This window comes from Ornithorhynchus anatinus, chromosome 3 (assembly GCF_004115215.2).
Source record: "Ornithorhynchus anatinus isolate Pmale09 chromosome 3, mOrnAna1.pri.v4, whole genome shotgun sequence".
Lineage (NCBI taxonomy): Eukaryota > Metazoa > Chordata > Mammalia > Monotremata > Ornithorhynchidae > Ornithorhynchus > Ornithorhynchus anatinus.
The window spans coordinates 95,249,078-95,320,151 of NC_041730.1; the positions used below are offsets into that span (position 1 = coordinate 95,249,078).

Genomic DNA, 71,074 nt, shown 5'->3' on the forward strand with positions numbered 1-71,074 from the left:
ACGTGGGGGAGCCGGAATTAGGACCCAGATCCTTCTCACTCTCAGGGCCATGTTCAACCAACTAAGCCAGCGAAGTGCTTATCTGTAGCATTCTTCCAATAAAAATAATAATAATAATAATGGTTTTTGATAAGTGCCCACTATGAGGCAAGCACCTTAGTAAGCTCTGGGGTAGATAATCAGGTAATAAGGTAATCAGGTTGTCCCCCGTGGGGCTCAGTCTTAATCCCCATTTTACGGATGACGTAACAGCACAGAGAGGTTAAGTGACTTGCCCAAAGTCACATAGCTGATAAGTGGTGGCCGGGATCAGAATTTTCTCAGCTTCCCTTTGCCCCTTTGAACCTAATGTGTGATATTCCATTTCCCTTCTGCTTCAGGTAGCTACACTGAATGGTTTCAGTAGGAATCCTTCCTGGAGTTTGTTTGAACTATTTTGTTTGGTCTTTACACTTATCTTATGGGAAATCCACAGAGATTGGCAGGAGGCAAGCAATCTAGGGTCCAGGGATCAACCGTATATTTAATGAATTGATCAATGGTATTTATTGAGCGCTTATTGTGTGCAGAAAACTGGGCTAAGCATTTGAGAGTACAGTATAACAGTTGGTAGACAAGCTCTCTGCCCACAGCAAGCTCGCAGTTTAGAGGAGACTATAAACCATAGGCTTCCCTACTATTGTCCTTTGCCATTTATGCACTGAGCCCACCTAAGAAAATAAACTGTGGAATCCATACCGGTCTTTATAAATCCCACGGAGTACCAAGATCAAGCGGTAGACAAAAGATTGCTTGGGGCTGCATCTCACCAGTCAATTGATTCTATCTGAACAGTGCTAGATCCGGCAAAAATTAAAAAGATATATCAGTGTTCAAGAGAACATCTGTTGCACATTTATTAGCAGGTTTATTAGCGTTATAAGCATATGTGGAAATCATATAAAGGGCTCTCTGTTTAATAAATGCCTTAACAGTTTTATTGGTGGAAATTTGAAACACCAAATATTGTATTTGGGCGGCTCTAAGCTGCTCTGGCCCAAGTAATTGCCGACCTCTGCCCTAGACCTATATATTAGGATCCTTATAAATGGTAGTCTGTTGAAAAAGGGTTTTTTTAAATAATACATTTTTTTCAGCAGACAACTATAAGCAGAAAGTTAGGGCTTTCAGAAGTATCAAGGTCTTTACCTCAGTGCATGTGGATGCAACTTTACCCAAATATCTTTTATTTTGCGTGCTAAGAAGTAGCCACTAAAAGGTTATTTCTGCTAATTGTTCCAGGTGTCCCCATCAGTCTATCCATGGTATATATTGAGCACTTACTATGTGCAGAGCACTATACTAAGCGCTCAGAAGGGTATAATATGTCAGAGCTGATAGACATGTTCCCTGCCTACAACAAGCTTACAGTCTAGCTGTTCCAAAAAAACTAATTCTATTCCCCTCTTCAAAATCCTACTTAAAGCTCACCTCCTCCAAGAGGCCTTCCCAGACTGAGCTCCCCTTTTTCCTCTGCTCCCTCTGCTCCCCCTCTACCCCCCCTTCACCTCTCCTCAGCTAAACCCTCTTTCCCCCTTTCCCTCTGCTCCTCCCCCTCTCCCTTCCCCTCCCCCCAGCACTGTGCTCTTCTGCTCAATTGTATATATAAATAAAAAACTATTTATTTTGTTAATGGAATGTACATCACCTTGATTCTATTTATTTGCGATTGTTTTAATGAGATGTCCATCCCCTTGATTCTATTTATCGCTATTCTTGTCTGTCCGTCTCCCCCATTAGACTGTAAGCCCGTCAAAGGGCAGGGACTGTCTCTATCTGTTACCGATTTGTACATTCCAAGCGCTTAGTACAGTGCTCTGCACATGGTAAGCGCTCAATAAAGACTATTGAATGAATGAATGAATGAATGAATGAATGCTTCTCAATAGCCACGCTCCTTGTCAGGGCTGCTTCTCATTTGGCAGGGCTCCAGGAGGCGGGACACCAGGGTGCCAGACCACAACCAAGGTACAGTCTCAGAGGAAGCCAGGGGCTCCCCAAACCACCCCTCATCTTCAGCCATTCCTTGCAATCTTGAAACTGCTACTAGGAAAGCCGCCCCTCCATCCCCAGGCGGTTGAAAACCAACCTGATATGATTTGGCCGGTTAGGAAAGAAGTGCCTTCAAAATTGTTTATTTCAAACCAGTTACTGCTTCACCCTGTGCCGCCCTGGCCTGGAAAGGTTGGATTGTAGATTAATGCTCCCATTTCCCTGGCCCCGCCATCTCTCCAGCCACGTCAGCACTCTTATGTATTTATTTGCCTGTTTATTTAGAACTGATTTATTTATCCACTTATATCTACTGTTTATATTTATGATTACGCGCTTTGGGGAAGCTATGTGGCTTAGTGGAAAGAGCACAGGCGGAGGAGACAGCGGACTTGGGATCTAATGCCACCTCTATTACTTGCCTGTTGTGTGACATTGGGCAAGTCTCTTAACTTCTTTGGGCTTCATTTTCTTTATCTGTAAAATGGAGATTCATTCATTCAATCAATCGTATTTAATAATAATTATGGTATTTGTTAAGTGCTTACTATGAGCAGAGCACTGTTCTAAGCGCTGGGGTAGATACAGGATAATCAGATTGTCCCACACGGGGCTCACATTTTTTAATCCCCATTTTTACAGATGAGGTAACTGAGGCACAGAGAAGTTAAGTGACTTGCCCAAGGTCACACAGCAGACAAGTGGCGGAGCCGGGATTAGGACCCATGACCTCTGACTCCCAAGCCCGTGCTCTTTCCACTAAGACATGCTGCTTCATTCAGTGCTTACTTACTGTATGCAGAGCACTTTACTAAGTGAGAGAGTAAAATACATCAATAGACACATTCCCTGCTCACAACAAGCTTAGTTTCATTCATGCATTCATTCATTCAGTTGTATTTATCCAGCGCTTATTGTGTGCAGAGCACTGTACTAAGCGTTTGGGAAAGTACAATACAGTACTGAAGAGAGAAAATCCCTGCCCACAACAAACTCGCCGTCTGGAGCGGGGGAGACAGACATCAGTGCAAGTAAAAAGACATCAATACAAATAAATAAAATTACAGATATATACGTAAATGCTGTGGGACGAAGGGAGGGGGAAACAACAAAGGGGGCGAGTCAAGGTGATGCAGAAGAGAGTGGGAGATGAGGAAAAGCGGGGTTTAGTCTGGGAAGGTTTCTTGGAGGAGATGTACCTTCAGTAAGGCTTTGAAGCGGGGGAGAGTAATCCTCTGGTGGATTTGAGGAGGGAGGGTGTTCCAGGACAGAGGTAGGACATAGGCCAGGGGTCAGCGGAGAGACAGACGAGACGGAGGCACATTGAGAAGGTTAGCACCAGAGAACCGGGGTGTGTGGTCTGGGTTTAGGAGAGAAGTGAGTGAGGTAGGAGGGAGTGAGGTGATGGAGCACTTTAAAGCCAATGGTGAGGAGTTTTTGTTTGATATGGAGGTGGATAGGCAACCACTGGACATTCAATTCCTGGACTCTCTCCTGCTTAGGCTGTGAGCCCTATCTGAGCCAGAGACTGTACGTGATCTGATAAGCTTGTAATTATCTTTCGGTGAGTTCAGTGCTTGGCACATAGTAAGTGCTTGCTTTACAAATACCACAATTACCACTCTTATGACTGGTAGGGGTTGTTTACATTTATATCCCTATTGGCTCCCTCACTAGAATAGAAATTTCTCCAGGTTAGAAATCATGAGTCATGCTTTGTTTGTTTCCCAAGTGCCCGGACTAATGCTCTGAACACAGCAAACACTGAGCAGTGGTCATAACATTTATTAAGATGCACTGAGTGCAGAAGGACTGGGTTCTAATCCCAGCTCTGCCACTTGTCTTCTGTGTAACTTAAGTCAAGTCACTTCACCTCTGTGCCTCAGTTACCTCCTCTGTAAAATGGGGATTAAGACTATGAACCCCATGTGGGACACAGACTGTTTCCAACCTGATTAGCTTGTATTTACCCCAGGGCTTAGTACAGTTCCTGGCACAGAGTAAGCACTTAATAAATACCATTACTAATTACAAATACCATTACCATACCTGTACTAAGTGCTTGGAAAGTACACTCCTCCCTGCCCACAAGAAAATTACATTCTAATGGGAGGAGAAAGACAAATAAGTACTTACAGAGTAATCAAAATAAATAACTGAATGTACAACTGAATAAACACATAAACGTAAATGCTGAGGATGGGTATAATAAATCAGAACAGTAGGGCTAAAGATGGTATAGGTCTTTATATGTCTTAGGAGCAACCAGTATAGTGATTTGTCCTCAAAATTTGCACAGTACAGCTCTCTGCACAGAGTTAGTGCCTAGCACCGGCTTCTGCTTAAAGTAGGGGCCCAATTCAGTGTTCTACCTAAAGTAACCATTCTGGTATAGTTCTATGCACCCAACAGATGTCCCATACAACACTAAGCAACTGGTAGGTCCTCCGTACAGTGCCCTACATATATTAAGTTTCCAGTACAGTACCAGGAGGTGTTCAATATGGTATTCAGTTCCCATCAGGCACCAAATCCCATATTGTAGGTCTCCAGTACAGTGCTCTGCACACAGTGAACATCTTGTACAGTGCTCTGTACACAGCAGAAGTAATGGTTCTTTGGTTTTAAGATGCCACTGCAACAGGGTGATAGCTTTGCAGAGAGTGGGATGAGGCATGGGGAAGTGTGGACCAGGCTGGGAGCATCTATCTATCATCATCATCCTCTTCATCTTCCTCCTCATCCACGGTATTTATTTATTATTTTACTGAGTGTGAAACACCTTTCTGAGCACATGAGAGAGTACAGCAGAAGCAACACACATGATCGGTGCCCTCCATCTAATGGAATGGGTAGAAAAACAAAAATTATGTACAAATAGTGGAAGCAGGAAGAATGAGGGTAAAACAGAGTCCTGGAGGTATGGCCCTATTGGATTTTGGGGAGCTTCACTATTCAAGTTTTTTTCTTAATTTAAGATCAAATGATCACAATTCGGGGTTCAAAGCTGTTAACTATCAATCGATCAATTGTATTTTTTGCATGTTCACTGTGTAGAACTCTGTACTAAGTGGTTGGGAGAGTACATTCTAACAGAGTTTGTAGAAACATTCACTGCCCTAAATGAGCTTATAGTCTAGTGGGGGAGACAGTCATTAGTGTGAATGAATAAAATACGGATTTGTACATAAGCACTGTGGGGCTGAGGATGAGATGAATACCAAGTGCCCAGGAGGAACAGATCCAAGGAAAAAGACAATGCAGCAGAGAGAGGGAGCTGGGGAAAAGAGGGCTTAATAGGGGAAGGCCTCTTGCAGGAGATGGGACCTTAATAAAACTTTGAATGTGAGGAGACTGTGGTCTGGCATATGAGGTGAGGGATGGAATTGATGCTCTACAAAACTTGCTTTTTATTTGTTTGCATGGACTAGTGGCAAGAGCACGGGCTTGGGAGTCAGAGATCGTGGGTTCTAATCCCCTTTCTGCCACTTGTCTGCTGTATGACCTAGGTCAAGTCACTTAACTTCTCTGTTCCTCAGTTACTTCAAATGGGGATGGAGACTGTGAGCCCAACGTGGGACAAGCTGATTAACTTGTATCTACCCCAAGGCTTAAAACAGTGCTTGGCACAAAGTTAAGTGCTTAACAAATACCATCATAGTTATTATTATTATTTGTATAAAATCGCTTTTGGGCTACACTGCAGTCTTGAAAAATGTACCAGACTGACTTGGACCATTTCAAATTCATTTGTACCCGCTGTAGCTCTGTCCTGTCTTCTGCTCAGCAACAGTACTTGTCCTTCTTCATCAGCTCCCATGCTCACTAACCCCAACTACTCATCCTGATCTTTAATTTCCTCCTGAAACCCCCTGTGCCCCCTCCCCCACTCTCTCCCCTGACCATCTTGCCAACTACTTGGTTGAAAAAATCAAAACCACCAGTAGAGAAGCAGCGTGAGCTGGTAGAAAGAACACAGGTCTGGGAATCAGAAGGACCTGGGTTCTAATCTTGGCTCTGCCACTTGTCCACTGTGTGACCTTAGGAAAGTCACTTAACTTCTCTGGGCCTCAGTTCCCTCATCTGTAAAATGGGGATTAAGACAGTGAGTCCCATGTGGGTCATGGACTGTATCCAACCTGATTAGCTTGTATCTACCACGGTGCTTAGTACAGTGCCTGCCAGTGTGGCCTAGTGGAAAGAGCACGGGCTTGGGAGTCAGAGGTCGTGGGTTCTAAATCTGGCTCCACCACGTGTCAGCTGTGTGACTTTGGGCAAGTCACTTAACTTCTCTGTGTCTAAATTACCTCATCAGTAAAATGAGGATTAAGACTGTGAGCCCCACCTGGAACAACCTGATAACCTTGTATCTCCACCTGAGCTTAGACCAGTGCTTGGCACATAGTAAGTTCTCTAGACTGTAAGCCTATTGTGGGCAGGGATTGTCTCTATTGCTGAATTGTACTTTCAAAGAGCTTAGTACAGTGTTCTACACACAGTAAGCACTCAGTAAATATGATTGAATGATTGAACATAGTAAGAACTTAACAAGTACCATAAAAAGTACCATGTGAGCCGCTCAAATCTCCCCCTTACCTCCCCAGCTTCCTCCCATCCCCACATTCACTCTCTCCATCCTTTTCTGACAGCATTTTAAAGATCTCCTACTACCAACTATGTTATATAGTATTCTTCTAAATGGTGCTCTGCACACAGCAAGTGCTCAATAAATCCACTGATTACTTTCAAAATCTTTTCCATCCACCTGGGCCTCCGATCTCATTCCTTCTCAACGTTGTATTCATTCATTCATTAAAACAATTGTGTCCATTCTTATTCCTACTTGATCACCACCTTCAACCTCATATTCACTGGCAGTTTTCTCTTCTTCCTTCAGACATGCCCTCGTCTGCCCTATGTTAAAAAAGTTCCTTCTGGCTCTATTGCATTATCCAGTTACTGCCCATCTCCCTTCTCCTTTTCCTCCTCCAACTCCTCAGTTGGTTTGTCTCCTCTCCCTCCAACTCTCTTCTTGAGCCTCTGCTTACTTCACTCAATCAATCACTCAATCAGTGGTATTTATTGAGGGTGAAGAGCGTCGTACTCAACGCTTGGGAGGAGAGTAAAGCAGAACTGGTAGACACATTCTCTGCCCACAAGAAGCTCACACTCCACCGAAAGTACTTTCTTCTTCTAGTCAAATCCAACGGCTTCCACTTTATCCCAATATTCATCAGTCTTTTGGCTTTGATACTATAGGCACTTCCTTCTCCTGGAAATGTAAACTAAGCTTGGTTTTTCTGACCCAGTTCTCTCCTGGTTCTCCTCCTACCTCTCTGGCCAATCCTTTTCAGCCTTTCACCAGCTCTTCCTCTGCTTCCTCCCCCCAGCAATGGCTGTTCTTCAAGACTCTGTTCTGGGTTTCCTTCACTCCTCTATTTTCACTTATTCTCTTGGGGAACTCATCCACTCCCGTAACTTCAACCACCCCCTCTATGCAGTTGATTCCCAAATCTACCTTGCTAACCCTTACTCTCTCCTTCTCTTCAAGCTAGTGCTTCCTCCCGCCTCCAAGATATCTTTACATGAATGTCCTGTAAGCGCTTCCAGTTCAACTTACCCAAAACTGAACACTTCCAACTCCCTACAAAATCCTCTCCTCTACCTAATTTTCCCATGACAGTTCTCAATCCTGTCATCTTCTCTCTCTCTCAAGCCCAGAACCTTGTCATTATCCTTGACTCCTTCTTCTCTTTCAGCCCCTATATTCATCAAATCCCACCGGCTCTTTTTCACAGCATTTCCACAATCCACCCCTTCCTCTCCATCTAAATGGTCACCTCGCTGGTCCAGTTACTTGCTATATCCTGGCTTGACTATTCCATCAGCCTGTCTCTGGTTGCTCCAAGACTTCACTCTGTTGCCTGGATTATTTTTCTAAAATGTCAGTCTATCCACATCTCCCCCCACCTCAAAAACCTCCAGTAGTTGCCCATTCCTCTCCACCTCAAGCCAAAAATTTAGGGCACTCACTCCCCACTATTCTCTTCTCCCACTACACCTCACCTTGCCCACTTGTTTCTTTTCAAACTAACCTTCTCATTTTGCCTCAGTCTCATCTCTTCCATAACCAATACTTCACTCTCTCCTTCCACTCTGCCTGGAACTTTCTCCCTTTCACCTCCAGCCAAATAATACTTCCTATCTTCAAAGCATTTCAGGCTTCCTCTGACTAATCGCTCATCTCCCCATCCTATATCCTCGGTAAATGCCACTTCGTCACTTCCACATCACTTAAGCACAAGGGGGTATATCTTTATTCTCTATTGCTCCCTCCTATCTGCAATTCATTTTCTTTTCTGTCCTCCAACCTACCCCAAATCGTAAATTCTTGGTGCCAGGGATCATGTCTACTGGTATCAAGCAGAAACTCCTCACTATTGGCTTCAAAGCTCTCCATCACCTTGATCTCTCCTACCTCACCTCCCTTCTCTCCTTCTACAGCCCAACCCACACACTCTATTCCTCTGCCGTTAACCTCCTCACTGTGCCTCGTTCTCACCTGTCCCGCCGTCGACCTCTGGCCCACGTTCTACCTCTGGCCTGGAATGCCCTCCGTCCTTATATCCGCCAAATTAGCACACTTCTCCCCTTCAAAGTCCTGCTGAAAGCTCACCTCCTCCAGGAGGTCTTCCCAGAAAAAGCCCCTCTTTTCCTCTTCTCCTCTTCCCCTCCCCATAGCCTTGACTCCCTCCCTCTGCTCTACCCCCCTGCCCCACAGCACTTGAATATATATGTACATATTTATTATTCTATTTATTTTATTAGTGATATGTGTATATCTATAATTCTATTTATTTATATTGATGCCTGTCTACTTGTTTTGTTTTGTTGTCTGTCTCCCCCCTTCTAGACTGTGAGTCCATTGTTGGGTAGACAGTATCTGTTTGTTGCCGAATTGTACTTTTCAAGCATTTAGTACAGTGCTCTGCGCACAGTAAGTGCTCAATAAATATGATTAAATGAATGAATGAATGAATACTGTTTCTACCCAATCTTCGCAATTACCATCTCTGCACAGTGATTCCCAAATTTGTTAATGAATTGTACATTGCCTTGATTCTATTTAGTTGCCATTGTTTTTACGAGATGTTCTTCCCCTTGACTCTATTTATCGCCATTGATCTTGTCTGTCCGTCTCCCCCGATTAGACTGTAAGCCCGTCAAACGGCAGGGACTGTCTCTATCTGTTGCCGACTTGTTCATTCCAAGTGCTTAGTACAGTGCTCTGCACATAGTAAGCGCTCAATAAATACTATTGAATGAATGAATGAATACCTCTGCAGCCCTGGTCTCTCCTTCTCTGCAGTTTTGCATATCCTTCTGCCTACAAGGCATCTCTAGTTAACACACCCTACTCAGAAGTCCTCATATTCCCTCCCAAACCCTGACCTCCTCCTGATTTTTCCATCACTGTAGATAACCCCACCATCCTTCCTGTCTCACGAACCCATAAGCTTGGCATTATTCTTGACTCATCTCTCTCATTCAACACTCACATTCAGTCTGTCACACAATCCTGTTACTTCTACCTTCCCAACAGAATCCAACCTTTCCTTTCCTTTCAAACTTCTAGCATATTGATCCTAGCACTTATCCTATTCCACCTCTACTACAGCATCAACCTCCTCCTCCTGACCTCCCTGTCTCCTGTCTCTCTCCTCTCCTGCTGTCTCTCTCCTCTCCAGTTCATAATTCACGCCCGGATCATTTTTCTGAAAATATCTATCTCCCCACTCCTCAAAAACCTCCAATGATTGCCCATCCACCTACACATCAAACAGAAACTCCTTATCATCGGCTTTACAGTACTCAATCAGCTCACCCCTCTTACCTCGCTGATCAACATATTCTCTGCACCTTGATCTAGTCTATGCCACCACCGACCCCTTGCCCATGTCCTCCCTCTGACCTGGAGCTCCCTCCCCCCTCAAACTTGACAATCCACCACTTTCCCCATCTTCAAATCCCTCCTAAAATCACATCTCCTCCAAGAGAAGGACTAATTCCTCATTTCCCCTCTCTGCCTTACCCTCTAACATTGATGATGCACTTGGCTGGGTACCCGTTATGTATTTTAAAACTCAATCCAGCCACACAGCACTTATGTATTTTCCTACCCACAAATTATTTTAATGTCTGCCTCCCCCTGTAGATTGTAAGTCAGTCAATCGTATTTATTGAGCACTTACTGTGTGTGCAGAGCACTGTACTAAGTACTTGGGAGAGTACGATATAGCAATATAAAAGACCCAGCTCCTTGAGGGCAGGGATTGCACTTACCAACAGAGTTCCCAAGTGCTTAGCACAGTGGCCTGTGCACAGTAAGCAATCGATAGCATTGACGGACTATTGACCGACCATTGACCAGTGATCAATTGATTTCCAGCATTTAGTACAGTGTCCTCCACCACGTAGGTGCTCAATAAATGCTACTGATATATCGATAGATTGGACATCGTTTAACTTCAAAATAACTTATATATTACCTTAGATTAGCTGTTTAATAAACTCTAAACCATAGACAATACATATGTATACGTAGTCATATATATTCATTCATTCATTCAATTCAATAGTATTTATTGAGCGCTTACTATGTGCAGAGCACTGTACTAAGCGCTTGGGATGAACAAGTCGGCAACAGATAGAGACAGTCCCTGCCGTTTGAAGGGCTTACAGTCTAATCGGGGGAGACGGACAGACAAAAACAATGGCGATAAATAGAGTCAAGGGGAAGAACATCTCGAAAGACAATGGCAACTAAATAGAATCAAGGCGATGTACAATTCGTTAACAAAATAAATAGGGTAACGAAAATATATACAGTTGAGCGGACGAGTACAGTGTTGTGGGGATGGGAAGGGAGAGGTGGAGGAGCAGAGGGAAAAGGGGAAAAAGAGGGTTAAGCTGCGGAGAGGTATATATCATTATGGGCATATTTATTTCTATTTATTTTATGATTTTAAGCAAACTGTGTGTGTCCAGTCAAACCATCTAAATCTACCCTAGTGCTTAGCATAGTACTCGGGACATAGAAAATGTTTAATAAATACCCAAATTAGCACCATTGTTTAAGAGCCCCCTCTTCCTGCCCTAATAGCCCAAAGTCTTGGGCTGGAGCCACTAAACTTTTTGGGTTAATGAGGCCCAAATAACAGGAAATAGACCTTGGCTTCACTGACTCCATCCTCTCCTAGTTCTCCTCTTTTCTCTCTGGATGTCCTTTCTCAGTCTCCTTCCTGGGCTCCTCCCATCCCCTAACTGTAGGGGTCCCTCAAGGTTCAATTCTTGGTCCCCTTCTATTTTCCATCTACGCTCACTCCCTTGGAGAACTCACTTGCTCTCGCGGCTTCAACTATCATCTCTATGCAGATGATACCCAAAACTACATCTCCTCCCCTCTTCTCTCTCCTCCCTCCAGGCTCGCATCTCCTTCTGCCTTCAGGACATCGCTACTTGGATGTCCTCCTGCCACTTCCAACTCACCATGTCCAAGACAGGGCTCCTTATCTTCTCTCCCGAAGCCTGTCCTCTCCCAAACTCTCCCTTCATTGTGGACGGCACAACCATCTTTCCCGTCTCACAGGCCCTCGACCTTGGTGTCATCCTTGACTCCACTCTCTCATTCACCTCACATATCCAATCTGTCACCAAATTCTGCTGGTCTCACCTTCACAGCATTGCCAAGATCCGCCCTTTCCTCTCCATCCAAACCTCTACCACGTTAGTACAATCATTCATCCTTTCCTGACTGGATTACTGCATCAGCCTCCTTCTGACCTCCCAACCGCCTGCCTCTCCCGACTTCAGTCCATTCTTCACTCCGCTGCACTGATTATCTTTCTACCGAAATGTTCTGGGCATGTCACACCGCTCCTCAAAAATATCCAGTGGTTGCCTATCAACCTCCATATCAAACAAAAACTCCTAACTATTGGCTTCAGAACTCTCCATCCCCTTGTCCCTTCTTACCTCACCTCCTTTCTCTCCTTCTACAGCCCAGGCCGCACTCCGCTCCTCTGGTGCTAACCTCACTGTGCCTCGTTCTCGCCTGTCTCACTGCCGACCCCTGGCCCACGTCCTACCGCTGACCTGGAACGCCCTCCCACCTCAAATCCGCCAATCACTCTTTCCCCCTTCAAAGCCCTACTGAAGGAACACCTCCTCCAAGAGGCCTTCCCAGACTAAGTGCCACTTTTCCTCAGCTCCCCCTCCCTTCCGCTCCCCCTCACTCCCTTTTCTCTTCCCCCCTCTCCCTGCCCTACAGCACTTGTGTATATATGCATGTATCTATAATTCAAATTATTTACATTGATGCCTGTTTACTTGTTTTGATGTCTCTCTCCCCCACCTCTAAAATGCAAGCCCGTTGTGGGCAGGCATTGTTTCTCTTTATTGCTGTATTGTACTTTCCAAGCGCTTAGTACAGTGCTCTGCATACAGTGAGCACTCAATAAATATGATTGAATGAATGCATGAATAGAACAAGTATATCAGAATGAAGTAGCTGAAAAATAATTGTATATATAAGTAAATAATTGAACATTTAAATGTATAATATATAATTAAAAATATACACAGGTACAAAAGTATTGGGCATACAAATGAACTAAGTAAGTGTTAAGAAGTTATTGAGTTGATATGACTGGGTTGTTGTGAATTAATCGGGGAAGGCTTCCTGGAGGAGGTGGGACAGTATCTTTTTTTTTAAAGAGGCCTTTTAAGATGGAGAGAGGCATAGTCTGACTGATTTGGGGGTTTGGAGAGGTCTGAACAATGGGATGGAGGTCAGAGAGTTGAGAGTGAAGTTCAGTTAGGTGAACTTGGGAAGAGCAAAGAGTGCAAGCTGGGAGGAGTGAGGAGGGCTGATATGTAAAATGGAGAAGGCTGAAGAGAGCCTAGGATGGGAAATGGCTGTCAAGTTCCATTTTTGTTTTCCACCGAACTGGGTCCACTTCCGTGAAATCAGAAGTAGTTGTCAAGTTTCCTGGAGCCTGATTCAAGGTTCCCGCTGGGCCCCAGGAACCGTCATTGGCTGGGCTCACCCCCTTTCCCTGTTCCCAGGGAGAACCCTGCAGACCAAGCCTGCTGCCAGGCCAAGCTTCATTTCTACAAGGTGGTTTTAGGTTACGGCTAACTTGAAGATCTCCAAGACCTTCTAGAGTACATTATTTCCAACACTGCCTCCTTCCTAGTGGTCCACCTGCTTTTAATTAAAAAACAAACGAACAAGCCAAAAACCACTTTGAATATATCAAGAACTTTTATTTTTCCAAAATGCTTTCACATCAATTATCTTGGTTAACCCTCACAACATCGCCCTAAGGTATGATCCCCATTTTACAGATGAGGAAACTGAGGCCCAGAGTGCTTACACAGTGGGCCAGGAGCCGAGGTGGGATTAGAACTCAAGTTTTGCAGACTCCCAGTCCCATGCTGTTTCTTAGACCAAAGTACCTTAGAAGAAGGGGAAATGTAAATTGCTGCAAACTGATTTTTCTATTCCCACTTGGTAGTGAGTTTTGAAAAACCATGTCTCTCTCGAAGTCTGGAGGCAACTTTGTATCCAAAGGTTGGGAATCCTGAAGGGGCATCAACTTGCATAAGGTGGAGACCCACAGTCCTGAAGTTCAGCTGAAGGATTTTTCAATCCACACAGTGTGAGAGAGTTATTTGGTGATCATATTTTGGAAAGGGGGGTGGGAACTGAAGAGTCAAGAATCTGGTAACAATATACCATTTTTTCAAAGGAGAAAAAGATAATCCTAAGGGTAATGACAAGATTTACTTTGCATTTTCGAATTCAAATTTCCCCACCTTGTTTGTCCTGTAAAGTACCAGATAGAGGAGACGACATGACCTGATGGAAAGAAAATGGGTGTGGCCAGGATTTCTAATCCCAGCTCTACCCCTGGTCTGCTGCAGGACTTTAGGTAAAATCACTTAAACCCTCTGTGCCTCAGTTTCTTTACCTGTAAAGTGGGGATAGTAATATCTGCTTCTTCCTATATCACAGTGATGTTGGGAGGATAAAATGAGATCATTAATGTGAAAGTGCTTTGGAAAAATAAAAATGCTAAACATGTCTCCTTCAAGAGGCCTTCTCTGACTAAGCCCTCATTTCCTCTTCTCCCACTCCCTTCTGCATCACCCTAGCACTTGAATTTTCTTCCTTTATAGTAATAATAATAATTATGGCATTTGTTAAGCTCCTACTATGTGCCGGACACTGTACTAAGCGCTGGGGTGGATACAAGCAAATTAGATTGGACACAGTACCTGTCCCGCGTGGGGCTCACAGTCTCAATCCCCATTTTACAGATGAGGGAACTGAGGCCCAGAGAAGTGAAGTGTCTTGCCCAAGGTCACGCAACAATTTGTGGAGCTGGAATTAGAACTCTGGACCTTCTGGCTCCCAGGTCTGTGCTCTATCTACGACACCTTGCTGCTTACCATTCACAGCCTCTCTCAGCCACACAGCACTGATGTACATTTTCATAATTTTTTATTTATATTAATGTCTATCTTCCCCACAAGACTAAGATCACTGTGGGCAGGGAATGCTTCTACCAACTCTGTTGTTATACTGTTACATCATACTCTCCCAGATGATTAGTATAATGCTCTGTACACAGTAAGCACTTAGTACAATTGCTTGAATCTTAATTTTACAGATGGAGAAGTGCAGTGCAGCCCGGGGAGGTTAAGTGACTTGTCCAAGGTCACCCAGCTCATCTGAGCTGGAGCCAGAATTCCTAATCCCCAAACCTGGGCACTTTCCATGAGGTTCTGTTGCTTTCCAAACCTGCAGAATCTGGCCCAGGCATGGGATCATTCCACTGGTTTCTCTTTTTTTTTTTCATGGTGTCCCTGATGTATCCCCTCTGAGCTTCTGAGCAAGCCGGGCCCTACAATTTACAATTTCAAACCACTGTGAGGACAACAAAGGGTGTTCCCAGCCTAGTGCAGAACGGATGAGGCCTTGGGGAATCTCAAAAGGGTTGGGGTGCCTTCAAACCCAACTCAGCCCTCTGATTTCAGTCATCTGTAAAATGGGGATTAACTGTGAGCCTCACGTGGGACAACGTGATTACCCTGTATCTACCCCAGTGCTTAGAACAGTGCTCTGCACTTAGTAAGCGCTTAACAAATACCAACATTATTATTTCTGCCCCTGGGGAGCTGAGCAGAGAGGAGCTCACCCGGGAGAGTCCAGAGCCAAGCCAAGGTGTGGTGGGCATAGATAGAGGCCCCAGGGCCCCTGGTAGCAAGACTCCGAATCCAGGCAGTCTTGAAATAGTTCCTGGGGGCAGGGGTAGGCTGAAGAGAGGGGCTGGGGATGGGGGGGAATAGAGGGTGCAATTCTTGAGGATAAACGAAACCACAAGGCACCCACACTGTACTATCCCAGCTCTGCCATTTATCTGGGCTCCACAGAATCCTTAATGGAAATAAATGAGTCCAGACTTAAAGGAAGGCAGGTATTTTCACCAAACTGCCTCCCTGTCTTCTCTGTTTGTTTCTTTTCTTCCCAAGCAGGGGGTGCAGAGAGACTGTCATCCCCCAGCCTCTGGGGGACACCCTCCCCAACTGCTGTTGACCCCAACCCCTCCCCACTGCTGGAGGAAGGGGAGGGAATAGAGGCAAGGGGGAGCTCTGAGAGGACAGGGCAGTTAAGGAGGAGAAGAGAGTCAGGGCTCTGAGAACCTGCCCCCCACTCAATGGCCCTGAGAAGCCCCCTATTTGAGGAAGAAGTGCCCCCCTCCCAGTTCTTCTCCTCTCCTTTGAGACCCCTCTACCTGTAGAAAGGACTCGATTCTCATCTCATGCTTTTTCTCTCACATCTCCCTGCAGTTGGTTATTGCAATCTGCCCTCACTGCCCCCATGGCTATGAGCCTCTCTTCTGTCCAGCGGCCTCCGCGCTTTTCTCCTGCCCCATCATTCAGTTGCATTTACTGAGCTCTTACTGTGCACTGTACTATGCCCTTGGGAGAGTAAAGATGATGATGATGAAGATGGTATTTGTTAAGCACTTACTATGTTGCCAAGCACTTTTCTAAGCACTGGGATAGATACAAGGTAATCAGGTTGTTCCCCATGGGGCTCACAGTCTTAATCTCCATTTTACAAATGAGATAACTGAGGCGCAGAGACTTGTCCAAAGTCACACAGCTGACAAGTGGCACAACGGCATTAGAACCCACGACCTCTGACTTCCAAACCAGTGTTCTTTATGCTACGATGTGACAGAGGGGATAGACATATTTCCTGCCTGTAGTGAGCTTCCTCTCTTGCTTACAGGCCCCCAGGGCCAGCCCCGCACCCTGCAACCAAGCTGGTGGGCCTGGGTGGAAGGGGGGTGGTCAAGGAGGGGCCCCTCCTCCTTGGTGGGTGGGGTGGAGGTCCGAGCAAACTAGGTGGGACCGGCAGGAGCTGCAGGGACCCCCACTGGGGATGGGCTCAGGGTCCTCTCCTCTGCTCCCTGGAATCCTAATAATATTAGTAATAATGATGGCATTTGTTAAGCACTTACTGTATGCCAAGGACTTTTCTAAGTGCTGTGGTAGATACAAGGTAATCAAGTGGTCCCACTTGGGGCTCACACTCTTAGTCCTCATTTTACAGATGAGGTGAGACTTGCCCAAGGTCACACAGCGGACGAGTGTGGCGTCATGGCTAGGGCACGGGTCTGGGAGTCAGAAGGTCATGGGTTCTAAACCCGACTCCACCATCTGTCTGCTGTGTGACCTTGGGCAAGTCCCTTTACTTCTCTGGGCCTCAGTTCCCTCATATGTAAAGTGGGGATTGAGACTGTGAGCCCCACGTGGGACAGGGACTGTGTCCAACCTAATTTGCTTGTTTTCATCCCAGAGCTTAGTACAGTGCTTGGCACATAGTAAGCACTTAACAAATGCCATAATAATATTAATGTGGCGGAGGTAAGATTCGAACCCAGGCCCTCTGACCCCCAAGCCTGTGGTCTTACCACTAAGTCATGGAGCACTCTTGGGCTGGGCTGGGATGGGGAGGCGGGTGGCAGGGGGACCCCGGCCGAGGAGCCGGGTTAGGGAAGGGCCCCCAGGCTTGGAAGACCTGTGCCCCCGCTCCCCCACTCACGGGGCCCGCTTCCCTCCGTCTCCCTTCCTCCTTCTCTCCCCCAACCTCGGGAGCTTCCAGGAGGAGGAGGAGGAGGAGGAAGAGGAGGAGGAGAAGGAGGAGAAGGAGGAGGAGAAGGAGGAGGAGGAGGCTCACTTCTCCCACCCCCTATGTGTTAGGGATTACTTCCACCCCCTTTCCCCACACGCCCTCATCAGACTGACCCCTCCGACCCCTACCCACTGCAAAAGAGAAGCTGGTGGGATCCCCTAGATTCCTATTTTGCTCAGGGGTGAGAAATCTTTTACACACTCTCTCTCACCCACACGCATTTAGGTACTCACACTGAAGCACAAGTACACACGCATCCGTGCACACAACAAACATACACTTGGACCCACATTCACAAGGATACTTTCCTATACTCACACCCACACATATTCAACTCTCTCACTCACACCCACAGCCACACATCCACCCACGCACACACCCATTCACCCTCCCATACACAGACTCCCCCCCCCCCCAGTCAGATACTTTCCTACACTAACACCCCCCCCCCCCACAATATACTCTCTCAAACACCCACACCCCCAGTCACCCACCCATGCAGAAACACCGCCCCCCCCATCAGATACTTTCCTACACTAACACCCACACACAGTATACTCTCTCTCACACACTCACACCCACACCCCCATTCACCCACCCATACACAAACAACCGCCCCCCCCAACCCCAACACGCAATCAGATACTTTCCTACACTAATACCCTCACACAATATACTCTCTCACACACCCACGCCCCCCACCCCCACACAATCAGATACTTTCCTACACGAACACCCACACACAATATACTCTCTCTCTTACACCCCCACACCCACACCCCCATTCACCCACCCATACACAAGCACACCGCCCCCCACAATCAGATACTCTCTTACACTAACACCCACACACATGCACACCCCCATTCACCCACCCACACACAAACACCACCCCCCAATCAGATACTTTCCTACACTAACGCCCCCACAGAATATATTCTCTCTCCCTCACACCCACACCCCCATTAACCCACCCATACACAAACCCCCCCCCCCCATCAGTTACTTTTCTATACTAACACCCGCACACAATATACTCTCTCACACATCCCCCCCCCCCCGCAGCCCCCATCCCCACTCACTCACCCACACCCCCACACAAACGGATACTTTCTTACACTAACATCCACACACATTTTCTCTCTCACACAGTCATTCATTCATTCAAATGGTATTTATTGAGCGCTTACTGTGTGCAGAGCACCGTACGAAGCCACCCCCACCCATACCCACACACCCAGCCACACCCTTTGCCCGTAGCTGTCTGAGTGCGGGGTCCACCCTGGCGGGCGGGCGGTGCAGATGGTTTTAGGGCGCATCCCTGTCCCTGTCCCCGTCCCCGTGCCCGTGCCTATGCCGGAGGGTCCCGATGTCCCTCACCTGCTGTCCCTCGCTCCTCTGCAGCGGCAGGGGTCAGCGGCCGGGGTCCGGCCCGGCCGGGGTCCCGGAGCTGCTCTCTCCCGGTGGGCAGGGCTCTGTCCGTGGCACCGGGCCGGAGCGTCCCTGCGCCCCGCGGCACCGGACTGGCAGGGTGGACTCTTCTCCTCTTCTCCTCATCCCAACCCATCCCCATCCATCCCGACCCATCCCAACCACCGCCCCCTCCCTCCCCTCTCCTCCTTGGCCCCTCCCCTCCTTTCCCCAGCCCCCTCCCCCCTTCCCCTCCCCCTTTCTCCTGCCTACCGTCTCGGGCCGGACCTGGACCGGACCGGACGGCCTCTTCCCTCCGTCCCCTTGGTCCGGGCCCAGCCGGCCCGGCTTTGGCAGGGCTGTCCGGGGAGTGGGAGGGCGTGTCTCCCCCGTCCCCTCCCCCCGGCCCCCCGCACCGCTCCGCACCGCCCCGTCTGCGGGCCCGGCCGCCCGTCGGAGCCGGGCCGGGGCTGGACGGAGCCGGTGGGACCGGCGGCCTGGGGAGAGGGGACAGGGGGCGTGCGTATGGGTGGGTGGCTGTGTGCCCGGGGGCAGGGAGGGGAGGGGGTCGGTCAGCCTTTATGCCCAATTTCCCCCCGGGAATGGGTGCCAGCCCCCCACTGCCCGGACGGAGCCTAAGGGTCCATCCAGACCCCGGCTCGGACACTCCGAGCAAACACTCTCTCTCTCTCTCTCACACACGCGAAGGCACAAATACACACAGGCACACACAGAGGCCCCCGCAGCCCCGCGCCCTGGGCAGCCCTGCCGAGCGCCGGCCCTCGGGGCGGAGAAGGTGGGCATCTCCCGGCTGCGGGGCCCGTTGGCCAGCGGATGGCGATGGGGGCGGGAAACGCTCTGAACGACCAAGTCCGCGGGCCGCCCGAATTTAACGTGGGACGGGCCAAGGGGGGGCAAGCGGCTTTGGAGAATACCGCTTCTTCCCACCCCCAAGCACGCACCTTCCTGGGAACGCACAAACATTCGCCTACCCACCCGCCCACCCATACGCACCCATACACACACACACACACACACACCCATCCACACGCACCCATCCACTCTCCCATTCACGCACCCATACACACATACACCCATTCGCGCACGCATCCGCTCTCCCATTCACGCACCCATGTACAAACACACACACATTCACGCACCCATCCGCTCTCCCATTGACGCACCCGTGCACACACACACACACACACATCCCCCCAAATTCTCGCACCCATCCGCTCTCCCGGTTGAAGCACCCATACCCTCACACACTCATTCGTGCACGCATCTGCTCTCCCATTCATGCACCCATGCATACACATACACACACACACGCACCCATTCGTGCACGCATCCGCTCTCCCATTCACACACCCATACACACACGCACCCCTCCGCTCTCCCATTCGCGCACCCATGCACACACACCAGCCCACACGCACACACACAGACACACATTGGGTGCGCCCACCGACGCCTCTTTTCTCGCGTGTCGTTTCCCATAGGACCCTCGGCCCTCTGCCCGAGGCGCTGCCCCCGAAGGGGACATCGATGGTGGTGCGTCCTGGGTGTCCCGGGTGTCCTGGGTGTCCGGTGTCCGAGCCGGGGAAGGGGGGGCGAAGCTGCCCACCTCGTCCCTCCCTCCCACCCCCAGGACCTGCCGGGCAGCTCTGAGCAGGAGGGCTGGGCTGGGTCGGGCTGGGGGGCGGGTACTCCTGGTCCCGCTGGGCTCAGGAGAAGCGGAGGCCCGAAAAGTTGGTGTGTGCACGTGTGTGTGTGTGTGTCTGTGTGCGCTCGCGTGCCGGTGTGCGTTTGTGTATGTGCGCCCTTGGGCCTGGGTGAGAGTACCCGGCGTCGAGGCGGGAGCTGTGACGTGGAAATACCGTTCAATTGGGGTTTTCCACCTTAACTTCTCGGTGCCTCAGTTCCCTCCTCTTTAAAATGGGGACGAAGACTGTGAGTCCTACGTGGGGACATCCCGATCACCTTGTGTCTCCCCCGGAGTTTAGAACTGTGCTTGGCACATAGTATTATTATTATTGTTATTATTATCTGAATGGCCGAGAGTTTCCTCCCAAAGGGCTTCTTCGGGCCCTCTCGGCGGGGCTTCGCGCTCTACCCCGTCCCACGGTAACGTCCCCTCACCCCCTCCCAACCCAATCCCCTTCCATAACGCTCCCTCCCCCAGTATCGTCCCATCCCCCTCCCCCTTTCGATAACTCTCCCCTACTAGGAGCAGGGGCCGGGGAGTCAGAGGACGCGGGTTCTAATCCCGACTCCTCCATTTGTCAGCTATGTGTCTTTGGGCAAGTCACTTCACTTCTCTGAGCCTCAGTTCCCTCATCTGTAAAATGGGGATGAAGACCGTGAGCCCCAAGTGGGACCACCCGATGATCTTGTATCTCCCCCCCGGCGCTCGAAACGGCACTTGGCACAGAGGAAGCACTTAAGGAATGCCATCATCAGAATAATAATTATCCCGGTTTAGTGGAAAGAGCGCGGGCTTGGGAGTCAGAGGTTGTGGGTTCTAATCCCCGCTCCGCCACCTGCCAGCTGGGTGACTTTGGGCAGATCACTTCACTTCTCTGGGCCTCAGTGACCTCATCTGGGACAGGTGGGACAACCCGATCCACCGGTATCTCCCCCAGCGCTTAGACCAGTGCTTGGCACATGATAAATGCCATCGTTCTCACGAGAAGCAGCGTAGCTTAGTGGAAAGAGCCCGGGTTTGGGAGTCAGTGGACGTGGGTTCTAACCCCGTCTCTGCCACCTGTCAGCTTCGTGACCCTGGGCAAGTCACTTCATTTCTCTGGGCCGCGGTGACTTCACCTGGAAAATGGGGATGATGACTGTGAGCCCATGTGGGACAACCTCATTATCTTGTATCTACCCCAGCGCTTAGAACTGTGCTTGGCACATAGTAAACGCTTAACACATACCATTATTCTTATTCTTATTACTGCTCTTCCCAGTAACCCTCCCGTGCCCCGTTTTCCATTTCCCTCCCCCTGCCCTCCCCTCCCCTCTGATGGACGGTCCCCGCCGCCTCCCCCTCAATTCGGGCCCCCCGCGGGATGGGGGGGGGGGGTCGTCGGGGGTCCCGGGAGTCAGGCAGACAGCAGCCTCCGGCCCGGGGCGAGGACACGGTTGGGTTTATTGGTGGGGCCCGGGGGCTTCTTAGTACACGCGGTCACAGTCGGGGACACGGCAGGGCGCACGCAGGCTTCCAAGGGGGAACGAACGGCTTTGGCACACGCAGAGGGGCAGGGGGCGGGGGGAGCCCGGGGGTAAGGGGCACGGAGGGGGGGAGGGCACGTTGGCTCCTGCTCGGTTCACTGCACTCCGGCGGCTTCGGGTCCGGGCGGCGGGGGCGTCCGGGGGCATCGGGCAGCGTGGCTCAGTGGAAAGAGCCCGGGCTTGGGAGTTAGAGGTCGTGGGTTCTAATCCCGGCGAGTCACTTCACTTCTCTTTGCCTCGGTTCCCTCATTTGGAAAATGGGGATTAAGACCGTGAGCCCCACGTGGGACAACCCGATCGGCTTGTATCCACCCCGGCGCTTAGAACAGTGCTCGGCACACAGTGAGGGCTTAACACATGCCCCAATTATTATCATCATCGGGCCGGCGGGACGGGGGACGGAGGCGGGGGGAGAGGGGGAGGGGCCGGCCGAGGAGCCGGAGCCGTTCAAAGGGCCAACGTGCAGGGCCGAGACGGCCCCCCCCCCCTTTCCAACCCTGGCCCCCCGCCCCCTCCCCGGGGCCCGCTCCTCGGCCTCCCCAGGACCGGCCGGTCCCGCTCGGACCGTCGAGGTACCCAAGACGGGGGCGCGCCCCCGGACGGCCCGGCTCTAACTGCCCTGGTCCTCGGAGAGGGGCCGGGGGGCCGGGGGGCCGGCACGGTCGTCCGGATGCCCGGGAGGATGCCCCGGAGGATGCCCGGGAGGATGCCAGGAAGGCTGCCCGGGAGGATGCCCCGGAGGATGCCCGGGAGGATGCTCGGGAGGATGCTCGGGAGGATGCCCGGGAGGAAGCCCGGGAGGATGCTCGGGAGGAGGGCCGGGAGGATGGTCGGGGGGATGCCCGTCCGGATGGCCGTCCGGGCGCCCTTGCGGGGCGGGCGGGTGGTCGGGTCGGTCCTCTAGGAGGATGGTGTCGTAGAGGCCCCGGGGCGGCTCGTCGAGCAGGATTTCGCGCTCGGAGCGGGAGGGGCGCAGGTAGGAGACGCGGCGCAGCAGGAGCAGCACGGGCGCGTAGAGGACGTTGGCCAGGCCCATGCCCAGGCTGAGCTGCGCGAAGCCCAGCGTGTGCACGATCTGGCTGGCCACGATGGGCCCCAGGGCGTAGGCCACCGAGTAGGAGACGTCGGCGATGGCGTAGACGCTGCCGTAGACGGAGACGTGGCGCAGGTCCACCAGGAAGGCCAGGGTGGGCAGCAGGGCCGTGTCGACCAGCGCGATGCCGAAGCAGATGCCGCACAGGGGCACGACCAGCTGGACGAAGGACCGGCAGGCGGGCACGGTGCAGGAGCTGGCCCCGATGGCCACCAGGCCCAGCGCGCCCAGGAACCACTGGAGGTGCGGGTAGCGGGCGGCCAGCCGGACCGTCAGGTAGACGCCCAGGACGTGGGGCACGAAGGCGGGCAGCCAGACCAGGCCCATCTGCCACTCGGAGGCGCCCATGGTCCGCTCCATCCAGGCGGCCACGGTGGGCTCCAGGAAGGCCAGCGGGATGTTGCAGGTGGTCAGCGCGCCGGCCACCACGGCCACGTAGGGGTCCCGCAGCAGCCGGTGGAAAGGGGTGCCCGGCGGCCGGGCGGCCCGGGCCTCCTGCCCGCCGGCCCGGGCCGCGGCCAGCAGCAGCAGCAGCAGCCCGTCCAGCAGGCAGACGGCCGCCAGGACGAGGAAGGGCACCCGCTTGCCGGCGAACTGGTAGAGGATGCCCCCGAAGGGCGGGGCCACCAGGCTGCCGAAGCTGATGAAGGCCAGGGCCACCCCCAGGGCCCGGCTGCGCTCGGGCTCCTCGGGGAAGCGGTCGGCGATCATGGCGATGCCCGACGTGTCGGCGAAGGCCGAGCCCAGGCCCTGCAGGCTGCGGGCGGCGAAGAGGGCGGCGTAGTCCTCGGCCAGGGCGAAGAGCACGGTGGACAGGAACATGACGGCCAGGCCGATGAGCAGCGGGGCGTCGTAGCCCACGCGGTCGATGAAGGCCCCGCTCAGCGGGTTGACCAGCAGCTGCAGGATGGCCTTGGAGGCGAAGAGCACCCCGATCTTGGCGTCCTCGCCCTCCGTCGCCGGGCCCCGGCTGCCGTTGGCCGGCCCGCCCGGGCCCCGCATGTGCGCCACGTAGTCGGGCACGATGGGCACGATGACCATGTACAGCATGTTGTCCAGGAAGAGCGCCACGCACACGATGACCAGGACCAGCCGGCGCTGCCGCTCCGCCTCCCGCAGCGCCGACCCCCAGCGCCGGCCCCGCTCGCCCACCGCCTCCGACAGCTTGCCCGACGCCCACGCCATGCCCACCTCGCCCCGGCCGCCCCGGCCGCCCCGGCCGCCCCGGCCGCCCCGGCCCCTGCCACCCCCTCCTCCTCCTCCTCCTCCTCCTCCTCCTCCTCCTCCTCCTCCTCCTCCTCGGCCCTCGGGGCCGTCCCCCGCTCCAGCCGCAAGCGGGGCTTCAGGCCGCCTCGGGGGCCATGCCCGCGGGGATGGGAGGGGCGGGGGTCCGGGGGTCGATGCCGGGGAAGGGGCTCCCTCCGTCCGGCCCGGAGCCCGTTGGCATCCCCGTCCTCGCTCTTCTTCGGGCTTCTCTTCTTCCTTCTGCTCGAGGCTCTGCTGCCCTTAGCCGCTCCTCCTGCTTCCCTCTTGCCTTCTCTCTCCTCCTCCAGGCGTCCGAGGGCGGCCGGCGGCGGGGCGCTTCGCCCAGCGGTGCGGCTGCGGCGGCCGGCCCGGGGCCGGCGGGGAGAGGCGCACCGCAGAGGCGCCCCGGACCTCCTTCGGAGCCTCCCGCGCCCCGTCCGGTCCGGTCCGGTCCGGCCCGGTCCTGCCCGCCCAGGCCGGTCCCGCCCCCCGCACCGCCCCCCGCCCCCGGTCCCGCCTCTCCGGGCCCCGGGGACGGTGACGCGCCACGCTGCCCCTCCGGCGGGGCACGGACGCCCGGGAGAAAGAATTTTATAATAATTAACAGTGATGAAGGGATTTGCTAAGCCCTTACTACGTGCCGGGCCCTGCAACGGTAATCAGCATCATCATCATCATCATCATAATGTCGCTATTTGTGAAGCGCTTACTAGGTGCCGAGCACTGTTCTCGCCTTCTTCTTCGGTCCTCTTTGGCTCTGCCGTCTGCCTCCCCCGGTTAGACTGCGAGCCCGTGCCTGGGCAGGGATGGTCTCTCTCTGTTGCCCAACTGGACATTCCGAGCGCTCAGTTCAGTGCTCTGCACGCAGGAAGGTGATCAGGTTGTCCCACGTGGGGCTCACGGTCTTCATCCCCGTTTTACAGATGAGGTGACTGAGGCCCAGAGAAGGGAAGTGACTTGTCAGCGGCGGAGACAGGATTAGAACCCATGATCTCTGACTCCCAAGCCCGGGCTCTTTCCACTGAGCCTCGCTGCTTCTCACTAAGCGCTGGATTACTACTACTACTACTTACTAAGGTATTGGTTAAGCGCTTACTAGGTGCCAGGCACTGTGCTAAGCGCTGGACTATTATTACTACTACTACTACTAGTGGTAGGTGTAGGAGAAGCAGCGTGGCTCAGTGGTAAGAGCCCGGGCTTGGGAGTCAGAGGACGTGGGTTCTAATCCCGGCTCTGCCACTTGTCAGCTGTATGACCTTGGGCAAGTCACTTCCCTTCGCTGGGCCTCAGTGACCTCATCTGTAAAATGGGGATGAAGACTGTGAGCCCCACGTAGGACACCCTGATCACCTTGTATCCCCCTCAGCGCTTAGAACAGTGCTTTGCACATAGTAAGCACTTAACAAATGGCATCGTTATTATTGCACTAAGCGCTGGACTACTACCACTAACTACTACTAATAATTATGGTATTTGCTAAGCCCTTACTAGGTTCTAAGCATCGCACTAAGCGCTGGACTAACTACTACTACTAATAATTATGGAATTTGTTAAGCACTTACTAGGTGCCAGGCACTGTACTAAGCACTGGACTACTACTACTACTACTACTAATTATGGCGTTTGTAAAGAGCTTATTAGGTGCCGGGCACTGTACTAAGCGCTGGACTATTAGGCTTAACAAATACCACCATTAATTATTATTATTATTACGCCTCGCCCCCGTCCTTGACCCCGGAGCCTGGAGAGGGGACAGAGGGGAGCGAAGACGGAGCCCGGGAAATGGGCCGTGCGGAGGTGGAGGGGAAGGACGGGATGCGGGGAAGAGAGGGTCTTGGGGGTCTCTGGGGGTCTCGGGGGTGTCTCTGAGCTTGGCTGAAGTGGGAACGTGGCTGACAAGGACCGGCGTGTCAGGCGTCCGGACCCTAAATCCCTGCCCGTGACGAGTTAACCCTGGACGCCCTGCGGGGCGAGTCAATGCCCTGACAGGGGTTGAGGGGGGCCTGTTGGGGGAGGGGGTCCCCGGAGGAATCGGAGGTGCCCTTCCCCGGGTTGGCATGAGTTAGGGCCTGCCCACCCCGCCCCGTGCACGCAGCCAAGCGCTTCTTCCCTGCCCCTCTCCCTCCCCGCTCCCACAGCTGGTCCTCATCCTCTCCTTTCATTCGTTCAATTCATTCCATCGTATTCATTGAGCGCTTACTAGGTGCAGAGGACTGTACTAAACGCTAGGGAGAATACAGTAGAACACTAAACAGACGCATTCCTTGCCCACAACCAGCTAACCCAGCCCGCACACTTGACTCCTCTAATGCTAACCTTCTCACCGTGCCTCCATTTCCCCTGTCTCACCTCCGACCCCCGGCTCACGTCCTGCCTGTGGCCTGGAAAGCCCTCTCTCCTCACCTCCTCCAGACAGTGTCTCCCCCCCTTCGAAGCCTTTTGGAAGGCCCATCTCCTCCCAGAGGCCCTCCTAGACTAAGCGCCCCTTTTCCTCATCTCCCACTCCCTTCTGCGACTCCCTCATTCTCTCCCTTTACTCTTCCCCCTTCCCAGCCCCACAGCCCTTATGTAGTTATCTGTCAATTTATTGATTTGTATTGTATCTGCCTCCCCGCCTCCAGACCGTGAGCTCGTTGTGGGCAGGGGATGGCACCGTTTCTTGTTGTACTTTCCCAAGCTCTTAGTACAGTGCTCTGCCCACAATAAGCGCTCAATAAATACGATTGAATAAATGAATGAATAGAGGCTCCGGCTCCCATACCGCTCGTAGGAGGAGGGCAGAGACCCTGGGGCTATGGCCCCCACCGGGGGACATTTATTCTGCCTCACCGCGGTCTCTCCGGGCAGAGGAGACCAGGATGCCCTCCTGGGGCAGGGAGGGCATGAAGTGGGCGGGAAGGACTGGGCGAGTCCCTCTGACTCGGTCCTAAACCCGTGGGAGCCTCTCAGCGTGGCTTAGTGGAAAGACCCCGGTTTGGGGAGTCAGAGGACGTGGGTTCTAATCCCGACTCCGCCACTTGTCTGCTGTGTGACTTCTCCGGACCTCAGTTACCTCAGCTGTAAAATGGGGATTAAGACTGTGAGCCCCAATGGGGCAACGTGATTATCTTGTATCTATCCCAGTGCTTAGAACAGTGCTTGGCACATGGTAAGCGCCTAACAGATACAATAATAATAACTACCCCCGCAGCTCAGAAACCGAAAGGCGGCCACCCCCCTTCTCACCACCCCCCGCCCCCAGTTCGGGGCTCCTCAGGCTCCAGGGAACATCCAGGGGGAGGGACCACTCAGGTTGTCAATTTCAGTATAGAAAAAGCATCAGTTTTAGTAGCGTAGTGGTTAGAGCACGGGCCTGGAAGTCAGAAGGTTCTAATCCCGGCTCCACCACTTGTCTGCTGTGGGACCTTAGGCAAGACTCTTCACTTCTCTGTGCCTCGGTTACCTTCTCTGTAAAATGGGGATTGAGACGGTGAGCCCCACGTGGGACAGGGACTGTGTCCAATCTGATTACCTTGTATCCACCCCAGCGCTTAGAACGGTGCTTGGCACACTGTAAGTGCTTAACAAATATCACAATTATTATTATAGAGAAGCAGCGTGGTCAGTGGAAAGAGCACGGTCTTGGGAGTCAGAAGTCATGGGTTCTAAACCCAGCTCCGCCGCTTGTCAGCTGTGTGACTTTGGGTAAGTCACTTAACTTCTCTGTGCCTCGGTTACCTCATCTGTAAATTGGGGATGAAGACTGTGAGCCCCATGTGGGACAACCTGATCACCTTGTATCCCCCCAGTGCTCAGAACAAAGCTTCGCACATAGTAAGCATTTGACAAATGCCATTATTATTATTGTTAGTATAACTGGTTGGAAGTTGTGGGGCGGCGGGGGGGGGGGGGGACGGCATCCAGATTTCTGGTCTCTAAGTGCAGAGAAATGTGGACCATGCCTCCTCAGAGCCCCTTCTCTCCTTGAAAACTGCACCAGTTTCTTCCTGGACAACACTCAGAGCACCCCCCTGGAGAGAATTTAGCCCCTTCATCTTTTCTTTAATGGTCATTTTTAAGTGCTTACCATGCTCCAGGCACCATACTAAACCCTGAGATTGAGACAAGCTTACCAGGTTGGACCCAGCTCATGTCCCACATGGAGCTCACGGTCATAATCCCCAGTTTACAGATGAGGTAACTGAGACACAGAGAAGTTAAGTGACTTGCTCAGGGTCACACAGCAAACAAGAGATGGAGCTGGGATGAGAACCCAAGTTCTTCTGACTGTCATACCTGTGCTCTGTCCACTAAGCTATGCTGCTTCCACTCTTCACTGCAAACCCCCTTGACACTGACGGTGTTATCCATCTCCCCCCGGGGGGATGGGAATGAGGGCGGGAGAGGCGTTGGGGGTGGTGAGGGTGATGACCGTGGTAGGAGTGAAGTACATGGTGGGGGTGATGATGGCGGTGATGCTGGTGTTGGTGAAGGCAATCGGGATGGAGATGATGGTCAGAGTGATGGTGGAGAGGGTGATGCTGGTGGTAGTGATGGCAGTGGAGATGGTGGGGGTGGATAATAACGTTGGTATTTGTTAAGCGCTTACTATGTGCCGAGCACTGTTCTAAGCGCTGGGGTAGACATAGGGGAATCAGCTTGTCCCACGTGGGGCTCACAGTCTTAATCCCCATTTTACAGATGAGGGAACTGAGGCACAGAGAAGTTAAGTGACTTGCCCACAGTCACACAGCCGACAAGTGGATGGTGATGGTGGTGACAGTGATGGTGGATGGCGATGGTGGTGGTGGTGACGGCGACGGAGACGGTGGTGGTAGCGATGGTGAATGGAGATGGAGCCAGTGGTCGGGACGATCACAGTACTATCTTGAGGGCGGAGGGTGTCGTTAGACCAAGGTTTATGGTTTGGTAGGAAAGTATGGGTGAGTTGGTAATGATGGAGGAGGCAGTATGGCCTACCAGAAAGAGCATGGGTTTGGGAGGGAGGAGAACCAGGTTCGAATCCCAGCTCAGCCATTGGCCTAACATATGAGACCTTGGGCAAGTCGCTTATAATCGTGCTATACGACGTACCGGGGTAGATACAAGTTAAGCAAGTTGGACGCTGTTCCCATCCCACGTGAGGCTCACAGTCTAGGTGGAAGGGAGAACAGGTATCGACTCCCCATTTTACAGATGATGAAACTGAGGCACGGAGCAGTGAAGTGACTTGCCCAAGGTCACGCAGCAGGCAAGCGGCAGAGCAGGAAACAGAACCCAGGTCCTCTGACTCCCAGGCCCGTGCTCTTTCCGCTAGGCCGCCCTTCTTCGCACTTATCCTCTCTGGGCTTCAGTTTCCTCATCTGTAAAATGGGACAAGATAGATCGTGTGTCCCGTGTGGAATAAGGCCCGATCTCGTAGCCACCTATCTACCCCGGTGTTCGGTAACGGCCACAGTTATTAAGGAGAGAAGTGGCACTTTGGCTAAACTGGCTCCCGGCTGGCCCTCATCCCAGAGGGGAGGGTGTGAGTCATGGCTAAGAGGGAGAAGCGGGGGCAGACCCGGAGCTCCTCAGGGACCTGAGTGGGCTGGCTCTCCACTCAGCAGGCTTATACACTTAAGAAGCTGGCAGGCAGGCAGGCTGGGCCGGGGCTGGAGCTGGGCCTGCCTGGGACCCTGCCGGGTGGATTCCGCACTGCGGCCTGGGTCCGGACTCAGCCCCTTGAGACACAGATGAGGCTCAGCAGCAGCAGGACCCAGGAAGCACTCCCCTCCCCCCTGCTGCCTCGCCCAACCGCCCTGGGGCTTCTGAACAGACATACCCGAGCGAGCAAGGGACCCGGATCCCTGGTTCAGAGAAAGCAGACGCCCCCTTAGGGGTGTTGGGACAGCACTTCCACAGCCAGGGACAAAGACCCCTGTTCCCGAGAGACCCTCTGGCCCCTGGTTGCGTCCAAAGACCTCGAGCCGGTGGCGGGTCTGCTGGGCTGGAGCTTGGTGGGCCCGGCTCAGCCTTAGTCATGAGCTCCTGGCTTTCGGAAGGGGCCTCCGACCCGCAGACTTCCCACCGGCCTTAGCCGGGTGGGACCAACTTTCATCTTCAGCGGAAGGCCGGGGCCCCCTGAAGGATGTGTCTTGGAGAATTAAAGGGGAAGTTGGGAAAAAGGGATTTAGACACAATGTGCACCCTTCATATACAGACTGTAAGTTCCTCTAGACTAGTAAGCTTGTTGTGGGCAGGGAATATGTCTGTTTATTGTTATATCCTACTCTCTCAAGGGCTCAGTACAGTGCTGTGCACGCAGGAAGTGTTCAGTTAATACAATTGATTGATATACCTTCTTATTCTTAGCCTAGAGAGGCAGGAAACCAGCTGAGGCTTCTGGTGGCTACCAGGTGGGCTACTCCTCTGCAAGCTGGCTCAGACAGCTGTTAATCAGGTTTCGTCGGGTACCCCCGGGATAGCTCTGTTTTGGCTCGGTGGCCTGGGGGGAGAGGCAGGAAGGGTGAGGGTGTGGAGGGCTGGTGGTCTTTCTCTGGGCCACTCATCATAGGGAAGGTGAAGATCTCAGAGAGGCTGGGGAGACGCGCTGTTTGGCTTTGTCGTTGAGGCCACGGAAAGGTCTGGATGGTCTAAGGTTATGTCTCCGGTGGTCCAAGAGGGGCTTCTAGGTTCAGTGGTGCCCGGCAGTTTGCCTCTGCTGTTCGGATCCATTACCCTCTTTGATTTCACCGTCTTCCTTGACGGTCCTGCCACTGAGAAGCAGCGTAGCCTAGTGGATAGAGCACCGGCCTGGGAGTCAGAAGGACCTGGACTCTAATCCCGGCTCCACCTCGTGTCTGCTGTGTGACCTTAGGCAAGTCAATTCACTTCTCTACGTCTCAGTTTCCTAATCTGTAAAATGAGGATTAAGACTGTGAGCCCCATGTGGGACATGGACTGTGTCCAACCTGATTAGCTTGATCTACGCCAGTGCTGAGTACAGTGCCTGGCACATAGTAAGCATTTAACAAATATTATTTAAAAAAAAAAGAGTTGAGTCAGCGGGGAGTGTTTCCAGGTTGGTATCCAGCAGATCAGGGGCTGACACCCTGGGTTATTATTATAATTAGAATTGTATTTGTTAAGCGCTTACTATGTGCCAGGCACTGTACTAAGCGCTAGGGTGGATACAAGCAAACCGGGTTGGACACAGTCCCTGTCCCACAAGGGGCTCCCAATCCTCATTTTACAGATGAGGTAATTGAGGGCCAGAGAAGTTAAATTCATTCATTCATTCAATCATATTTATTGAGCGCTTCCTGTGTGCAGAGCACTGCACTAAGCGCTTAGAATGTACAATTGGGCAACAGATAGAGACAATCCCTGCCCAACAACGGGCTCACAGTCTAAAAGGGGGAGACAGCAAAACAAAACAAGTAGTCAGGCATCAATATCATCAAAATAGATAAATAGAATCATAGATATATGCACAAATGACTTGTCCAAGGTCACGCGGCAGACAAGCGGTGGAGCCAGGATTAGAACCACTGACTTTCTGACACCCAAGCCCGTGCCCTATCCACCACTCCGTGTCTCTGACTGTGGAATCAGAGTACGGCTGTTGACGGGTCCAGCCAATGAATCAGTGGTGGTTATCGAGGGCTTACTGTGGCAGAACACAGGAGGAAGGGTTTGGGAGAGTATTACAGACTAAGTAGACACAATCTCTGCCCTCAAAGTACTGACAGTCAAGCAGCTGGGAGGATGAGAAGAGGCAGCCATCAAAATAAATTCCAGGTAAGGAGAGCAGTTGTGTATAAATGTGTCCAGAAATGCTGTGGGGCTGGGGGTGGGGTAAGCATCAAAGTGTTTGAGAAATACGGACCCCTCTCCTCTCTGCACATCCCCAAACCCTCCCCCTGCCTGGCTCAGGGGAACCTGGGATTTGTTGGACTGCTTAGGGTCCAGGAAGACGTGCCACAATGTACTAGGGGCAGCGTTGACCCGAGTTTCCTGTGTGGAAACCTGCCCACCAGCCCCTAAGCCAAACCCACACAAGCTCCCATAGCCATCTGGGAGCAAAGGCCTGAAAGGGAGAAGAGAATGTGAGCCGGCAGCAAGCAAAGCAGCAAAACGTTGATTATTTTGTAACCCGTGAAAATGAACACACCCACACACACCACCCCTGCCACAAACTCCCATTCACACACACACACACACGCACTCCCACACAAATACACACTCACACCTGCACACACACACACAAACTCCCACTGACATACACACTTGTACAAACTCCCACTCGCACATGCATGCACACTCTCAAACTTCCGCTCGCACATGCACACACCCAATCCCACACAAATTCCCATTCATACTTGGACACAAATACACTCCCACACGAACACCCACTCACACATATACACCTGCGCTCGCACCTTTATACGCTCTCATGCGAATTCCAACGACTTTATTCATTTATTCCAACGACTTTAGATAAATCAGCTTCTCTTCCTTGTCACTGCAGCAACCCTTTCTCCTTCCCTTAGAAGGGTAGTGCCTATAGGCAGCCTGGCTTGAGCTATTGCTTTTCGCTGAATCCATCGTCGATCAATCGTATTTACCGAGCGCTTACTGCGTGCAGATCACTGTACTAAGCGCTTCGGAGAGTACAATATAATAGAGTTGGTAGACACGTTCCTTGCCTACAGTGAGCTGATAGTCTAGAGGATGGAAGAGGCCATGGTCTCCAGGGGATCCACAGGAAGACAAATCCGCTTTCCCCTGTTTCTTTGCAGTCAGCCGGGGTTCCTGGGAGACATCCTAAATCCTGGCTCTCATTTTCCAGTCTGTAGAATGGGAATCAGCTTGAGAGAGGAGAGGGACAGACTGCTTCTCCAAAGAGGCTCACTTCCAAAGGCAGCAGGGTACCAGTCTGAAGTGAGATTTACCCCGTGGACATCAGGAATGTGGTGTTTCTTTTTGGCCCCAGCGGAAGCCCTAGGTCGCAGCTCAAGAGAGAGGCTGCTCTGAGCAAGAGGAGTCCAGGAACCTGGCCCTTCCTCCCCGCTCGCTCTCCCGGGAGGGGTATTTGTGTAGGGTAAGCATGGACAGATGGAAAGAGCATAAGCCTGGGAGTCAGAGGACCTGGGTTCTAATCCTGGCTCTGCCAATTCCTTGCTCAGTGACCTTGGGTAAGTTACTTAACTGCTCTCTGCCTCAGTTTCCCCAAATGTAAAATGGGGATTAAATGTCCATTGCCCCTACTTAGACTGTGAGCCCCGTGTGGGACAGGGAGTATGTCTAACCTGATCAACTTGTATCTACCCCGGCATGTAGAGCAGTGCTTGACACGTAGTCGGCACTAGATAAATACAATAATGATAATAATAATGATAATAATAAGCCTGTGACTGTTGAAATGGACCTGATTCTGAGAGTAGGTGCAGGTGCAGATTGGGGGGGGGGGTGGTGACAGAGGTTCCGAGCAAGGGACATTATCAGTCTAGACTGTAAGCTCATTGTGGGAAGGGAATGTATATGCTTATTGTTGCATTGTACTCTCCCAAGTGCTTAGTACAGTGCTCTGCACGCTGTATGCACTCAGTAAATGCAATTGAAAGAATGAATGCATGAATCTGTCTCTTCTGGCCAGAGAGGGTCCATGGGTCTCATGGTGAGGAATGCTACCAGCAGGAAGTCTGTGTCGTGTTCTCGGAGGGTAGTGAGAAGGAATGGGTAGTGGCTTCCCTTGTCAGTGATAGATTCCTGGTGCGAGTGAGATATATGGTGGAAATGTTGGGCTTCATTCATTCAGTAGTATTTCTTGAGTGCTTACTGTGTGCAGAGCACTGTACTAAGCACTTGGGAAAGTACCACACAACAATAAATGGTGACATTCCCTGCCCACAGTGAGCTTATGGTCTTGGAAGGGGTGTGTGCAGCCAGCATTCATTAGTCCATCTCATACGAATGGTCCAAAGTCCAGCTACTGCATAATAATTATAACTGTGGTATTTATTAAGTGCTTACTATGTGCCAGGCACTGCATTAAGTGCTGGGGTGGATAAAAGCAAACCAGGTTGGACACAGTCCCTGTCCCATATAATAATAATAATGGCATTTTTTAAGCATTTACTATGTGCCAAGCACTGTTTTAAGTGCTGGGGTAGATACAGGGTAATCAGGTTTCCCATGTGGGGCTCACACTTTTAATCCCCATTTTACAGATTTTAATCCCCATTTTCATCCCCAAAGTCACACAGCTGATAAGTGGAGAAGCTGGGATTAGAAGCCACAACCTCTGACTCCCAAACCTGTGCTCTTTCCACTAAGCCATGGGGCTCCCAATCTCAATCCCCATTTTACAGATGAGGTAACTGAGGCCCAGAGACGGTAAATGACTTACCCAAGGTCACAAAGTAGACAAGTGGTGGGGCTGGGATTAGAACCCATGACCTTCTGACTCCCAGGCCCATGCTCTATCCACTACACCATGCTGCTTCTCATGCAGATTTGATCCTAGGAAATGTTTGTCCTGAAGACAATCAAATGCATTTGGATTCTGCCTCTGGAGAGGAAAACTTGACTAAAGGCCAGCTGTTTCAAGGGCATGTCCCACGGGATTCTGGCTGTGGGTGGAGGGGACAGAGAGCAATATGGAGCTTCTGGTATATGCTCCCAAGAGTTTAGTACAGTGCTCTCCATCCAGTAGGTGCTCAACAGACACCAGTGATTGATGGATAATGGAAATTTGTCTCTTTCTCAGTTTAGCTATGGCCAGCTATTCCTCAGCTCTGCAAGAGGACGAGTCTTTAAATAGCAATAAGAGGAATTCAGCTTAGAGTTAAGGAATAACTCTGTACTAGGGTCGTCAGGTACTGGTAATGACATCTACTTCTCTGGATGTCTTTAGACCCAGAATCAGAGGCCGGAGATTTCGTCTATCAAGACTGATAGATGGTCCATAGATAGTGCCAGGAACGTTTGGCTCAGTCAGGGCTTGAAGACAGGAGGAGAAACACTGAAAATGATCCAAAGAGGCAAGTGGCCAATACTTTGCCTTTGTCATTGCCTTTTTTTTTTTGGTATTTGTTAAGCGCTTACTATGTGACAAGCACTGTTCTAAGCACAGGCTAGATGCAGGATAATCGGTTGTCCCAGGTGGGGCTCACAGTCTTCACCCCCATTTTACATATGAGGTACCTGAGGTACAGAGAAGTTAAGTGGCTTGCCCAAAGTCACCCAGTGATAAGAGGCGGTGTCGGGATTAGAACCCACGACCTCTGACTCCCAAGCCCATGCTCTTTCCACTGAGTCACGCTGCTTCTCTGCCAGGACTAGAACCCAGGTCCTTCTGACTCCCAAGGTTGGACTCTACTGGCCATGATGTTTCTCTATGATGGGGAGAGAGAGTGCTGTGCTGACTGCTAGGTGGTCTGGGTCCTTCTGAGTTCCACAGGGCCTGGCAGGGAAGTGATCAGAGAAACCGATCCCCACTAGAATCCGAAGCAGAAGGGGGAAAGGGGCGGTGAGGGGCAGGGGGAAGGAGTAGGCCCCTGGACTGAGAGCTGGATTCACTCATTCAGTCGATCGTATTTATTGAGGGGCTTACTGTGTGCAGAGCATTCATTCATTCATTCATTCAATAGTATTTATTGAGCGCTTACTATGTGCAGAACATTGTACAAAGCTCTTGGGAGAGTTCCATATAACAATAAACAGACACAGAACGAGCTCACAGTCTAGAGGGGGAGACAGACATCAGTATAAATCAATAAATGACAGTTACGGACGTGAGTGCTGTGGGCCTGGGAGGGGGGATGAATAAAGAAGCCAGTCAGGGTGACAAGGAGTGATGTGGGTCTATTTCTGCCTCTGCCGCTCTGTCTCTGCCTGCTGGTCTCCAAGACGGTTGAGAAGGGAGCTCTCTCCGGCCGGTCCTCCCTCCGGTGACGGTGCGGGCCGAGGGCACGGAGGATCTGACGATGCCCCGGCCGGGCCCCCGTCAAAGCCGGCGGGACCCCGGGGCCCGTCAGCCTAAGGGAGATGCTGCGGCCAGAAAATGGAAAGAATCAACCAGAGGCCGGCAGGTGGATGCTGCCCTCTCATCTGTCCTTTAGAGCTGGGCAGGCTGCCTGACAGTGGCAGCCTCTCCCCATGGGGTACGCCAGTCCGGGGCGGGGGTGGTTGGCAGGGAGAGCAGGGAACGTGCAGGTTCTTGCCAATATCGCCAAGAGCCGCCCTTTCCTCTCCACCCAAACGGCTACCTTACTGTTACGGGCTCTCGTTATATCCCGGCTAGACTACTGTGTCGGCCTTCTCTCCGACCTCCCTTCCTCCTCTCTCGCCCCCCTCCGGTCTATTCTTCACTCCGCTGCCCGGCTCATCTTCCCGCAGAAACGCTCTGGGCATGACACTCCCCTTCTGAAACACCTCCAGTGGTTGCCTATCGACCTCCCCTCCAAACAGAAACTCCTCACTCTAGGCTTCGAGGCTCTCCGTCACCTTGCCCCTTCCTACCTCTCCTCCCTTCTCTCTTTCTACCGCCCACCCCGCACGCTCCGCTCCTCCGCCGCCCACCTCCTCGCCGTCCCCCGGTCTCGCCTATCCCGCCGTCGACCCCCGGGCCGCGTCCTCCCGCGGTCCCGGAACGCCCTCCCTCCTCACCTCCGCCAAACTGATTCTCTTTCCCTCTTCCAAACCCTACTTAAAACTCACCTCCTCCAAGAGGCCTTCCCAGACTGAGCTCCTCTTCTCCCTCTACTCCCTCTGCCAGCCCCCCTTCACCTCTCCGCAGCTAAACCCTCTTTTTTCCCCTTTTCCCTCTGCTCCTCCACCTCTCCCTTCCCATCCCCACAGCACTGTACTCGTCCGCTCGACTGTATATATTTTCGTTACCCTATTTATTTTGTTAATGAATTGTACATCGCCCCGATTCTATTTAGTCGCCATTGTTTTTACGAGATGTTCTTCCCCTCGACTCTATTTATCGCCATCGTTCTCGTCTGTCCGTCTCCCCCGATTAGACCGTAAGCCCGTCAAACGGCAGGGACCGTCTCTATCTGTTGGCGACTTGTTCATCCCGAGCGCTTAGTACAGTGCTCTGCACATAGTAAGCGCTCAATAAATACCATTGAATGAAAGGTTCTCCCCTCGGAAAATCTGGGGCTTGGGCCATCCTGGCCCACGAAAATTCAGCATGTGGGTCTTGGGGGAATCTTGTTGTGAAAGCGACTGTTCGAGAGCACAGGGGCTTGGAGGAAGCTCCTCCCTGGTGGACAGAGGGAAGGGGCGTTCAGGGGTCCATATAAAACCTCTTCTCCCTCCTGGCACTTGCCTCTCTTCTATCCCTGAGAACCCTGGAAACAGTGGCTACACCCTCATTCCTGGTACCACTGCCACTCCCAACAGTGCCCCTTTCCAGCCACCACTGCCACTCACCTGAGTGGAGAGGCGTGAGGGAAAGGGGGCACATGTCCGGGGAGAGTGAATGCCAGGAGAATTCTCCTCCTTCTCCTCCGCCCTTTCCTCCTCCTCCTCCTCTTCCTCCTCCTTCTTTTTCTCCTCCTCCTTCTTAATAATAATAGTAATAATGATGATGATGATGATAATGGTATTTGTTAAGTGCTTACTACGTGTCAAGCGCTGTTCTAAGTGCTGGGGTAGATACAACCCAATCACGTCGGGCACAGTCCCGGTCCCACAGAGGGCTCAGAGTCTTAATCCTATTTTACAGATGAGGTAACTGAGGCACAGAGAAGTGAAGTGACTTACCCAAGGTCACACACAGAAGACGAGTCAAGGAGCCGAGATTAGAACCCAGGTCCTTCTGTTTCCCAGGCTTTTGCTCTATCCACTAGGCCACGTTACTTCCTTTTTCTCCTCCTCCTCCTCTTCCTCCTCTTCATCCCCTTCCTCAGTGCCACAGTAGGACTCACCACAGAACCTCGTCTGTCCAGGAGCACTCGGACTGAGCCTTCCTACCCCCGCAGAGCCTCCCAAACACTTATGCTCCGCAAATCCAGTTGGTCACTCAATAGATGTAGTTCGGGGAGGTGCTGGGTGGGAGTGGCTCCACGATCTGGGTTCTAGTCCCAGATCTGCCACTTGTCTTCTGTGTGACCTTGGTCAAGTCACTTCACTTCTCTGGGCCTCAGTTACCTCATCTGTAAAATGGAGAGTGAGAGTGTGAGACCCATGTGGAATGGGGACTGTGTCCAACTTGATTAACTTGAATCTACCCCAGTGCTTAGAGCAGTGTTTAGAGCAGTGCTTGGCACATAGTAAGTACTTAACAAATACCGTAATTATTATGACCTTCTGGAGGAGCCAGTAAGAGCAGGTTTGGGATGGTGACTCTCTCTGTGGGGGCTACTGCAGCCCCAGGGCAGCCGTGTCCAGGATTTGCCTAGAAGCGGCATGGCATAGTGGATAGAGCATGGGCCTGGGAGTCAGAAGGTCATGGGTTCTAATCCTGGCCCTGCCACTTGTCTGCTGTGTGACCTTGGGGAAGTCACTCATCTTCTCTGTCTCAGTTACCTCAGCTGTAAAATGAGGATTGAGACTGTGAGCCCTGTGTGAGACAGACACCGTGTCCAACCTGATTAGATAGTATTGACCCTAGATCTTAGCTCGGTGGAAAGAGCGCGGGCTTGGGAGTCAGAGGTCATGGGTTCGATTCCCGGCCCTGCCACTTGTCAGCTGTGTGACTGTGGGCAAGTAACTTAACTTCTCTGTGCCTCAGTTCCCTCATTTGTAAAATGGGGATTAAGACTGTGAGCCTCATGTGGGACAATCTGATTACCCTGTGTCTACCCCAGCGCTTAGAACAGTGTTCTGCAAATAGTAAGCGCTTAGCAAATACCAACATTATTATTAGTACAGAGCCTGGCACATAGTAAGTGCTTAAATATTATTAAGAAGGATGAAATTGACCATTTAAATGAGGATAGTGCCTGGATAAAGTGGCAACGTATGTCTGCACCATCTCTTTAGAGAGCAGATTCCCTTCTGGAGGATAATGGTTCCGTCCCAGACCTAGGAAAGTGCCTCTTTGCCTTAATTGTTAGAGTCTTCTTTTTCTTTTATGGTATTTGTTAAGTACTTACTATGAACCAGGCAGTGTACTAAGCGCTGGGGAAGATACACGCTAATCGGGTTGGACCTAATTTGTGTCCCACTTGGGGCACACGGTATTAATCTCCATTTTACAGATAAGGTAACTGAGGCACAGAAAAGTGAAGTGACTTGCCTAAATCCACACAGCAGATGAGTGACAGAGCTGGGATTAGAATCCGGGTCCTTCTTACTCCCAGGCCCATGCTCTATCTGTTGGGCCATGCAGTGAGTTGAATCAAAGGGCAGTCTGTACCTGTCTGCTTTCTACCTTAGGAGATGGAAATCTATCAAAACTAGCCATTTCAATACTCCTGTGGCAGGTACTGATCTGGCCCACTGAAACCAAGTGACCTCCCAGGGAGGGGAGACACTTAATAGATACTTGTGCTGGTCCCTCCCTCAGACATGCCATCATTCAGTCACTCACTCACTCCCTCAGTCACTCCCTCATTCAATCAGTCACTCGTTCTCTCAGTCACTCAATCAATCGTATTTACTGAGTGCTTACTGTGTGCAGAACACTGAACTAAGTGCTTGGGAGGGCACAGTATACACTCACTTTCACACTCTCACTCCCCCCACTCCCTCCCTCATTCATTCATCCAGTCATCCACTCATTCAATCCGTCACTCTCCTTCACTCACTCGTTTCCACCCTCTCACTCCTTCACTCCCTCAGTCACTCATTCATTCACTCACTCAGTCATCCACTTGTTCCATTACTCTTGGTCACTCAATCCCACGCTCTCATTCAATGTCATCACTCACTCTCTTTTACTCATTCCCTGACTCACTGTCACTCAGTCATCCGCTCAAACAATCCATCAATCACTCATTCCTTAACTCTTTCTCTCTCTCCCTCAGTCATTCATTCATTCACCCCCTCCCTCGTGTCCTAACTCATTCTCCCACACTATCTCCTTCCCTCTTTCCCTCCCTCCCTCCTTCCCTCATTCATTCATTCATTCAGTCACTTATTCCCTCCCTTCTCAGTCTGCAGTATTGATTAAGCCCCTCATGGGCAGAGCATAGTGCTAGGAGGTGTCAGAGAGTCACCAAAGAGTAAAAGGGTCCAACAAGGGCAGTCATGATCGTAGGAGGCCTGGAGGGGGAGAGGGCAGGTGTAGACAATGCAGTATGTCCCTTCGGCTTCGCCTTTGCATTTCGATTTGCACCCTTTATTCACCCCTCCCTCAACCCCACAAGCACTTAGGTACAGATCTATAATTTATTCATTTATATCAGTGACCGTATCCCCCTCTAGACCGTAAACCCTTTGTGGGCAGGCAACATCTACCAACTCTTTTGCGCTGTACTCTACCCGGTGTTTAGTACAAGGCTCTGCGTACTGTAAGTGCTCAATAAATACGACTGCTTGATTGATAGGACATACAGACCACAGATAACTCTCTTCCAATTTTGCTACCATCCTATCTCTGAGAGAAATCTCAAAACAAAAGCCTTGCTCTGCCCCCACGAAACTCTTTTATCGTCATGCTGGGTCAGAGCTTGGGCTGGGAACTGGCCCTGCATCCTGGAATGGGCCAATTTCTGGGGTTGGTTTCTCTTGGGGTAGATCGAGCTGAGCTAGTCAAAGAAAGTCTGCTGTGTTCTCTCCAGACAGGGCCTCTCTCTCAGCACCACAGATAAGGACAATCAGGTTGTCCTTATTGGGATTGAGTGACCAAGACAGCTCACAACACCCTTGAAACAGCTCCAGGCAAGATTTTTTTTTATCAGGATATGGAAATGGCAATTGCTATTTCTTCTGGCCCAGTATAAATCTTTTCTTCCCTTTACTAGTGGCTTGCAAGGCTCAGTGATATCATCTGCCTTCCAGCCACTCATATGTTGGGAGCAGAGAAGGAAGTACAGTGGCTAATGGGAGAGATGCTGGATTTGGGAGGAGCAAATAGGTGAGGATCAGGGCAGGTGGGGTGTAGGGGTACAGAAAAGAAGGAGAAATATGATGAGAGTCAAGAAGCTCAGCGGCATAGATAAGGCCAGATTTGTGTGTAAATCCTAACCACTCAGATTTTCCACTAAGGTCCCATTGATGCACTCAGTGTGATTCATGATGACTATACACTATTTTCTTTTGTAAAAAGGGCAAAGATATTCAGGAAGTTATGGGCTTAAGATGCTGAGAGTTAGGAGCAATGACACTTACAAATTTCCAAACTAGCACCTTGATTCGGCTTTACAAAACAGTAGTTAATAATAATAATAATAATAATAATAATGATGTTGGTATTTGTTAAGCGCTTACTATGTGCCGAGCACTGTTCTAAGCGCTGGGGTAGACACGGGGGAATCAGGTTGTCCCATGTGGGGCTCACAGTCTTAATCCCCATTTTACAGATGAGGTAACTGAGGCACAACACTAGTCTCCTTCATGATCAGAGGTTTGGGCAGCCGGGAGGTTACATGGGAGCTGTGGGAAAACGGTGAAGCAATTTTAAAAGCCATAATGGAGGAGAAAGGCGAGTAAAGTTTGAAGAGGGTGGGATAAGGGTGAGACTGACGGTGGGAAAGGAAAGGCTAGTTGCTAGAAGAGTCTCCAGGGCGGGTGGACATGTCCATTTTATTTCCAAGGACATAACGTTTGGCTACATTCTCATGGAAGCTCTCTGACTCAATAGAAATACAATCCAACTGCATTACTCATCTATAACTGATTGAGTAGACAATTCTGGGTAATTTTAATTAAAAAATAGGGTGTCTGACCTTGATTCATGATCCAATCCCACAATTATAATATTGTTCCTAAGAGAAAATAATTTCCAACTTGTGCTATTTTCACTAAAATATACAATTTTTAGCAACCAATTGTGATGAGTCTGAGAACTGCCTGTATGATTGAAATAGGTAATTAAGGATATTGTGCCAGAGAACAAGGTGCCACAGAGCAAGGTGACTCCGTCTGTGTAATAATAATAATGATAATAATAATGTCGGTATTTGTTAAGCGCTTACTATGTGCAAAGCACTGTTCTAAGCGCTGGGGTAGACCCAGGGTAATCAGGTCGTCCCACATGAGGCTCACAGTTAATCCCCATTTTACAGATGAGGTAACTGAGGCACAGAGAAGTGAAGCGACTTGCCCACAGTCACACAGCTGACAAGTGGCAGAGCTGGGATTCGAACTCATGACCTCTGACTCCCAAGCCCGGGCTCTTTCCACTGAGCCACGCTGCTTCTCATCTTTTACCTTTAGATACTTGAAAAATAACTTCATCATTGGAAACCACATATTGCTTCTCTGAATTGGGCTTGCATTTGGTCCCATGGAAAACAGGGATCAGTGTGGGCTGGCTGCTTAGGGTTATTTATTAGACAAAGCACCTTCAGCTTCCTGATAGGACAAAACTCCAGCCAGGTCTGGACCTCTTCTAGTTCAATCCTACACAGCCCTTTGGGGAGGCTGTCTGTTGGGATTGAAGTGCTGATGATAAAAGTGATGAACGTTGGGTTTCTGACGCTGGATGGTCCCATTGCTGACACGAAATCCCAGGGGCCCTCCCTGCGGAGGGCAGGAAAGAGCTAGGAGGAAGGCCAGCTGCCACTCAGGCAGGAAACTAACATAGCTTAACATCTCGCTATGCTTGGTCTCTCCGGGATGATCTCCTGCCTCCCGTGGGACTAGTCCGGGCTGGAGAGACGGCTAGAACAGAGGAATCAGAGGGTCAAGGGGAGGAAGCTGGGGTTCTCCATCCTACCCACTGAGAGTGGCCGTCTAGAGAAGCAGCATGACCTAGTGGAAAGAGCATGGGCCTGGAAATCAGAGGACCGGTCCTAATCCTGTCTCTGCACTTGCTTGCTGGGTGACCTTAGGCAAGTCACTTCACTTCTCTGTGCCTTAATTCCTTCATCTGAAAAATAGGGATTTAATAGTGACTGTGGTATTTGTTAAGTACTTACTATGGGCCAGGCACTGTTCTAAGCACTGGGGTAGAGACAAGCAAATAGGGTTGTATCTATTATCTGAATAGGGTTGTATCATAGGGCTCCCAGTCTCAATCCCCATTTTACAAAGGAGGTAACTGAGGCACAGAGAGGTGAAATGACTTGTTCAGGGTCACACAACAGACAAAAGGCGGAGACGGGATTAGAACCCATGACCTTCTGACTCCCAGGCCCGTGATTTATTCACTATCACTACCCCAGGATTTAATACCTTGTTCTCCCTCCTACTTAGACTGTGAATAGACTGCGACCCCCATGTGAGACCTGATTATCTTGTATCTACCCCAGTGCCTAATACAGTACTTGAAACATAGTAAGAGCTTAACGAATATTATCATCATCATTATTATTCCTATTATAATGATTTTTAGCTCTGACAGCTGGGTGAGCCCTGAACCAAATGACCCAGGATGCAGAGTCAGTCCACTCCCTGCCGGAACCGCAGGGATTTTCCATCCCTACTTTGGTCAGAGCATTCAACAGCAATCTAAGACGGGTGCATCGCTACTTTTTCCATTTCCTGCTAGCCATTTCATTACGGGGAAGAGAAAGAAAATAAATTTGACTGTCAGACGGGGCTCAGTAACAAGTTCAGCACCGCAGGAGGGCGGAGAGCGTCCGAAGAACGGGGCGGGCACGTGGCCACGCAGCGCCACCTTGTGGAAGATAAATAGGCAACAGCAGAAAGGTTTTACAGACGTTCCGTTCTGAAAGGAATTTTATTATTATTATTATTATTATTATTATTATACGATAATAATCGTCTTTTTCAGCGATTACTATGTTCCATGGAAATTATTACTATTATACGATAACAATCGTATTTTCAGTGCTTACGGTGTGCCAGGTTTTACAGAAGTTCTGTAACATTATTATATATTCTAATATGAGAAGCAGCATGGCTCAGTGGAAAGAGCCCGGGCTTGGGAGTCAGAGGTCATGAGTTCGAATGCCGCCCCTGCCACTTGTCAGCTGTGTGACTGTGGGCAGGTCACTTAACTTCTCTGTGCGTCAGTTACCTCGTCTGTAAAATGGGGATTAACTGTGAGCCTCACATGGGACAACCTGATTACCCTGTATCTACCCCAGCGCTAAGAACAGTGTTAAGCACATAGTAAGCGCTTAACAAATACCAACATTATTATTATAGGAATTATTATTATACGATAACAATCGTATTTTTAGTGCTTACTATGTGCCAGGTTTTACAGAAGTTCCGTAACTTATTATTATTATATATTCTATTATTATTATATGATAATCGTATTTCCAGCACTTACAAGGTGCCAGGTTTTACAGAAGTTCTGTAATTTTAGTATATATTATAGAAATTATTATTATACGATAACAATCGTATTTTCAGTGCTTACTATGTGCCAGGTTTTACAGAAGTTCCGTAACATTATTATTATATATTCTATAATATTATTATTGCATGATAATCGTATTTTCAGCACTTACTATGTGCCAGGTTTTACAGAAGTTCCGTTCCGAAAGGAATTATTATTATTATACGATGATACTCGTATTTTGCAGCGCTTACTATGCACCAGGAACTGTACTAAGCGCTGGAGTGGATACAAGCAAATCGGATTGGACACTGTCCCCGTCCTGCATGGGGCTATCAACGGTGTTTGTTGAGCGATTACTAAAGTGTAGAGCACTGTAGTAGGCGCTTGGGAGAGTGCAATACAACAGAGTTAGCAGACACCCTGCCCACAGCAAGCTAGAGGGGTAGAGAAGCAGCGTGGCTCAGTGGAAAGAGGCCGGGCTTGGGAGTCAGAGGTCATGGGTTTGAATCCCAGCTCTGCCACTTGTCAGCTGTGTGACTGTAGGCAAGTCACTTCACTTCTCTGTGCCTCAGTTCCCTCATCTGTAAAATGGGGATGAAGACTGTGAGCCTCACGTGGGACAACCTGATTACCTTGTATCTACCCCAGCGCTTAGAACAGTGCTCTGCACGTAGTAAGCGCTTAACAAATACCAACATTATTATTATTAAGGCAGATATTCATATAAATAATTTATAATGTATAATTAAAAACCAGGACTTTTGGCAAGCAGCGATTTTCTGCCTCCCTGTTTCACCAGCAGCAGGTAAACTTATTGAAGCCAAGGCTGGTGGCATTCAAAATCTGGGTGATCTCAAGGCACCTGAATGGTCTGGCCTCCGGAAGCGTGTGGGCATTGAGCAGAGGCGAGTCAGGTGGGCATCCGGCCCAGGTGAGTCAGGTGGGCACCGGGCCCAGGTGAATAACGCAGACACTGAGCAGGCAGAGGTGGGAAGCGGTGCTCGGTCCTACGCAGACCGTTGGGGGAGGCGAGCATCAGCCCATCGTCACCTGAGGCTCAGCTTTTACACTGGCTCCTTTAGCCTTTTCTTTCGGTCTAAGGACATGATCTGATTGCTCTGCTTCCTTTTTTCTCTCCCCTCTTCTGTTTCCTGTATGCCTTTCTCCCTTTCCTCTAATAAATATAATTATTTATATTAATGTCTGCCTTCCCCTTTAACTTGCTGTGGGCAGGGTGTCTGCTAACTCCGTTGTATTGCACGCTCCCTTTTTCTCTCCCATCTTCTGATTTCTGGCTGTCCTCCTCCTCCCTTTCCTCCTTCTCTTCCTCCTTCTCCCCCTTCCCTTCTCCTCTGTCCTCCTCCTCTTTCTCTTCCTCGTCTTCTTTTTACTCCTCCTCTTCCTTCTCCTCTTTCTCATACTCTTCCTCGTCTTCTTTCTACTCCTCTTCCTTCTCCTCTTTCTCCTACTCTTTCTCTTCCTCCCTCGGAGAGGAAGAAGGGGTGTTGTCCACCGGTGTCCGCCTCTCGGCCCCAGAACTCGGCAACGCCCAGGTCTCTCCCACTCTTCCCCCATCCCCGAGACTTTTCTGGGGTGCTAGGGACGGACTGCTCTTGCAGAGGGGACGGCAGCCTCAGCCAATCCCAGGCCGGCCTGCTCTCCGCTCCCACTCTCCCTCCCCCACCCCCAAACCCTTAGCACCCCTCTTTCAGGCAGGGTCCAGGGCCCCGTCCGGCTATTCCGGAGGCCTGGGTGGGGAGGCTGCAGAGATCACTGGTTTGGCTCATTTGATCCAGGCCCGGCCCTGACCGTGTGGGAAAGGGCACAGTTGGGCTGATTAGGAATAGCCATCAGGAGATTAAATACCGCTCGTTTGGGGGCAAAGAGGAAGAAAAGAGCCCTCTCCTCTAGGACATGCTCTTCTGTCTGGTCCAGACCTCAAACTCATGGTAGGAGGGGGGGGGGTGGTCAGGATGGTTCTCTTGGCAGCTCGGCTGAGTGGGCTGGGGCTCTCTCTCTAGGCCTCCTCTGGAACTCATCTTCCAGGGCCTCTCGTCCGCTGGGCGGCTCAGCGGCCGGTGGACCTTCGGAGCTCTGTAGGGAGTTAGGGGCTGAAAGATGCAGGTACTAAGGGTGTGTGTGTGTGTGCAAGCAGAATGCAGTCCCACGGGGGGAAGGTCCCAGAGCACTGTTTCAAACCCCCTCTCTCCAGTGGCTGAGGGGGCGGGTATGGCCCTGCCAGCTCTTCTGTGGTGTCTGTAACTGCTGGCCAATCTGGCGGGCATCTTGGCCGTGGGTTCCTGCTCCTTTGAGGCTGGGGTCTCTAGCAGGGGGGCCTAGCTTGACTGCAGGGTAATGCCTGCTATAGGGATACTAGGGGAAGAGTCAGGGTCGCCTCAGCATGGTTGGACCCTGTTGCCTCTGAGAAGGGAGGAGAGGATGCTTTGAAAGAGACAGAACTTCCTCCCCCAGATTTTACATGCCCTGATCCTCCTGCCCAGTGCCCTACTTAATAATAATAATAATAATAATAAAGAGAATAATAGTAATTGTAGTATTTAAGTGCTTATTCTTTGCCAAGCACTGGGGTGGATACAAGCAAATCAGGTTGGACACAGTCCCTGTCCCACATGGGGCTCACAGTCTCAATCCCCATTTTATAGATGAGGTAACCGAGGCAGAGAAGTAAAGTGACTTGCCCAAGGTGACAGAGCAGACAAGGGGCGGAGCCGGGATTAGAACCCATGACCTTCCGCCTTCCAGTCCCGTACTCTAGCCACTATGCCAAGCTGCTGACCAAGAGCTTCTCCAATCATTAGCCTGTGGCGTCCTTCCTGCCCTTATTCATTCATTCATTCATTCATTCGCATTTATAGAGCACTCACTGTGTGCAGAGCACTGTACTAAGCGCTCTGTGTTCTATGTTCAATTGGATAATCTTGTATTTACCCTAGTTCTTAGTACAGTGGTTGGCACATAGACAGCTCTTTACAGATATCACCATTATTATTATTAACACATTACATTATTATGATTATTTATGGAATTTAAGTGCTTTACTATGTTCTAAACACTGATGGAGAGATAAGGCAATCAGGTTGGACACAGTCCCTGTCCCACATAGGACTCACAGTCCAAATTGTAGGGAGGAGGATCTAATCTCTGCTTTACAGATGAGGTAACTGAGATACTGAGAAGTAAAGTGTCTTGTCCAAGGTCACACAGCAGACAAGTGGCAGAGCTGGGATTAGAGAACCCAGGTCCTCTGACTCCCAGTCCTGTGCTCTTTCCACTAGGCCCTTCTGCTTCTCACTTCTTTGTTGAGAGTAGGGGCCCCAGGGTCAGCTCCGTGGCTAGAAGGCTTCGTGCTTGCTGAGATGGATTGAAGTCTTCAAGACTGGGACTTGGTCACCTCTGAGCTGAGGTGGCATCTTGATGGCACAACCCCGGGCACACTGCCTTAGGTATATCCTCCTGGGCTGCGGGCACTGCCGAAGCAGTATGGTGTAGTGGATAGACCATAGGTCTGACAGTCAGAAGGTCAGAAGTTCCAATCGCGGCTCTGCACTTGTTTGCTATGTGACCTTGGGCAAGTCACTTCACTTCTCTGTGCCTCAGTTACCTCATCTGTAAAATGCAGATTGAGACTGGGAGCCCCTTGTAGAACAAGGGACTGTGTCCAACCCAATTTGCTAGTGCCTGGCACATAGTAAGTGTTTAACAAATAACATTATTATTACTATTATTGGTATTACATCCTTCTAGGCTGTTCCTGGCCCGGGGCTAGGGTGGGGCTGGCCTGAGCTTGGCGTGGAACTGGTGCTGGGGCTAGATCTGGGCTGGGGCTGGGCCTAAGACTGGGCTGAAGATGGGGCTATGGGCCTGGCTTTGACTGGGGCTAAAAGTCTGGGCTGGGGCTGGATCTGGGGATGGGGGTGTGGCTATGGATGTGGCTAGCTAGGGGTTGGGCCTAGGGCTGGGCTGGGCTTGGGGTTGGGTCTATGTGGTGGCTGGGGTTGGGGCTGGGCCTAGGTCCTGGCTGGGGCTGGGACTGTGGCTATGGCTAGATCTGGGCTGGGGCCGGGCCTGGGGCCTGGGCAGACCTTTTCCTCCCACCCAAAGACCCAAGGTAGATTACACAAGCCCATAAACTGCTTTGGGTCCATTAGTGGAAAGCCCAGAGGGATTAAAAATGCCCAATCCTGAATCAATTTCCGCCACCGGATCTAAGCAGTTGACGGACAGAGCCAGGGAGACAGACTTCAGAGAGGGCTGTTGCTGGGTCTGAAGCCCCTGACGGCATCATCCTCATTCCTGTGCTGACAGGAGAGGGAACTGAGTGGCCCTTCGTTACCCCTTTTCCCCTCCCCTACCGCCCCAAGTTCTCTCTGTTCATGCCCACCCCTTGATCCATCCCATCCCGCCACCCCTCCTCTCCCGGTAGCCCTGTGCCAGTGCCATAGCCTCGGCGAGAGAGGAACCTGGCGGGCCCAGCTCTCAGCCGTTCCCCTGCAGCACCGGCACAATTGGTGCCCTGTTCTCACTTCCCTTCCTGTACGGGACCATCCTCCAATCGCAAACCTCCCGCCTTGCTCTCCTCCAGGGAGCCTTCCAGCCCCATGGTCCTCTAACGGTTACAGAGGTCGAGGGATCTTCACAGGCTCCTACTGTGCCTGGCCCAGCTTTGCCTGGCCCTTCCAAAGTAGGGGCATCGGTTCTCCTTTAGACCTTGAGTTGCTTTTCCTTTGCCCAGAGATGGTGCTCGATCAAGTTTTCTCAATGAGAAGCCAGGGAGAACACTGTTTTATTGTGACTGACAGCAGAGAGATGGTGAGCTTATAGACTGTAAACTCGTTGTGGGCAGGAGATGTGTCTGTTTATTGTTATATTGTAATCTCCCAAGCACTTAGTACAGTGCTCTGCACACAGTAAGCATTCAATAAATATGTTTGAATGAATGAATGAGCATCCTAGGCGTGGGGGTGGGCAGGGTCTGGTTTCCCAAATCACAGCCCTGGCGAGGACTGGTATGGAGCTTGTATAATGACCATCCTGGGGGGTGGGGTATGGGATCCCAAATCGCCAGAGTGGACTGGTCTAGAGCTTTTATGATGAGCATCCTCGGGTGGGACCGGGGTCTGGGTTCACAAATCCCAGCCCCAGGGAGGACTGGTCTGGAGCTTGGAGCTGAGCATCCTGGAAAAGGGGGAGATGGTGGACAGAGAGAGCAAGGCTTCCCGTACCTGCTCCCCGGCTGTAGACAGTGCGGGTCCTCTCTGAGACGAAACCACCTCTAATGAAGCTACGGGGGGAGGGGACCTCCTCTCTTCTCCCCTTCCTTCCCTCCCTCCGGCCCCACCCTCAGTCCTTTCGCTTGGGCCTCCAGTGGGGCTACTTGATCTTGTTCTCCACCTCCACTCTCTCTATCTTCTGCCCCGTGAGAAACTGCCAGATGCCCCCTCTGTAGTCCTCGTTCCTCAGTGCGTAAGTGAAGGCGTCGATGACCGGAACCGTCTTAGCAATGAGGGCTGGGATCTGTGACAACACACAATGTCGCAGAGGTTGAATTTCTGAGCCACTGGGATAAAAGGGCCGAGAGAGAGACACACCGTGACTCTTATCAACAGATCTATCTGACTGAGCACCTGTTGTGCACAGAGTGCTGTACTTGGCGCCTACTATAACAATAATAATAATAATAATTGTGACATTTGTTAAGTGCTTACTCTGTGCCAGGTCTTGTACTAAGCGCAGCGGTGGTTACAAGCAAATCAGGTTGGACATGGTCCCTGTCCCACGTGGGGCTCACAGTCTCAATCCCCATTATACAGATGAGGTAACTGAGGCCCAAAGAAGTGAAGTGACTTGCCCAAGGTCACACAGCAGACAAGTGGCAGAGCTGGAATTAGAACCCATGCCCTGACTCCCAGGCCCATGCTCGAGTACTGTATGCAGAATAGTGTCTACAGAATGCAGAGCGCTGGACCCTCCGCTTAGGACAAGACCAAAGAAGGGAACAGCACGAAAAGCGTGGTCCTGGTCCTTAGGAAGATGACTGCTAAGGCAGGATACAAGGGGTCGCACTCTACACACGTACAAAAGGTGAACGTGGAAGAGCACAAACACTAGTGAGAAGAACAGAGACCAAGAGCTGAGTAGGAAGACACACACATGCACGTGGGTGAACAGGGCTTCCCGGCGGGATTTTGCCGCGATTTTCGTACCATACCGTACCATTCTCAGTTTGGGGGAGATGAAGGTCACGTTCTCCACAGTCGCATAGAAACACAGGAGGGCGTAGGGGCCCCAGCAGAACAGCAGGGTCCTCGTTGGCAGGCGGGTGTTCAGCTGGGAGGAACACAAAACGGCAGGGGGGCTGGCAGGGTGGCGGGCTGGGGGAGGGAGGATGGAGGCCCCACCAGCGACGGGTCTGAGGTTCGACGATGAGTCCATCCCCACATCGGCCTCTACCTGGAGCCCTGGCTGCCTTTCTCGGGGGTCCTGGCTGAGCTGAGACCATACCTCTTTGGGCCCAAGGAGATAGCAGGGATGTGAGGTGACAGAACTCTCTAGGATCCTCCAGGTCCATGTTGGGGTCTTGGAAGAGGAGAAAAAACCTCCAAAGATGAGCAGCTTAATACAACACCTGACGTTTAGTAGGCACTTAACAAGTGCCATAAAAAAACAAAAAACTAAGCTGCTCGTCTTTGGAAGTTTTTTCTCCTCTTTCAAATGACCCAGACGAGGGTCATCTCAAACATGGGACTCCTTCTGGGGAGGAGAATGGCCGTCAGCAGCTGCCGCTGTGTCAGGATAGATGGAGCAGGCAGAACAAGGAGGTGGCTGGTTACAAGACTTGACCATCAAGGGGTAAGGGAAGCCGTGCGGCCTAATGAACAAAGCACGACCCTGGGAGTCAGAGGACCTGGGTTCAAATCCTGGCTCTGCCACTTTCTTGGCTGTGGGAACTTGGGCAAGTCACTTTGCTTCTTTGTGCTTGAGTTTCTTCAACTTTAAAGTGAGGATTCAATACCTGTTCTCCCTCTTACTTAGACTGTGAGTCCCATAAGGGACAGGGGCTGTTATCATGTATCTACCCCAGCACTTAGAACAGTACTTGACACATAATAAGCTCTTAACAAATATCATTATTATTAGTAGTAGTAATAAATAATATTAATAATAGAAAGGATCAGAACTCAGAGAGTGAGCAAGCTGCTTTCTGGGTTGTGGGATGGAGGAAAGGGCCCTGGGGAGTTACAGTAAATTGCTCCATGGCCCTCTGGCTCCCCCAGGCTCCACTCAGGGCTTCCCTTAGGGACCCAGGTTCCCCACTCCTTACCCTCCCGAGCTTGGATTGGGACTCTTACCTTGAATAAGCCGCTTTTCTTGAATCTCTGCTCTATAGACTGGTAGGAGGTCAGCATGATGAAGAGGGGGATGACGAAGTTGAAGAAGGCCACGGCGAACAGATAAGTGGTGAAATTCCTGCGGTAGAAGAGGCATTTATCCCTCTAGACTGTAAGTTTGTTGTGGGTAGGGAATGAATCTGTTGCGTTGTTGAAGTGTACACTCCCAAGAACTTAGTACAGTGCTCTGCATTCATTCATTCAGTCAATCGTATTTACTGAGCACTTACTGTGTGCAGAGCACTGTACTAAGCACTTGGAAAGTAATATAAAGAGAGACCATCCCTGCCCACACTGGGCTTATAGTATAGAAGGGGAGAGACAAACATCGAAACAAGTAAACTGGCATCAACATACAGTAAACGCTCAATAAATATTATTGATTGACTGCTGCAGTAAGATCTGGGTCATCGGGTGTGGGGGTGGTCCCCAAGAATCAGGTCTAAGCAGGTGGCTTTGAAAGGAGTGCAGCTGAATATGCTAACAAAAAAGAGCAAGATGGGTTTTAGGGCTCCGAATGAGACTTGTGGAGCCTTCATTAGGGTTTCTAGATTTATTGATGGGGCTCTCAGAAGCATCCATGAGGCCCCAGAGTGGAAATGGGTCTAGAACATTAATAGAGCTCTAGAATCCTCAAAGGGACTTTGGGAGCTTTAATGAATTTTTGGGTCATTAACAGAATCCCAGACCTATTCATGGACTCTAGACTCACCAGTGGTATTCTAGAATAACCAACGAGAGAACAGAAGTGGGAATGAGGAGACTTGAATTCTACCTTCAACACCACTTCTCCTCCCCTGCTTCCTGAATTTTTGTATGGCTAAAGCTGTGACCACGGCACTAACCCCTGACCAACGGCCCCTGAGCCTGCAGCAGGTCCTGTGCGTCCACCCAGGCTGCATTTAGCCTCCTCTGCATCACTAGACATACAGAGGCCCTGCAACTCTTTTTTTTGTTTGTTTTTGATGGTAATTTTTTAAGAGCTGACTGTGCCAGGTACCGTGCTAAGCATCGAGATAAATACAAGATAATCAGATTGGCCGCAGCCCATGTCCCACATGGGGTTCATCGTCTTAATCCCCATTTTACAGAGGAGGGAACTGAGGAACGGAGAAGTGAAGTGACTTGTCCAAAGTACACAGCAGAGAAATGTAGGAGCCAGGACTAGAACCCAGGTCCTTCTGACTTCCAGGCACATGCTCTACCCAGTAGGCCGTGCTGCTTCTCAATTGCCACTGGTCTTTGGCAGACCATTGTGTGGAATTGGAAGTGCCTCTAAGCATCCCCTATCCAACTTTACCGTCGTCGGCAGCCACCATTGTCCCTGACTCCCCCCAGGTCCGGCCCTCCTCGTTCCACCCGGTCCGCCCAGGATGGCCCTCTGACCTGTCACCTTTGCTGTAATCCAGGGTACAGCATGTCCTCAGAGGCTCGTAATCATACTGGCCCCAGCCCAAGATGGGCATCATGGACCAGAAGGCGGAGAAGCCCCACGCGAAGAGCACCGTGGACACGGCCGTCCCCCACTGCGGCTTGCTTCCTGCAGGGGAGGGGAGAGGAACACGGAGGTCATAATAATATTAATAATGGGTATTTGTTAAGCGCTTACTATGTTCCAAGCACTGTTCTAAGCACTGGGGTAGATACAAGATAATCTGGTTGTCCCACATACAGCTCACAGTCTTCATCCCCATTTTACCGATGAGGTAACTGAGGCACAGAGAAGTTAAGTGACTTGCCCAAGGTCACACAGCTGACAAGTGGCAGAGCCGGGATTAGAACCCATGACATGCTGCCAAGCCGCTGATGCTGACGATTCCCCCTCCCTCTCTGGCTGCCCCACCAGGTTCAGTGTGAGCACCATCCTCCTCACCTCAGGGCTCTCCAATCAGTCGCCCTGGAGAGTAGTGGGTCGTTCAGATGTCAGGATGGTTCGAGAGCAGGAGGACTCGGGTGGGTCCGGACAGGGTAGGAGGCCTGAGGTCTCCTTGAAGGGTTGGTGGGGAGGGACTTCCCCAGGGGGAGCTGGTCCAGGGAAACCTTGGACAGCCTGGGTTTTCATCAGTAGGGGGAGGAGGATGGAGCCTGTGGAGTCCATTACCTCAGGAAGCTTTGCAGCTGGGAAACACCAGAAGGCACCAGAGGGATTGGATAAATCCAGAGATGGACGGTGCCTACTGGGTTAGGGGTGGAGGGGTGGGGGAAGTTAAAGGGGTTAATTAAAAGGATGGCCGGTCAGGAGCAGTACATGGGTCCTCCACGTGTCCTCCTGCCACCATCAGGGCCAGAGTCCTGGGCTGCTGGGCCGGGGGACTGGGGATGGGGGGTGGTCATTCATGGTTTATTGTGCTCAGAAGCGTCCCTGGGAGGTTCCAACTGGACTGAAAGCTCGTTTTGGGTAGGAAATGTGTCCGTTTATTGTTATGTTGTACTCTCCCAAGTGCTTAGTACAGTGATTTACACACAGTAAGCCCTCAATAAATATGATTGAATGAATGACTACCTGTCCCTTCATATCGGAGGGCACTCTGGCCAGAGAGAACAGCTGGGGCTGGACCAGTAGCCCCGCAGTTTTGATGGATTAGGAGGTTGGGCATTAGATGGAATTTGTCTGTCAGGTTTGATTGTCTGCCCGGCTGTGTTATATTTCCACAGGAGCTGTCACTTAGCCTAGAGGCTGGGAAGACTCCTTTCTCTTTATGTGGAGCTAAGAGGCCTGGCTCCATCTGAGTGGGCAACAGCGGTAGAGTAATCTTCATCTGGGTCATTTAATCAGTCAGTGGTATTTATTGAGCACTTACTATGTACAAAGCACTGCACTAAGCACTTGGGAGAGTCCAACGGAAGCGAGGTATATTGAGTCTTTCCACTAGGCCATGCTATTTCTGTCCTGGAGAACAAAGAGCGTGTCTACCGAGTGCTGAGTACAGTGCTCTGCACACAGTAAGTGATCAGTAAATACCGCTGATTAATCGGTTGATGAACGAGGGGTGTTGGTCTGAAATTGGACCAGACGCTTTGGACTAGAGGCCATTATCTACACGGCACAGTGAGAAGCAGTATGGTGTAGTGGCTGGAGCACAGGCCGGGGAGTCAGAAGGTCGTGGGTTCTAATCCCTGCTCCACCGCTTGTCAGCCGGGTGACCTTGGGCAAGTCACTTAACTTCATCTGTAAAATAGGGATTGAGATTACGAGCCCCGCGTGGGACAGGGACTGTGTCCAACCTGATTTGCTTGTACCCACCCCAGCGCTTAGTACAGTGCCTGGCACAGAGTAGGCGCTTAACCGATACTATTATTCTTATTATTATCTGGAAAGTGGCGTGCAGTAGAACGAGGTAGGGTAGAAGGAGCTCTTTTTATTTCAGCAGAGGGAGCTTCTATCTGGGAAGTTCGTAATGGATAAGGGGACAGGGACTTCGGTTTAAGAATTTCCATAATTCCAGGAGATGTGTGTGTGTTTGCGTGTGTACCTGTGGGCGGGAATATAGATGCGTATATGAATGGGCTGTTTATTTCCACACCCTGACCCTGTCATTCATTCACAGTCAAGCCCACACCCTCACCCCTACACTCCTCCTTCACGTAACTGCCCCATCCCCATTGCCACCACGCTGGAGAACAGATTCCCTGAAAGCCTTGGTGCCAATGTTCAATCATTCAGTCGGTTGTATTTGAGTGCTTACTGTGTGCACAGCACTGTACTAAACCCTTAATAATTAGGGTATTTAGTAAGCGCTTACTATGCACCAGGCATTGTATTAGGTGCTGGGCTGGATACAAGCAAATCAGGCTGGACACAGTCCCTGTCCCACATGGGGCTCTCCCAGTTTCAATCCCCCTTTTACAGATGAGCTAACCGAGGCCCAGAGAAGTAAAGTGATTTGCCCAAGATCACGCACAGACAGGTGGCGGAGTGGAGATCAGAACCCATGACCTTCTGACTCCCAGGCCCATGCTCCATCTCCTGGGGCACGGACAAGCCTGTGAAGGTTGGTGCCGTCGGGTGGCCGCTGGGGCCCCGGGGGGGTGAGAGGGGTGAGGGAGGCTGAACAAGCGCTTAGTACAGTGCCAAGCGCTTAATCCAGTGCTCTGCACATAGTAAGCGCTCAATAAATACTATTGAATGAATGAATCGCCCAGCTGGGACCCGCCCTAGCCCCGCGGCTTCCTCAGGCCCCACCTCCTCTCCAAGCCCCTTCCCTACCCGCTCTTTCCCAGCCTTCAATCCCCGTGAAGCAGCCTGGCTTAGAGGAAAGAGCCCGGGTTTGGGAGTCAGAGGTCGTGGGTTCTAATTCCGCCTCCGCCCCTTGTCAGCTGGGTGACTTTGGGCAAGTCACTTCCCTTCTCTGGGCCTCAGTTCCCTCATCTGTCAAATGGGGATGGAGACTGTGAGCCCCACGTGGGACAACCTGACCACCTTGTATCCTCCCCAGCACTTAGAACAGTACTTGGCACATAGTAAGCGCTTAACAGATACCATCGTCACTTGGGATAACCTGATCACCTTGTATCCTTCCCAGCATTTAGAACAGTGCTTGGCACACGGTAAGCGCTTAACAAACACCATCATCGCGTGGGAGAACCTGATCACCTTGTATTCTCCCCAGCGCTTACGATGGTGCTTGGCCCATAGTAAGCGCTTAATAATAGTAATGATGTTGGTATTTGTTAAGCGCTTACTAGGTGCAGAGCACTATTCTAAGCACTGGGGTAGATACAGGGTAATCAGGCTGTCCCATGTGAGATTCACAGTCTTCATCCCCATTTTACAGATGAGGTAACTGGGGCACAGAGAAGTGAAGTGACTTGCCCACAGTCACACATCTGACAGTTGGCAGAGCCGGGATTCCAACCCGTGACCTCTGATGCCCAAGCCCGGGCTCTCTCCACTGAGCCACGCTGCTTCCATCTTCACGGGGGACCACCTGATGGCCTTGTATCCTCCCCAGCGCTTAGAACGGTGCTTGGTCTATAGTAAGCGCTTAACAAACACCATCATCACGGGGGACAACCCGATGACCTTGTATCACCTGATGACCTTGTATCCGCCCCAGCGTTTAGAACGGTGCTTGGCACATAGTAAGCGCTTAACAAATGCCAACATTATTATTATTATTATTATTATCCCCAGACCTCGGCCCATCGCCACTCCAGGCCCCGGCTCCTCCCCGGGCCCTGCCCCTCCCCTGGCCCTGTCCCCCGGCCTCCCTGCCCCTGGGCCTCCCCGCCCCCCTGGGCCTCGGCACTTACGGGAGCAGTGCCGGAGGTAGCGGTCCCAGCCGATGGCAGCGCTGAGGGAGATGCTGGCCAGGGCCGTGGCGAAGCCCTGGAAGCCGTGCAGCCGGCAGCCCTCGGCGCCGTAGGGCCAGTGCCTGCAAGGAGCAAGGACTGCCTGCCTGCCTGCCCGGGGGTCGCCCTGGGGACCCTCCCATCGCCCACCCCGCAGCCCCTCGGGAGGGTCCCCCGGGCACCCAGGGGCTGCCCGCACGCCGGGACTAATCATCATCGTAATAGTGGTGGTATTTCTTAAGCGCTTACTATGTGCCAAGCACTGTTCTGAGCGCTGGGGAGCCCCGCCGGAGGGTCCCCAGGGTGCCCCGGAGCTGCCCGCATGGCAGAACTAATCATCATAAAAATAAAGTTGGTATTTCTTAAGCATTCCCTATGTGCCAAGCACTGTTCTAAGCACCGTGGGAGATACAAGGTCATCAGATTGTCCCAGGTAGCGCTCACGTTCTTCATCCCCGTTTTACAGATGAGGTCGCTGAGGCCCAGAGATGGTAAGCGACTTGCCCGAGGTCACGCAACTGACAAGCGGCAGAGCCGGGATTAGGATCCAGGAGAAGCAGCGTGGCTCAGTGGAAAGAGCACGGGCCGGGGAGTCAGAGATCATGGGTTCAAATCCCGGCTCCGCCGCTTGTCAGCTGGGTGACTTTGGGTGAGTCACTTCACTTCTCTGGGCCTCAGTTACCTCATCTGTAAAATGGGGATTCATTCATACAGACCACTGTACTGTGAGCCCCACGTGGGACAACCTGATCACCTTGGATCCTCCCCAGTGCTTAGAACAGTGCTTGCCACATAGTAAGCGCTTAACAAAGGCCAACATTATTCTTATTATGACCTCTGACTCCCAAGCCCGTGCGTTTTCCACTGAGCCACACTGCTTCTCTTTACTAGCCACGGCGACTGGAGGGCTGGGAGGGGTCAGGGCTGACCGCTTGGGCCCAGGGAGCTACCGGAAGGGGCTGGCGGAGGGGCTACCGGAGGAAGCTGGAGAGGGCGGCCACGAGGGCGTTGAGGCAGATCCCGCTGTCGGCCAAGGCCAGGCTGACCACCAGCAGGTTGCTGGGCGTTCGGAGCTCTTTGATCTTGCGGAAAGAAGCGATGGTCAGGCCGTTGAGACAGAGTCCGAGCAGGGCTGGAAAACAAGGTCAGGGTCAGCCCCGCCGGTCAAGGACTGCTCTCCTTATTTGCCCACCCCAGGGACCCACTCTTCTTCAGAGCCCAGGCCCTCCATCAGTCAAAGGGGAGACCAGAGGGCTACCCCACTCCATGCTGTGATGGGCACGGTGGCTCCCTAAATCCCCCTAAGCGCTCTGATGGGGGCCCAGGACCCTTTGCAAATAGTCCCTGCCCTTGTCCCACTAGGGACTGATGGACATTAGATCCCAGCGGATGCTCAGCCCTCATTGCCAGTGACTGGGATAAAAAAAGGGGTTGAGGCGGGGCAGCGGGGAGAGACCCCGCAAATAGCTTTCACCCTGAGGAGCCCCAGTTTAGAGAGCCTGCAGCCTGCCTCCCCAAAGTCCCCAATTTTGGCTTCTTCCACAGAGTGGTCGGATATGATAACAATAATTGTGGTATTTGTTAAGCGCTTACCGTGTGCCAGTCACTGTACTAAACGCCGGGGTGGATTCAAGCAAATCTAGTTAGACACAGTCCCCTGTCCCACATGGGGCTCACCGTCTCATTCCCCTTTTTACAGATGAGGTAATTGAGGGCCGGAGAAGTTCAGTGACTTGCCCAAGGTCACCCAGCAGACAAGTGGCAGAGTAGGGATTAGAACCTACTGTCTTCTAACTCCCAGGCCCGTGTTCTACATCCACTATGCCAGGCTGCCAATTCAGTCTTCCACTGGGCTTCAGTGTAGCCAGGGCCCACCCAGATCAGGGCTTAGACCACCTTCCTCGCCCCGCTTGACTTAGGGAAGCAGGTCTCCCTTTGCTGGGGACTGTTCTGGGGACCACTTGGCTTCTGCCTCAGGACCCAAGCCAGTGGAGTGTTCAGTGATGTAGAGCCCATGGGACCCAATCAATCCCAGGCCTCGGCCTTCTTCCTCCTCACCAGAGAGGAGGTGCTAGGCTGTGGGAACCCATGGGAGAAGCAGCATGATGTCAAAGGAACAGAAGCAGTGTAGCCTAGGTGAAGAGAGCCCGGATCTGAGATTCAGTCAGTCGGTCAATTGTATTTTTTGAGCGCTTACCACGTGCAGAATGCTGTATTAAGAGCTTGGGAGAGTACAATATCACAGACACGTTCTCTGCCCACAACGAACTACAATGAACTTAAAGGGGCAGATAGACATTAAGATAAATAAAATTACAGATATGTACATAAGAGCTGTGAGGCTGGGTGAGGGGGACGACTAAGGGAGCAAGTCAGGTTGATGCAGAGGGAGTGGGAGAAGACGAAAGGAGGGCTTAGTCGGGGAAGGCCTCTTGGAGATGTCTTCGGTAGTTTTTGAAGGTGGGGAGGGTACCTGGGTTTTAATGCTTATTCTGCCACTTGCCTACTGTGGGACCTTGGCTAAGTAACGACTTCTTTATATCTGAGTTTCCTCATTTGTAAAACGGGAATTCAATACCTGTTCTCCCTCCTAGTTTGTGAGCCTTCCGTGGGACAGGGACTGTGTTCCACCTAACTTGTATCCACCCTAGTGCTCAGTACAGTGCTTGGCACATAGCACTTGACGAATACCGCATTATTTTTATTCATTCCTCAAAAACTAGTTCCTTCAACAGTACCTGCCCTCAGCTCGTCTTCCTTCATCCCTGCAAGATGGTGAACCTGCCTGGGAAGGGGCTGGTCCCACCAGGCATCAGATCAGTCCTGCCGGATGGAGTCTTTATTACTAAGGTAAGGTGCTAGTCCCCTGCCCAGTTAATTCATTCAATCATATTTTTTGAGCACTTACTGTGTGCAGAGCACTGGGTAGAATACAATAAAACAATAAACAGACACATTCCCTGCCTACAGTGAGCTCACAATGTGTCCCCCACTGACACCTCTGCCCCCTCAGGAGGGTGGGCTGGTGCATCAAACTTCTCCACTGTTCCTTGGCAGCAGCTGTCTCTTCTCTAAAGCACTGTGCTCCTGCACAAACAGATCAACGTGTCTGCCTCTCCTCCCCACAACCCTGGTTTTCGTTGCTCTGGTCACGGAAAGGAGAAGTTACCTCATGTCCTAGAGGGAAGTGGCCGCTGGGAGAATGAACCATCGTTCATTCATTCAATTGGACTTATTGAGCGCTTACTGTGTGCAGAGCACTGTACTAAGCGCTTGGAAAGTACAATTTGGCAACAGATAGAGACAATCCCTACCTAACAATGGGCTCACAGTCTAGAAGGGGGAGACAGACAAAACAAAACTAGTAGACAGATATCAATGCCATCAAAATAGATAAATAAAATCATAGATATATATGCACATTATTAATAAAATAGAGTAATAAATATGTACAAATATACACAAGTGCTGTGGGGAGGGGAAGGGGGAAGAGCAGAGGGAGGAAGTAGGGGCATTTGGAGGGGAGGAAGGGTAGAGGGAAAGGGAGGGCTCTGTCTGGGCAGGCCCCCTGGAGAAGGCGAGCTCTCAGGGCTTTGAAGAGGGGAAGAGGGTTAGTTTGGGGGATGTGAGGAGGGAGGGCATTCCAGGTCAGAGGTAGGACGTGGGCCAGAGGTCGACAGCGGGACAGGCCAGAACGAGGTACGGAGAGGAGGTGAGCGGCGGAGGAGCAGAGTGTGCCGGGTGGGCTGTAGAAGGAGAGAAAGGAGGTGAAGTAGGAGGGGGCAAGGTGATATATATGAAACAGTTCTGGGCTCTTTCCCCACTCTGTTTAGAGGTGACACCAGTGAGCCAATAACGAAAGATTATTCGTCTGCTCCGCATGATGGTAAAATCCCAGAGCACTCTGTAGGCACCCACTGAATACCACTGATGATGGCAGGGAAGATTGCCATTCTCTGTCTCCCTGCCCCAGTCTTCCTTTGCTCACCACCCCATCAGGACCGTACCCTCCAATGCTAGAGTGTTTCAACCCCCGCATGGTGCCAGATGCCATACTTGTATCTGCTCTGCCGGCTCCCACCCCACTCCCTTGTCCTCCCAGAGTCCAGATTCCTTTGTAAAAGGCCAGTCCCCCATGGATACTCGCCACCAGGCACTTGCCGCTGACTGGCTTTGGGCCTCAGAGTCCCAGGCCATCAAGGGCCTCATTTGGTCCATTCTTTTCCACCCTACCTTCCAGAGAGTTGTAGTCTGATCATCTGGTTCAAGGCTTGAGAGAGGAGGGTTTCTCCTAGGACATCTCTAGAGTATCCCCCTACCTCCTGAGTGCTCCTTCAGTCCTGGGGGCAGTGTGGTGAAGTGGAAAGAGCGAGGGCTTAGGAGTCCGAGGACCTGGGTTCTAATCCTCACTCTGCCACTTGCCTGCTGTATGAACTTGGGCTAGTCACTTTACTTCACTGTACCTCACTTCCCTCATCTGCAAAATGGGAATTCAATAGCTATTCTCCCCCCTACTTACACTGTGATTCCCACCTGGCACCTGATTAGCTCATATCTACCACAGCACTTTGTACAGTGCTTGGCATAGAGTAGGCGCTGAACAAATACCACCGTTATTATCTTTACCCCGTGCCACCTTGAATGGCAGAACAGCATGGAGTCAGAAGGTCATGGGTTCTAAGCCCAACTCCACCACTTCTCTCCTGTGTGACCTTGGGCAAGTCACTTTACTTCCCATGCCTCAGTCACCTCAGCTGTAAAATGGGGATTGAGCATGTGAACCCCATGTGACAGGGGCTGTATCCAATATGATTTGCTTGTATCCACCCCAGTGCTGGGTACAGTACCTGGTACATAGTAATCGCTTAACAAATATCACAATTATTATTATTATTACTATTAGAACTTGGATCACCCCCTCTTCATTCCTTCTTCCCCGTAACCCCTTACCTTCCACCAGTAGGATCGTACCAATGCTGAACACCTCAAGCTCACTGAAGCCCTCAGGCAACGAATACGAAGCCACCATTCTGCAGGACTGCCAGCCTTTCCACCCACCAATCCCTTCCAAATCCCCCTTCTTCCCGGGGCCCCGAGCCTGCGGCCCTATTAAAGGGCCAGCCCACGTGCAGGCACATGAAGGTTCTTAGGTCAAAGTCCGGAGGTTTTATTTTTGATGTGAAAGCTACAATCTCCCTAAAAATCCCCATCTCCAGGAGAACCATCCCTTTCCCCTTCCCCTGTAAATCGACTTTGCAGCCCAGAGAAGAAGGAAATTATTCATCCGCTGGACAATTAGGTGTTTGTGAGGCCAGGGGAGCAACTTCCTCTGGTCAGTTTGGCCCCGTGAGAAAGGGATTGGGGCCGGAATCAGAGACGAGGATCCTGGCAACTGGGGCTGAGCAGGGAACAAAGGCTCCGTCCTCTGGGGTCCAATTAGGGCAAGGTTGGGAGCAGTTTTGGTAATCAGCTCCTGGGCTAGAGGTGACTCTGCTCTCATCCCCAGAGTTAGCCCTGGTCATGAGGTCAGTCCCAGCCAGAGGACCAAAATCAGTGGGCTCTTCTCTGCCCTAATCCTACTTGACCTCTCCCTTGCTTTTAACACTGTGGACCACACCCCCTTCTGGAAACATAATCAGGCCTGGGTTTGCTGACAGTCCTAACCAGATTTCTCCCCACCTCTCCCCATCTACTCCTTTTCACTTTTGCTCACTGGCTCCTCTTCCACCTCTCATCCCTTAGTTGAGGGTGTCCTGAAAGGCTTTGTGTTCTGGGTCCCCAACTCCTCTCTCTCTGCACCCACTCTTTCGGGGAGTTCATCAACTGGCGTGGCTTCAGCTACCAATTCCATGCAAACGGCACCCAAATCTACTCTCCAGCCCTGATCTCTCATGTCATCTAAAGTCCCGCTTCTCCTCTTGCCTCCAGAACATCTCCACTTGGCTGTCTTGCCAGCCTTTGGAACTTGACATGTTTGAAACTAAATTACTCAGCTCTCCCTCTAAATATATTCCTTCTTTTTATTTTCCCATCCAAGTCACACACATCACCACCGTCCCTGTTCCAGTAGCCCGTAACCTCAGTATCATCCTTGACTCCTCGCTCTCCTTCAGCTCCTGCATTCAATCAATCAGTCCATGGCAGTTATTGAACATTTGCCATGCACAGAACACTGTACTAAGCATTTGGGAAAGTACGATAGAATAGTTTTGGTAGACGTGACCCCAGCCCTAAAGGAGCTTACGGTCTACAGGGGAAGGCAGACATTAAAACAGATTTTGGATAGGAAAAATTATAGAGTATAAAGTTATGTACAAAAGTGCTATAGGGCTGGGGTGAGTATCAAAGTGCTTAAGGAGTACACAGACAAGTTCATAGTCGACACAGAGGGGAGGGAGGATAAAGGAAATAAAGGGCTTAGTCTGGGAAGACCTCTTGGAGGAGATGTGATTTTTGGAGGACTTTGAAAGTGGGGAGAGTGGCGGACTGTCGGCTATGGAGGGGGAGGGACTTCCAGGCCAGAGGGAGAATTTGGGCAAGGGATTGGTGGCAGGATAGATGAGATTGAGATGATACAAAGGTAGGTTGGTGTTAGGAGCAGAGTATTCTGGTGGCGTCCTACTGTACTTCCTTCACATTCCCTTCCAAGCCTTTCCTTCCCCCACCTGGATCCATGCCTTTCCTTCCCCTACCTGGTCTAAACCTCATTCTTTGCCTCCCTGCCACTCAATTACATCGATCAGGCACTTACGATGAGCAGAGTACTGAACTAAGTCTGTGATGATCCCAGAGATTTTGAATCTCTGGCCTATAAGGGACTCTCTGTTGAAAGGTGGGGGATAGGTACACTGAGAAAAGCAGTTAGAAATACAAGATAACTAGAGTCACTTGGACAAAATGCAGCAGTTCACTGTGGCTCAGGCTTCTCCCTGCTCCAGGCAGATCCCCTCTTGTCAACAAATTGCCACAAACTTCCCACTGTTCCAGATGTTTTGATGGTAGCCTCTGGTGGGGTGAGGGGAATGGGGTAGGGGAGAGGGCCTCTGGCCATTCCCCAGACCTCCACCCCCCAAAAATCTCTGCCTCTGGGTGAAAAGCCAGGGAGGGGTCTCCCTAGCCACCTAGGGAGACTTCAACTCCTAGGGTTCCTTGTGGCATCCTCAAACATGGCAGCTTAATACGGGTCAAACAGGTTGGCACCCACTTCCCAGCACTGCAGGATTCCTTCGGTAAGGGGAAAGGGCTAAGTGGGGAGATATAGCCCCTCCAGCTCTGACACCACAGTCCCCATGAAGTCGCCCTGGGATCTTGGTGAGCCACTCAAGGTGGATGACCTTTCTAAGCCAACAACACTCAGCTGCCTCATGGTGCCAGGCTGATTTGGGGTAAGGTCTATGAATGTCATCGGGTGTTAGGACACCGCTTCTTGCCCTCCTGTCTCCATTGTGCCATCCTACTGCTGGTGGCACATGGCAATGCCATCTCCCCCAAATAACTAGGTCACTGGGCTAGAGTTTGGAGACAGCTGCTGGAGAAATAATAATAATTGCGATATTTGTTAAGCACTTACTATGTGCCAAGCACTATATTAAGTGCTTAGGTGAATACAAGCACCTGTCCCACCTGTCTCTGTCCCCCATGGGGCTCATACTCTCAATCCCCATTTTACAGATGAGGGAATTGAGACACAGAGAAGAGAAGTGACTTCCCCGCGTTCACACAGGAGACAAGTGGCAGAGCTGGGTTTAGAACCCAGGTCCTTCTGACTTCCAGGCCCGTGAGAGGTGAGGCATCTCACAAATTCCCCAGCTTCAAGCCTCGGGGTTCTCCTGTGCCCGCAGCTGCATACCTGGAGGTCTGCTTAGTAACCAAAGTGCCAAGGGTCTGGAGAGCTTTCTTCATCAGCATTAAGTGCAGAATCCAATTGAGAATGACATAATGCATTAATGGGGACTCAATTTCCATCAGCGGGGAAGGTTTCCCGCTGGACAAGATGTGCTCAGCTAGAAGCTCCTTGATGGTGCATTTGCCTAATGAAATGGCTTTTGGGTTCTGGCTTAATTTGGATGCTAATGAAATCCCCGGACAAATTGCTCCCACTGAGGCCCCATTTCTCTGAAGCAGGTTATTGGATTTGGTCCTGGGCCACCTTTCTGGGCCCGGAGAGAGAAGTAAATCTCTGGGGTTAGACAGTTTGTCTCCGGGAGAGCTAAGAGATGGACTCGACCTATGACCCCAGCTGGGTCAGAAAGCTCCCAGATTCATTGATTATTGTTTTCCAGGATCCAGTCTGGGGGGATGGCCATTAGGGTGATAGAAACCAGTATTGCCACACCTTCCTCCTTGTGTCCCAGCTGTGCTGAGGATCTGAGTGGGGCTGGGAATGAGGGGAGAGAGGAGGGTGGGAGCTGGGTTGAGCGGGTAAGGTGGGAATGAGAGAGCAGCAGAGCAGGATAGGTGACATTTGAGAGGAATGAATTCAGGAAGGAAGCCGAAGAGATGAGAGGTGAAGCGGCATGTGTCCTTCAGGCTGGGTTGGTTGGAATTGTGTGGGCCTGGTAGACAACATTCATATGTGTTGCTGGGGATCCAGTGACTAAGATAGGACAGGGAGCAGGAGAGCTGCATCAGCTTCGTTCTTTATTATTATTATTATTGTTACTACTAGTACCAGGCACTGTTGTAAGTGCTGGGGTAGATACAAGATAATCAGGTTGGACACAGTCCCTGTCCCATGTGGGACTCACAGTCTCAATCTCCATTTTACAGATGAGGGGATTGAGGGACAGAGAAGTGAAGTGACTTGCCCAATGTCGCACAGCAGACAAGTGGTGGGGCCGGGATTAGAACCCAGGTCCTTTTGACTCCCAGGCCCATGTTCTATCCACTAGGCCATGTTCCTGCCTGGGACCATTTGTCGCCTGGCAAACCAGCTCCACCCCTATCGGGAAAGGCCCTAAAATGGGGGGGGAGCCACCGGGAGCTTGGCCAGAGGGTGGGAGGAGGGGACCTTTGGCCCCAGGAGACTCTGTGGATTAGTCAGGTCACCCAAGGGCACAGTAATAATTGTGAAATTTATTAAGCACTTACTCTGTGCCAAACACTCAGCTGAGTGCTGGTGGAGATACAAAACAGATCAGAATTGACCTATACAGGGCTCACAATTTAAGGAAGAGGGAATCCCCATTTTACAGATGAGAAACTGAGGCACAGTGAAATGGTGTGAGTTGCCCAAGGTCACACAGCAGGAAAGTGCAGAGCCGGGATTAGATCTTGGATTTCCTGACTCCCAGTCCCATGGTCTTTTCACTTGTCTCAGCCAATACCTGCTGGAGTGGCTGAGGCAGACCCTGGCATCCCAGGGAGAGACCTCAGAGGAAGATGGCCCAGGGCGACCCCCACAATCAACAGGAAACCAAAACCCTCCCTTACAGTCCTGCAATGAAGCAGAGCAGATATGTGTAGCCCTCCAATCTCCCCTCTACGTTCTCTGGGAAACAGACAAAACCAAACAGAGGGACAATGCAGTATCCCCTATACAGATGAAACAATAAATTCATTCACTCAAGAGTACTTATTGAGTGCTTACTGTGTGCAGAGCACTGTACAAAGCACTTGGGAGAGTACAATGTAATGATGAACTGACACATTCCCTGCCCACTCTCAACCCAGACCCTTGTTACATCCTGATTTTACTACACCGTTGGCCTCCTCGCTGTCCTCCCTTGCTCCAGTCTCTCCTCTCTTCACTCTCAATCAATCAATTAATAGTATTTTTTGAACACTTCACTGTGCTTCATTCTCCTCTGTCCCACCATCGACCCCTGGGCCACATCCTACCTCTGACCTGGAATGCCTTCCTGATCAAATCCGCCAAACACACTTCCCCCATTAAAAGTCCTACTGAAAGCTCACCTCCTCTAAGATGCCTTCCCAGACTAAGTCCCTCTTTTCCTCAGCTCCCCTCCCCTCCCCATCGCCCTGACTTGCTCCCTTTCCTCTATCCCTCCTTCCCACCCCATGTATATATGTACATATCTATAATTATCTTTATTTATATAATTTCCTATTTACTTATTTCGATATGTATGTATCTATAATTCTATTTATATTGATGCCCATTTATTTGTTTTGATGTAGTAATAATAATAATAACGTTGGTATTTGTTAAGCGCTTACTATGTGCCGAGCACTGTTCTAAGCGCTGGGGTAGACATAGGGGAATCAGGTTGTCCCACGTGGGGCTCACAGTCTTAATCCCTATTTTACAGATGAGGGAACTGAGGCACAGAGAAGTTAAGTGACTTGCCCACAGTCACACAGCCGACAAGTGGCAGAGCTGGGATTCGAACTCATGAGCCCTGACTCCAAAGCCCGTGCTCTTTCCACTGAGCCACGGGTATGTCTCTCCCCTTCTAGTCTTTAAGCCCAGTATGGACAGGGATTGCCTGTATTGCTGAATCGTACTTTCTAAGCACTTAGTACAGTGCTCTGCACACAGTAAGTGCTCAATAAATATGAATGAATGAATGACTGAATGAATACAGAACACTGTAGTAAACTCTTGGGAAACTACAATACAACAGAGTTGCTCTGGGACCCAGATCATTTTTCTCAAATGTCAAGCTGCACCTTTCTCTGTTCCTCAGCTTTGTCCTTTGGTTGCCAACTCTGCTTGTCTTCCAGCTCTATTTTATTGTACTCTCCAATGTGTTTGGTTCAGTGCTGTGAACATAATAGGTGCTCAATAAATACCACTGATTGACTGATTAATTGATTAGAGGGTCCAGATTCAAAGGAAACCGTGGGAGTAAAGGAAAATCATTTTCAATGGAGACCTGTATGAATGAACCCTCCTCTGCGGAGAGAGCTGAGCTGCCGCTTCTAGGCAGAGATTGCTCTCCATCGTTCGACGGTATTTATTGAGCATTTACTTTGTGTAGAGCACTGTTCTAAGCACTTGGGAGAGTACGATATAACCTAAACACACACATTCCCTGTCCTCAACGACCTCACAGTCTAGAGGGTAAAACCGTGACGAGGATGGGATACGAATCCACGCGGGTGAAGCACGGTGGATTAGCAGTCCCTGTTCTTAGCCATGTTTTTAGCCCAGCCCTAGGTGAAGGAGTGTCTCTAAATGTTGACTTCCACATCCCCTCCCCCAGGGTGCCCGGTGAGTCATGGTGGTGGGTACCAGGCAGATGGCCTTCCTGCTTAGGCTTAAACTCTCATAGGATGAGCAGCAGCAGCAGGGATCAGATGAATCAGTTGCTTGCCGGAAGCTGAGGAAGCCCTCCCTCATCGAAGGACAACGTTGGTCCCGCTGATCCCAGGGGGCTGGTCAGCTCCAGGTTGCCCTGGTATCCCACTGCCGGGCTAAGTTTCCCCAGGACCCTGGGTGGGACGCTGATGCTGCCGCTCCTGGGGATTGACCCCCTTCTTTGGGTGATGGATGGCAGGATGCAGTAAGCGCCACCATGAAAATAGCCCTGAGGTTCCCTCCCTAATCCCAGCCTATCCGTTTATCCGGAGGCTTCAGCCGAGCGGGGAGGGGGATGGACGGGGGAGGCGGAGGGGGCACGATGGCTGAAGGAGAAAGAGAGTCAACGGGATGTGGTCAGCCCGGAGGCTGAGGCGATAGGGGAAAAGGCAGCTGCTTCTCCGGCCAGGGTCTGGCCCCCATGTTCAGGTAGCCATGTGGCTTACCGGAAGTCTATTTTTCTGCTGCCTGGCTCTCGGGGGGCTGCCCAAGGTCCACTGCTCGTGTCCGCTGCAGTGCAGCTGCATCTTCCACAGCCTCAGCGATGGGACCAAAGCCAGGTAGGAATCCCCACCCCTCCTCACCCCTCACCTTCCCATCACCTCTGGCCCAGGGAAGGGAGGCAGAGAGAAGTGCTGGCTTGTCTTGTTCGGCCTGCTCCACTCGGGGAGAGGGAGCCCATCTTGGCGAGCTGGGTGGAAGGGCAGAGCCGGGGAGATGGAAGCGGCTGCGTCTTTCCCCCTGTTTCACTGGGACTGGCAGCTTGGCGTCCTGTGGATTAGCATCCGAACCCCCTGTAATCTGATTTTGAGAGGAAGCATGTGGTGATCTTCTGTGCTGAAAAGATGCAACAAAATGGAGAGGAGAGGGATTCTCGGGATGGGGTCTCTGCCGAGCAAGTCCCCGGGCAGAGAGTCCCTCCCATCGTGGGGAGGGCAGAGGTTAGAGCAACCCTGGCCCTTGGCTTTAGCCTCAAGAAAGTGAAAGCTCCTTGCAGGACCTATAAGGGTGCCTTCTCTGTGTCCCTGCTTTAAAAAGCCTGGGACCCCAGATTCTAGGTTCCAGAGAAAGGAGTCCCAAACAGCAGGAAGAGAATCTCCAACAACATCTCTGACAAAAGGAGGCCAGAAGGTGCTGGCCACAGGTTGCTTACAACCGATACTGGGAACTTTCTGATTAATTATTATTATAATATATAATATAAAAATCATATAATAATAATAGGAGTAGTAGTAATTGTTAAGTACTTACTATATGCCAAGCACTAAACTAAGTGCTGGGGAAATACAAGATAATCAGATCCCACATGAGATGCACAGTCTAAGTAAGAGGGAGAAGAGGTTTTGAATCCCCATTTTGCAGATGAGAGAACTGTAGCTCAGAGAGCTGGCAAATGGGGGAGCTGGGATTCGAACCCAGGTCCTCTGACTGCCAGGCCTACACTCTTTCCTGTAGGCTAAGCTGCTGTTTGTAGTTGGAGGGCATAGGTGAGGAGGTGCTACGTGGCCCACTGACCCCTCACCCATGACCTGCCTCTGACCTTTAACACCCTCCCTTCTCAAAACCGCCAATTACTCTCCCCCCATTCAAGGTCTTATTGAAACCCATCTCCTCCAGGAGGCCTTCCCTGTCTAAGCCCCTCCTTTCCTCTTCTTCCACTCCCTTCTGCATCATTGTGACCTGATCCCTTTGTTCTTCCCCCTTCCCAGTCCCTCAGCACTTATGTATATATCTGTAATTCATTTATATCAATATCTATCTCCACCCTTATAGACTGTAAACTCATTGTGGGCAGGAAATGTGTCTGTTTATTGTTGTATTGTACTTTTCTAAGCACTTAGTACGGTGCTCTGCACACAGTAAGAGCTCAATAAATACAATTGAGTGAATGAATTGAATTGAATCGTTATCATGATAAGCCTCTTCTCTCTGCCCCATCTGGGTAGTAGGGGGCCGGCCCTCTGACTGCATACGGGGTCTTTTCCTCACATCCAGCAGGAGAGACCCTGCTCCTTATTCCAGCAAGCCAGCAAGTGGTGGGTCCCTGATCCAGTGGCTCGCACAGTCCCCCATCAGCCTGGCTTGTTCCCCTCCTTCCCCCTAGCCTCCGCGTCCTGGTGAAGAGAGAGACAGGAGTCACAGCTGGGGCTTGGGAGGCACAGGTGAGGAACTGGACAATAACCTGCTGGTAGGTGTCCTGAGGCAGCTGGAGGAGCAGCAGGAGCCTCTGGAGGGGACCAGCTTTGGGAGGGTCCTCTCCCCATTCCCTCCGTCCTGGGGTCCCCAGTGCTAGAGGCGGGTTCCAGGTCTCGGAGGAGCGAGAGGCAAAGCCAGGCTTGCTCTGTCCCAGCCACAGACCCGGAGTCAGAGCCCACACAGAAGTGTGTGTGTGTGTATGTGGGGGTGGGTGGGCTCCCGGGTGGGTGGGCTCCCCGAGGGCCCAGAGAGACAGGATTACTCAGGGCTCTGGGGGTGGAGAGGCCTG

At 51.3% G+C, this 71,074-nt stretch overlaps 3 protein-coding genes across 3 annotated transcripts in view; 1 reads left to right on the top strand and 2 right to left on the bottom strand.

The window, feature by feature from the left end:
* Positions 1-22,494: 22,494 nt before the first annotated feature.
* On the bottom strand, positions 22,495-24,224 carry SLC18A3 (solute carrier family 18 member A3). The gene has a single exon (XM_001519939.4). The coding sequence runs from the start codon at positions 24,222-24,224 to the stop codon at positions 22,557-22,559; it is 1,668 nt and encodes a 555-aa protein (XP_001519989.4). The 3' UTR covers positions 22,495-22,556.
* A 25,792-nt stretch (positions 24,225-50,016) lies between these two features.
* Positions 50,017-62,355, bottom strand: RGR (retinal G protein coupled receptor). The gene is made up of 7 exons (XM_029061296.1): positions 62,277-62,355; positions 58,302-58,458; positions 57,288-57,409; positions 53,421-53,574; positions 51,996-52,113; positions 50,860-50,973; positions 50,017-50,160 (listed from the first exon to the last, which is right to left on the bottom strand). The coding sequence occupies exons 1-7, from the start codon at positions 62,353-62,355 to the stop codon at positions 50,017-50,019; spliced, it is 888 nt and encodes a 295-aa protein (XP_028917129.1).
* Positions 62,356-69,024: 6,669 nt separating this feature from the next.
* LRIT1 (leucine rich repeat, Ig-like and transmembrane domains 1) overlaps positions 69,025-71,074 on the top strand; it is a 13,902-nt gene continuing 11,852 nt past the window's right edge. The window contains exon 1 of the mRNA XM_029059877.1: positions 69,025-69,149. Within this exon, the coding sequence (XP_028915710.1) occupies positions 69,025-69,149 (125 nt within the window). The remainder of the gene's footprint in view (positions 69,150-71,074) is intronic.

Excerpts from the sequence above, each read along its gene's own strand:
- SLC18A3 (XM_001519939.4), bottom strand. The coding sequence starts at position 24,224 with ATGGCGTGGGCGTCGGGCAAGCTGTCGGAGGCGGTGGGCGAGCGGGGC.
- RGR (XM_029061296.1), bottom strand. The coding sequence starts at position 62,355 with ATGGTGGCTTCGTATTCGTTGCCTGAGGGCTTCAGTGAGCTTGAGGTG. Across the intron at positions 52,114-53,420 it reads GATTACAGCAAAGGTGACAG|GAATTTCACCACTTATCTGT; the intron begins GTCAGAGGGCCA and ends CTTCTACCGCAG. Across the intron at positions 50,161-50,859 it reads TCTCCCCCAAACTGAGAATG|ATCCCAGCCCTCATTGCTAA; the intron begins GTACGGTATGGT and ends GTGTTGTCACAG.